Source organism: Mixophyes fleayi, chromosome 11 (assembly GCF_038048845.1).
Source record: "Mixophyes fleayi isolate aMixFle1 chromosome 11, aMixFle1.hap1, whole genome shotgun sequence".
NCBI lineage: Eukaryota > Metazoa > Chordata > Amphibia > Anura > Limnodynastidae > Mixophyes > Mixophyes fleayi.
In genome coordinates this window covers 7,106,406-7,171,995 of record NC_134412.1, presented here as the reverse complement: position 1 = coordinate 7,171,995, position 65,590 = coordinate 7,106,406, and the positions used below count along the sequence as shown (strand labels likewise).

The 65,590-nt window shown below is 42.6% G+C and overlaps 1 protein-coding gene across 5 annotated transcripts; it reads right to left on the bottom strand.

The window, feature by feature from the left end:
- Positions 1-7,927: 7,927 nt before the first annotated feature.
- On the bottom strand, positions 7,928-63,169 carry LOC142107114 (uncharacterized). 5 transcript variants are annotated; one of them, XM_075190282.1, is made up of 16 exons: positions 63,039-63,169; positions 31,244-31,297; positions 31,020-31,073; positions 29,891-30,102; positions 28,097-28,135; positions 26,449-26,481; positions 24,575-24,649; positions 24,381-24,458; positions 23,675-23,914; positions 23,499-23,579; positions 20,034-20,273; positions 19,858-19,938; positions 17,999-18,070; positions 14,859-14,930; positions 12,772-12,865; positions 7,928-9,896 (listed from the first exon to the last, which is right to left on the bottom strand). In XM_075190282.1, exons 1-16 carry the CDS (start codon positions 63,137-63,139, stop codon positions 9,869-9,871), a joined length of 1,554 nt encoding a protein of 517 aa, XP_075046383.1. In that variant the 5' UTR covers positions 63,140-63,169; the 3' UTR covers positions 7,928-9,868. The 5 variants fall into 5 exon arrangements, with proteins under 5 accessions (XP_075046383.1, XP_075046386.1, XP_075046384.1 ...); XM_075190285.1 differs by lacking the exon at positions 63,039-63,169 and adding an exon at positions 34,612-34,812; XM_075190283.1 differs by lacking the exon at positions 63,039-63,169 and adding an exon at positions 34,424-34,579.
- Positions 63,170-65,590: the final 2,421 nt, after the last annotated feature.

Here is a 65,590-nt window from a genome sequence, read left to right as displayed (position 1 = left end):
ACTTCGGGGGCCACTTTAAAAAGTTTATATGGGGCCTCCAACTTGCTAGTTATGTTCCTGTATAGCCAAATTCTGGACAAACAACGTTCATTAAGCACTATCTCCTTGAATATCTGCCTATTATTATTATTATTATTATTATTATTATTATTATTATTATTATTGTTGTTATTCTAATCCTTGTTGATTTATAAGGCCCCACAGTGATTCCTAGTGCCATACAATAGGGGAAATTGGATACCCATAAAACTGGGACCCAAAAGATAGACAAAATAAATGCAGACATTAAACAAAGGGCATGGAGGACCCTGCTCACTAGAGAGCTTACATTCTAAGTGGAAGAGGGCACAGCTAAAACAAGAGGAGCGAGTGTGGCTCAGAGTGGAGATTGGGATAGCTGTGAGGGTGTATTACTGAGAGTAGTATCCCTGGGGATAAGGTAAGCTCTAATAACGAGATGGGTTTTCAGAGAGCATCTAAAGGTTTGATGGCTGTGGTAAAGCCTGATTGGGAGTGGTAGGGAATTCCATACCTGGGGAGCAGCACGGAAGAAGTCTTGGGCAAAATCATACTGACATCTTATTACATCCTTATAAAAATTATACAGAACTTGTTTTCTTGGAAAGAGGCGAAAAGAGATCTTTCAGGAATCACAGGCTACAAACTTGGGAAAACAGGTGAAGGTCTCCAACAATCATTGTGCCAATGTCCCGGTACGTAACATGACGCTTCACGTTGGACAGTGACTCCATAGGATGTTGTATGACCATTAGAATATTGCTTTTACTTTCTTGATATGGGATGCCCACCGTGTCTGGACGTTTTTTCGAGTTGATGGTACCAATGGTCATTTTATGTGTATGAGTGGTAGGGTAACGCAGTGGAATCTATACCCATCCTCTGTACGGGCAGAGCACTACTTAATGTGAATGGTTGTCTGAAGGTAGAAGCCCCCGTTCATTTATAATTTTTTGGGGAAGATACTGGGAAAAGTGATAGAATTCCAAAAATCAAGTTTGTCAATCTCAAGTTATTTGTGGTTTAGTTCCAAAAAGTGTGGTACATATTAAGGAGAGATCTTAACTATGGGTAAAGTAAAAATACACTTTTTAAAACTATATAAAGGGATTTTTTAGTAATGCCATTTACCTAGTAGCCCGTCAGTCAAAGTATCACCCACTGGGTTGTTAGATAGATAGATAGATAGATAGATAGCTCTATCTATCTATCTATCTATCTATCTATCTATCTATCTATCTATCTATCTATCTATCTATCTATCTATCTACCCAGTATATAGAATGTCTAGAGTTATTTATTTTAGACATTAAGGAACATATAATCCAAGTGTTTATATATATATATATATATATATATATATATATATATATATATATTTATATATTAATGGCTCACAACAAAACTTCTGAGTTAATCTGATCATGTTAAGGTCATCACACAGGATACCCTTTGGAGGTGGAAGAGAAGAGTCTTTGGGTCTATTTATTAATGGGAGATGAGCGCTTAATCCTGTGAAAAAAAGAGTTCTCCCTATTTACCAAAGCCCCTGGCTGTAGAGGCCATCACTGGGGTCCATTTGTATTGCTACTCCATTGAAAACCTTGCTATAATAAACAGAACCCTTAATATCTAGCTACAAACGGTGTTCTGAAGAGCGTTGACTGTGGAATACACTCCCACCATAACTAGTACTGGCAGACACTGCAGACTATTGTAAAAAGGATTAGATATTTTACTAACGAAACATAGAATACATTACTACTGATCTTAATGACAAATTATAGAATTTAAATTCAGGGAATTCCCTGATTGTTTGTTTTAGGAAGGAATTTTCCAATCCTAAGGCAAATTTGACTTTGTTTCATATGAACTTCCTCAAGATTAATCGGGAAATGTAGATGAAAGGTTAAACTTGACGTAAAGGTATCTTTTTCTTAACGGCTAAGTAACTCTGTGTTACGAACCGCGGCAGTCCGCGGCTCATTCCCCCTCGCGTCCCGGCTGTCAATGCAACAGCCAGGATGTCCCTTCCGGTATTCTCCGTTGTCATGGTGACAGCCGAGACGCTAGGGGGAACGAGCCGCTGACCCGGGCAGCCGGGCGCGTGCGAATAACTATGTAATGAATTACAAGTTGATGGGACATTGCTGACCTGCTCTGTTCCTGTACATAATTTGCTACTTGACCTGATTCCCCTGTTGTGACTCTCGGCTTTGTTTCCGGAAGCTGCTTTGCTCTCTGTTTTTCCTGTCCTTTGGCTTTGTTATTGGTTATCCCTGCTCGCTGCCAGCCCTGTCCCTTTGGCCTGTCCCTGACTACTCTGTCTGCTACGGACAACTGACCCCAGCCTGACCACCAGCTCCAGTCTTGGTACCGCCTCTTATTCTAGTTACGCTACGGCCGCAATAGATAAACTTTTACTACGCTGGAGCTTAAGACCTGGGGGCATCCAAGTACCTGCCAGTGCATAAAGTTCTACAGGAAAGGCGGCTGCTAAAGGTGAAGACCTCTATACCATCTGCTCTAAAAGTTTATCATGGTGGCCGTTTGCCGTAACACCCTGCGATGGAAAGTGTAAGAAATACCCGGTAATACACGGTTAGAAAACATCAAATTATAAAACAAACAAAAAATAGACTTAGCTTATAAAATATTTAAATACATTTCTAATAATATTGTATTTGCGTGCTGTGTCCTGTGTGAAAAATCCCCGCTCATGCGCCAGAACGGGACTGACGCCGGTGAACGCAACTGAATGCAATTCATGTCTGAGCAGAAATCACACTTATGATGCGATTTGATGGGCTGATCAGTGGAAAGGGGCTGAGTGACGTAGGTAATGTACAGTAAGGGTGTGCCTAGGCTGATGCGATAGATTGAAGTTCAGGACATCTTGTATGTACGTGTTTTTCAGCCGTATCACTTGCACCAGCTACAGACTGATAGTGATGACTACACATACGCTGCCAGAACATGTCTTTGCAAGTAAGAGAAACTGTAAAAGTGCATTTTATGTACAGTACGCATTACGAACTTTCTGATTTATCTATTTCATCTAAACAAAACTTCAGTTGTAAATTTATATTATAAAATATAATTTTTTTGCGTGCGTTCTGATGGACTTTTTTGTTGCATATACGCATGTGTGTATTTGCACTGTGTTCTTTCTGTCTACCTATGGCAAGAGGGTACTTATACCCAGATTCAAATAGAAGTGTATCTTGAGATCCGCTTGATTTGATTATGGGCGTACCCGCGTACAATTTATGTGCAGTTGTTTTTAAATGTAAGTTGCTTTCACATTATGTTTGAAGAGGAATTAGGCTCTCTGGATGGAAATTATTATGGGAGTGATGCAATTCTGCCACCAAGTGGAAACTCTCTGATACAGCCGTATAACAAGCAGCATTTGGTGCATTTGCACAGCTGCACGGTCTGTTACATAGTGTAAAACATCCATATATAAATTGTACTTTTATTGACCACATAATTCCATGGATGTTAACTCTTTCAGTATTTGCACATGGGTGGGTGTGTGCCGGGTGTGTGGGCTTGGCCAATCGGCCCAAAACAGAAACCAGACGTCTTTGGACTATTTTTTGCTATGTCAAGTTTTAGGGAGGAATAGACCTCTTCTTTAGGTCAGGTTTACAACGTGAGCTGACAGTATTTAGAAAGAGTTCTGGAAATCATAGTCATTTTATTGGGTTTTAAATTCATCCTCCCCTTCTTTAAATGCTGAAAGCTGATTTTTAAATTGTTCTCAATATGGATTTCAAGTAGCTGCCACTCTCTGATCCTGATTAACATCTTAGTTGACAACTGATGGAACTGTCGTGTTTCCAGAGGTTACTATGTCCTTACTAATTACGTGGCCTGGGGCAAACGCAGGATTTGTAGAGAGGAGTTTCCACACTACGCCGCCAGTGGGTGTGACCAGCATGCATGGGGGCGTAGCTATAATTTTAGACAGTGCTTGGCTGCTCTCCAACTCTTCCTATCCCCATAATATACATGGGCAATGCTGCGTGCACTACTGTTAGGTGCACACAGCTCTTCCTTTTCAAGCAGAGCCGTGTGAAGCCAGAGCAGGGTCCAGCCACCTCAATTATACAGTGCCCCAGGCTTGGAGGGGGGGGTTTCCAGGCACTAGGAAACCCCACCACCCCCTTGGTTTTCCTATGATGGCCTTCTAAACACACCATTATAATTTTTTTGAATGCACATCCAATGCTAACACAATGTGTGACTTTAGTGATCCACTGTGCAGCAGGATGCTGGCTGCCATACTTGGTTCCTCTTGCAAATGCTTGTTTCACAGACAATTGTTGTTAAAACTATGCTGCTTACTCTTCTTGGTCCCCTTCTGTATAGAAGTTTCACCCCCAGCAGCAGTACTGGGATGCTCCTAATCTGTAGACTGATCCATGATTGACACCAGCAGTAAAGTTACTTGACGTTGGAGCTACTTGTAGCTGCCACCATACCACGTGAATGTCCAATGTGATAGGGAAAGGGGGGGACTGTTACCTTGCAGTGTAGACACTGCTCCACAATATCATTCAAATTAATGCAATTGGTTCGTTAGAGAAAATGTTTTGTATTATTTTGGCTGTGCTCTCAAACAGAGAGCCCTGTCTTTTGGCCGCTTACTAGTACAGATGTGATACTGTCCCTGATACAATTGCCTTCACAGTCAAGCAGTTGTATTTTAAAATCAAGATATATATATTTGTTTTTTGCTGCTAAAAGTCAAAAACATTCAAGCTACCCTCTGTTTCGCTGGCTTCGCTAAGAAGCATACCGGTGTCAATCTGTTGGAAAAACTCAGGAATGTCATTGCAAAATGGCTCACCCCGCTAAGACTCTCCTCAGGATTCCACATGCAGGAGATAACGTCTGTGGCCATAAAATTGTTTTAGCATTTTCGCCATTCGGCCATCACATGTAGATCATTGCAGTAGCTACTATAAACATGACCTGCCATGCCACCAACTGAAGCAAGAGGATATGCTGTCGATGGCTAGACATTTATTTGGTCGACATTCAGAGAGTCAACAACATTAGGTCAACAACTCAAGTGTGGACAGTATTATTAGGTCGACAAATGAAATCTAGATAGTATTATAGGGATGTAAGGAATTACTTTGACATTTGCACCTCCGACCACTAGAGGTCTCTGTATTTGCAAACTTGCCCTTAGCTTTGCCCTTATCCAAGATGGCCAGTTTGGCATCAAAGAGAAACCATCTTGGATCCTGTTTCCTGTTTTGGCCTATAAATGGCACTTCCTGGTTCAGACATGTGCTTGAGTATTCTGCTTGCTCAGCTCCTGCTACTTGCTACTCTACCTGGCATCTGTGACTACCCTCTTGTCTACCGACCCGGCAAACGTCTGACTACCCTATTGTCTACCGACCCGGCAAACGTCTGAATACTCGCTGGATATCTACTCTGCTATTGGGCTTCAGATAATACCACCAGTATCGTTACAAGGGATAGGGTTAGGGATATGATTGCTGACCTAATACTGTGTATATTTCAATTATTGACCTAATATTACTGACAATGTCATTATTGTTGACTTTCCAACCCTGTCTATATTATGGTGTTGACCATATAAATGTTGATCATGTAACTGTCGAACATATTATCACAACCAGCAAGAGGTAGTAACGGGATGAATTCCATACTTTATGCTTCAGCGATTTTCTCAAACCATTTCAGTTGTAGATTGTCAGTTGTGAAGAGATCACTAGAAAATAGACTATTAATGACTGTATATGCTGTAAATCGTAATTTTGGAACAAAAACAGACCAAAACCACATTTATCTATATTTCACAATTTTTAATTAAATTAAATTTAAATCCAGATCCAAAACCAAAACTAAAACACATGAAGATTTTTGGGCAAAACCAAAACATGAAAATTGTTTAGAACCAAAACCAAAAGACAGGGGTATGAGCACATCTCTAATTACAATACATTTAGGCATTTAATTAAATCATGACATAGTCTACAATAAAAATCTTTATTATAATGCATAAGACATAACTAGTGCGTAAATGAAGCAGTTTTAGAATATTTGTCCCTGAATGGTACATTGTATAGTAAAACAAAATTCAAAGCTTTCACCCAATTAATTTATCACGTACTTTAGTCAATGTTGTACTGCAATCCATCCAATCAGTTGGGCAAGTAAATTGTTTTGAAATTTGACTTTTCTTTTAAATATGTGATTCAAAAAGATTCTGATTGGTCAGTGCAAGATACCAATTAGCCACCAGAGCAATCATTTAATTAGCCAATAGCATCAAGTTGTTGATTGGTTCATTCTTACCAGTACTTTCATATAGTATATTGGAAAATAAGCAAAAGTGAAATTATATCGTTTTATTTGAAAGTCATTAGTCAAGGTTTACATTAGTAGATTAATTACATACATTATATCAGGGTCAAGGTGTCCTGGTATCATTCCTCTAAGGGGGACACATGGACAAGCAGGATATGAAGTGGGTGGGGTTAGAACAACCTCTAGCCAATTAGAGCATTACAATTTTATTTGCAACATGTGCGGGCAGGTTTGAAGTGGGTGGGGCTAGGCTGACAGGTAGCCAATTAGAGAATATAAGCTTTAACAATAACTCAGAGTAATGATGTGTGACTAATGAGGGGAGAATGTGGTATTAAATGTACTTCTATATCATTGATGACCAACCTGATACACTTCAAGGACAGTATGTGCTGCCCTCTGATCTTCAAAAGGTTTTGATGTTTTCTGCTAACGCCTATCCCTCCATTTTTTGATACTACAACATGTTCAACCATGTGCAGGGGCAAACACAGGATTTGTAGAGGGGGGTTTCCACACCACGCCGCCAGTGGGCGTGACCAGCATGCATGGGGGCGTGGCTATAATTTTAGACAGTGCTTGGCTGCTCTTCAACTCTTCCTATCCCCATAATATACATGGGCAATGCTGCGTGCACTACTGTTAGGTGCACGCAGCTCTCCCTTTTCAAGCAGAGCCGTGTGAAGCAGGAGCAGGGTCCAGCCACCTCATTTACAGTGCCTCATGCTTGGAGGGGGGTTTCTAGGCACTAGGGAACCCCCCTCTCTTGGTTTCCCTATGATGTGGTGCTAATTCTCTTTTCGATTTGGGGCGAGAGGCTGCAATTAAGCTTCTACTACTTGGTTTAAAGGAACCTTTTACTGGACTTTTGTGGAATATAAAATTCCCTACTTATTGTGGGTACGACTCCTGTCCACCCATATCTGTCCATCATCCGGTGCCCTTTACTTATTCTATCTCTCACTGAGCACACTGCAAAAAAATAAGCACACGTTTAGACTTTTTGTGAAATCTCAATGACACTGACAGGGCATTTACACTATGTCTCTGCTTCTTAAATGACTCTTACATTGCCAAAATTCGATAACTAGCAGATATATGTGACTTATTTCCATTATAATTGTGTTTCCAAAAGATTTCTGCATGGAGTCAAAGCCAACTATCTTCAGCAACTCAGTTATTTCCTTTAAATGTATCTAATACTCATCCTTCAAAATGTAGTATTGGCCACAGGTAACGTAAGCCCAGCAGACCACAGCATTGCTCTTGAGTGGTTTCTTTTGGCATAGTTTTAGAGATTCAATGTGGAACAGGCTGTTTCTTAGCGGTGTTAAGTTCTGCCAATGCAATCAAACATCTGCTATACTATTACTTGTAACTCAATGTCATACTATGTTTATAAGTTCCTGGAATTTATGAAGAGAGCTGGGATAATGATGATCAATTCATTCTGTGTGGTATAGTTCGGGTATGTTATAAGTGACGGTTAGCTTGTAAGTTTACTGTTGTGACATATTGATACAAAGGAGGAATGATAACAAACACAAACGGATAATCATCATTAACATTTATTTATAGAGCACCAGCAAATTCCATAGCATTTTACAGTTGGGATATGAAATAAAAGACATTTTATTCAACTTTAATTACAGGTTGGCATATACTTAAGGCATCTGAATCCACAGAGTAAATCTCATGTATATCAAACCAACAGGTGACAGAGATAATATTCAGGACACAGAAGAATACCAGGGCACTTCTCCACACAACCCTGTTTATACTGTTTATCCTGATGTCGTAAGAAAAGCATATAATAGTCAAAATATGGCAGCATTACTCTACCTAGGCATAAAATATGTTGCTATTAACATATGTAACATTCCACATGTCTCTAATGGAGCTATTTATCAAAGGGCTGGAGAAGCTTTTCCTGTCCCTTAGTATGAGTAAAAAAACTATAAACCAAGTAACTGGATGGCATTAACAGAACAAACACATTTAACTGAATGCTTTATTAACATAGTTCATGAGGTTGAAAAAAGACACCAGTTCATCAAGTTCAACCTATTTTGGATTTCCCGCGATCCTGCACTTTAATTTGAAATTGATCCAGAGTAAGCAACCGACAATCTGTTTCAATGGTGAAAATCCCCCCAGACCCAATATTGCAGTTCTATTTTTACCCTCTATCCACTACTATCAATTCATTTTAATTAACGGTCGTATCCCTGGATACACTTTTCCGCTAAAAATTTGTCAAACCCTTTCTTAAACATATCTGTTGAATCTGCCATCAAAACCTTCCCTGGCAATGAATTCCATATCTTGACTTCCCTTACTGTAAAAAAACCCTTCCTTTGCTGGTTGTGAAAATTCCTCTCCTCTAACATTAGGGGGGTTAACGCATGTCCTGTGTATAGTCCTTGGGGTATAAACTTCCCATGAAAGATATCTGTATTGACCATTAATGTATTTGTACATAGTAATCATTTCTCCTCTTAAGACGCCTCTTTTCTAAAGTAAACATGCCTAAACTGGCTAACCTTTCCTCATAACTTAATGACTCCATACCCTTTATCAATTTTTTTACCTTTCTCTGAACCCTTTCTAGTTCCAAATTATCTTTTTTATAGAGTGGTGCCCAGAACTGTACTGCATATTCAAGATGAGGTCTTACCAACGGTTTATACAGTGGCAAAATGACACTGTCTTCCCTTGAATCTATACCCCTTTTTATGCATGCCAATACTTTGTTTGCCCTTGCAGCTGCTGCTTGACATTGAGCACTATTGCTAAGTCTACTGTCTACGAGCACTCCCAAATCCTTTTCCATTATAGCTTCTCCTAAATTAATTCCATTTAATATATAGGTTGCGTTCTTGTTTTTGATCCCTAAATGCATAACCTTACATTTATCTATGCTAAACCTCATATTCCAATTGGCCGCCCAAATCTCTAATTTATTTAAGTCCCTCTGTAGAGAAGCTACATCTTGCTCTGATTTTATTACCTTACAGAGTTTAATAAACATTTTTAACGCATTAATATTTTTCAAATAATACATTTTTAAACTTTTTTTTCACATTAGTGGTACTGATAGCCCAAATCTACACTTGTAGGCTCATGCATGCATTTGACTACCGAGACAGGAGCAGCATAGTGGTATTTTAACGTTTACTGCTCAGTGCCAGTAATGCTCAGTTTACCCCTTGGCGACAATTTTGAATGAAATGCAAGTGGTAAGTGGTTTTCAAATCACCACTGTAATCGGCAATAAAAAATACATACAGTGCTGGTATTAAAAAATTGCCATTTTTAACCTTCACGGTTGGGCAAAAAAAGTTCTAGGCTGGTTAGAAAAAACTGCACGCAGCGAAAATACAAAAGCTAAAGCAAGATACAAAATGGATAATGGCATCAGAGTAGATAATCATAGAGAAGCTGTTCTGGTGACCAGAACCTTCATTTCTGGTAACGGGCGGAGGTCTTCCAACTAAGCAGGATTTTGTCTTTGCAAGTTTCTAGAAAAATGATAGCAAAAACTTAGATTCTACAACACAAACAATACTCTTTTATTTATCTTAATGGACAGTGGTACTGAATTATCTGACACAGTACACAGAATATGCTGATAAACTTACATATGTGAATTGCAGAGCACACGTCTAGAGTGGCATGTATGAAGAAGCTTTGAAGATGACATCTCCATGAGGTGGGATGGGTTCAATACAATATTTTAGGGCAGGTTTGTGGCTCTTTACATGTTGAGCAACTGCAAGTCCCAGCATGCATTGCAGGCCAAGAGACTAACAGAAAACTTGTTTCACTCACTGCTGAAGAGTCACAGGTTCCCTGTATTAGGACATGGATTGATTTCTGGCAAGATTAGAACTCTTTGAGCATTTACATGGCCTTCCAATTTAGGTAACAATGCAGATGATCAGATAATCCCCTTTGTTCATTTTAGGAGCTATATAATGGCTTTAAATGACAACGCAGCTGCACTCAGACCAGTAAACCTTGAAAACACGGAGGGCTATATTTACTAAACTGCGCATTTGAAAATGTGGAGATGTTGCCTATAGCAACCAATCTGTCACACGCCGCTTATTCGGCTTCCATAAACACAAAGACTAAGACACTCACCTGTGCCTCATTAGCAGCTCTCAAAACCTTAGTCTTGATCTGCACATGTGCAGACTGAGTACCTGTCTGTTGCTGGCAAGATTCCTATTGGTTCCTGGTTCTGGCTCTAAACTTGAAAAGGCACCTCCTCCCATTCCTCTTGGCCTGTTGATCAAGTTACCTGTCTGATTAGGTTCCTACCTATTCTGTGTGCTCTCACCTGGATCGTCAGTGCCTCTGCTGTGCTGCTGTTCAAAGGCTATACTGCTCAAGCTGCACCTGTCTCTGCTGTGTTGCTGTTTTAAAGCCTATACTGCTCAAGCTGCACCTGTCTCTCTTGTGCTGCTGTTCCACGGGCTATACTGCTCAAGCTGCACCTGTCTCCGCTGTCCCATGGGTTACACTACTCAAGTTGCACCTGCCTTCGTTGTATTGCTGTTCCACGGGCTGGATCGCTTAAGCTACACTTATCTTCATTGTGCTGCTACTACACGGGCCGTACTACTCAAGTTACATTTAACTCTACTGTTACCCCGCCATGGACTGCACCACTCAAGATCATCTACTCCACATTTGTCTCGGTGGCTCAGTGGTTATTACAGGTCGTATCATCTAAGCTGCTTGTTCTTACCCACTTCTTGCTGGCTGGACTGTTACTTGTACCTCCTGTATCGTGCTGCCTCATTGTGGTCTCATATACCTGCTGCATTACCATCTCCACTTTGTTGCTGGACTGTTCCTGCTATTGCTATATTTGAATACACTGATTAAACTGCTATATTGTATTCACTCATACTACATTGCTGGTGGTACTGCTCACCCTGTTTCTATGTTCCTTGTGCCTATTTACCAAGACTTTCTGCGATCACTCAAGCATCATTAAATCGCTGGTTGTACTTTTATCCTGCATCTGTTGTCTATTCGCTGTCTGGGTATAGAAATGACATTACCAGTGTGCCTACTTCACACCAGTTACTATCACTCCGTCAGGACTCTGCCGAACACCCCTGGTAGGGACCACGACCTGCGGGCGAATGCCGCTAAACCCAAGTCACTTTGCGGTGACCGCTGGTGAAAACCATTCGCCTGTTAGACTCCGCGCCCTGCTAGGGGTAACATCTCTTGGGTAGATCCAAGAGTCCAGAATACCAAACCGTGACACAATTAGATTCTAGCTGTCATTTTGTAGAATGTACTAAATAAATGATAACTAGAATCTGATTGTTTGCTATAGGCAATATCTCCACTTTTTCAAACCCGCAGGTTAGTAAATCTAGCCCGGAGTGTTAAAGGATTTTGTACACATAAGTGGCGTCAACTACTGGCTGCGAGTTTCGACAATGTTCAGCTTAGAGGGCTTATGGGAGGAGCATTCAGTGGCATAAACGGAAACCTCTGGCTGTGAAACGCTTCTGAATCTGGAAAGCTCTCCTGGTCAAATGATGTGATAACCAGCCATCTGCATTTAATGCTACTTATGTGATCATGGCCTTATCTGTGAGGAGTTTGTATGTTCTCCCCGTGTTTGCGTGGGTTTCCTCCAGGTGCTCCGGTTTCCTCCCATACTCCAAAAACATACTAGTAGGTTAATTGGCTGCTATCAAATTGACCCTAGTGTGTGTGTGTGTGTGTGTGTGTGTGTTAGGGAATTAGACTGTAAGCTCCAATGGGGCAGGGACTGATGTGAGTTCTCTGTACAGCGCTGCGGAATTAGTGGTGCTATATAAATAGATGATGATGATGATGATGATGAGTGCAACCCTGTAAAACCTTTTATAAGGACCCCAGTATAAGGTTACCATTCCAACTGCTTTTATAAGTCACACCTACTTGTATTGTAGGGTTTCACTAATACTGTTTAACATATCAGGTTTGTATATTAAAAGTGCATTCTAAAGTCCCAAATTAATGACATAATGGCCTGATTCATTAAGGAAAGTAATGCAAAAAAAAGAGTAACTTTGAAACCATGTTGTATAGGAGGGGGAGGTAAATTTAAAATGTGATGGCAGATTTATAGTTGGGGTAGGGCATGTCCTAGATCAACTTTTAATGTCAGTGTAAAAATAAAGCTATCAAGTATTTGCGTCCTAATTGAAACAACAGCCAGTATTTTTCTTATGTGCAAAATAATAAACTCATTTTCACCTCTTGCATTGTAACATGGTTCAAAGTTATTCATTTTTTTTGCTTTACTTTCCTTAATGAATCAGGTCCAATATGTATGGCTTACTATAGATCGGTATCCCTCTTTTAAAAAAATTAACTTACCTATAAGATTTCCGGACAAAAATAAAAGCGGCCAGCAATATAATCGGGAGAAGGAAATGGCTACAGATCTGATACCAATTAAACCCTTTACCATCTGGAATGATATAAAAACAGTTTTTTTTTAATATGTTTTTCTAAGACACATTTTATAATTCAACAAGTTAGTTACCAATAAACCTATAGCTCAGAATAATCTCCAATATTTTGCCAGAAAAATGCAATTTACAATTTGCTTCAACTTAATACTTAATACACTTAATAGGAGTGCAATAATAGAGTATTATATTCATGCTCAGTGGATATATGGGGGTAAATGTATGAGGCTCCGGGTTCTTCAACACCCGCTAGTTTGGCGTCTTCAGCGCTTAAATTTAAAGCGGCGCTGCCTTGTAAAGGGAAGTTTCCCTGGGAAGTAGCCCCTGTCAAATGACGCGATTTGCGTCATTATGTCATGGGGCGGGGCCAAAATGACGCGATTTTTGCGCCCCGCCCCCCGCACGCCCACCTGCTACAGAGAGTCTCCCGGACACCAATTTAAAAAAGTTGGTAAGTATGCCATATACACATCTATAACATCATACTCTGCACAGCTTGTGCGGTGTGTTTATCGTACCCAGGCGTTGGAACATTAGACACGTGGTGTCATTTGAACATTTGTTTAATAATACGCTATTGAAAATAATAACTGGACACACGTCAAGATCACATTAGGAGGAAACAACACTCAGCTGTTGGAATAAGAGTCCATAGTGACTCCACCTCTTGAATTTATGAAGTTCTGTGTAGATGTTTTACTGGATTATGGAATAGAACACTGACAGCGAGTGATTTTACATTCTGTTACTCTCTTAATAACGGAGGCAGTGCTTCTTGAAATCATCAAAGAAGAGAAGGCAAGACATGGTCACCGCAGTAAGAGGCACATATGTGTCTGTTTTTCTTCATTTTTTATTCTTATTCCACTTTTTTTGAGCTCAAACAATAGACGTCTAAACTAATATTTTATAGATTTATTACAAGAAGTAATAGATTATTACTTCATTTTTGTATACTCCACTTTTCAATTACATATATTTTTTTGGACATACTGTTCTTCACTGTTATACTTAACTAATGAGGATATTGATTGTTCCTTATGTCCATTTTATATTTTACTATAGTTATATTATATTGTTAAATACTATCATATTATCCACATGTATATTTTTGGAGATAAAATAGAATAAATTGGCATAAAACGCAGTCCACCATCTATGTGTATTTTCTATGGTGCATTAATATAGTGGCACATCCCACCTTTGGATATATAATGCAGCCTATCACTTCACGGTCATTATGGCTTCATGGCTCAGTGGCTCCCTCAACTGACCTTATTATGACAGTACTAACTTTGCTACACTCAATCCATGCACAGGAAAGATATTACTGCAGTTACATAAAGGACAAAAAATTAAGTGGTTGAATTATATTTTTATTTCATCTTTATATTTATATATTTATAATTGCATTAAAAGCCCAAATATCTCTAATGAGATATAGAAGAGTCGTGAACTGTTCACTGGTGCAGTTTTTAGGGGTGGGGGGAAAGGGATGGCCTAGCGCTTCATAAGTGACGTGACTATGCCTTGCGTTTTGATCTGACCACAGCCCCCATTAAGACGTTGGCCTTGTTCCCTTTCGTTTGCGTGATCCCACAAAGCTCAGGTATTGGGATTAGTCCTCATCTCAACACCAGACCTTCATAAACGGTCATTTAACCTCTGGCCACCAGGACAGTTGGCCTATAGTTAGTGGTGGAACCTGGATGGGAATGGTTCTAAAATCTCTGCCCCCTGTGTCCTAGGAAAATAAGAGAACCCTTATTTCAAGGAAACAAATGTACTCTTTCTAGAGAATTTCGACAAAGGAGATCCTGAGATCTGTGTGGTTAAATCATACCTTCACTAAATAGTCCTAATCCCAACAATAGGACTAACATTAAGGCAAGTTCTAGATATAACTTTAACCGTATATTGATCAATATTTATAAGTTCATCCCTTCTGTGATGAAACCCCACACGACACATTAATTACAACATTTTGAATACCTGCAGCTGTCGATCCGTTACTTGACTTCGGTGCGCTTGGTTCATTGTGGTCCTCCACGGACGATTTGTTCTCTAAAAATAACAGAGATTTTACTTCCAGAAATGTAGCAAAGAAGAAAAAGACCAACGGTACATTGTACTTTGCTTCTTATGTTTTTTTACAACATTCTGTTATTTTGTTACCGTCCATTCCCACAATCGTCCCTAGCAGATCTAGAAATACTAAATGTGATTCTCCTTATTGGCTGCTTGAGACAAGGTTCCAACCAGAATTTGACGGATATTTGTCTGATGACTACTCTTGGACATGTGACAGACGATTTCTTTGTAGTAGACAAATAACCTCTACATTTCGCTGTACGGATGGGGTGGAGATCACAGGAAGACAACATTAAGGTGATGTACAATTATGTCATACCTGTTTCTATCCCCTCTCCAGCCTGTCTTTCTCCCCTCCCCAGCTTGTCTCTCTCCCCTCCCCAGCCTGTCTCTCTCTCCCCTCCCCAGCCAGCCTGTCTCTCTCTCCCCTCCGCAGTCAGCCTGTCTCCCTCTCCCCTCCCCAGCCAGCCTGTCTCTCTCTCCCCTCCCCAGCCAGCCTGTCTCTCTCTCCCCTCCCCAGCCAGCCTGTCTCTCTCTCCCCTCCCCAGCCAGCCTGTCTCTCTCTCCCCTCCCCAGCCAGCCTGTCTCTCTCTCTCTCTCTCCCCCAGCCAGCCTGTCTCCCCCCAACCTGTGAATCTCTTCCTTCCCCCAAACCTGTGAATCTCTCTCTACTCCTCCCCAGCCTGTTAACCCCAGTCTTTTACTCCTTCCCGTTCTTTTCACTCCCCCTCAGTGTGTGTGTATCTGTCCCCCCCAACCCTCTGTTTTCCCCTCTCTCCACTCTGTCTCCTCTTCAGCCTGTGAGTCTCTGACCATCTTCACTAGCTATTAATTTAATGGGAGTAGAGGCTATCAATGTATTGGTAAGGGCTATTAATTTAAAGGAGTTAGTTGTAGGGGTTATTAATTTATAGGTGGGGCTATTAATATAATGAGGGTAGGGTATATTAATGTAAAATTAGCGGGGCTATTCATTTATTGTGGGTATGGTCTATTTAACGTAAGTAAGGGCTATTCATTTATTGGTGGTGACTATTAATTTAATGGGGATAAGGGCTATTTATTTATTGGTGGGGTTAGTCATTTATTGGTGGGGCTAGTCATTTATGGATAGGGGCTATTTTTTTTACTTGTTGAATGATTGTGGTGGTGGGGGCTATTACTTTAATAATGAGGGGTTTTGGGTGTATTTAATTGAATTCGGGGCTGATTTGGGGCAGAAGAAGACCTATTTGCGAAATGTGAATGCTATTTAATGTCGGGGCTGTTAGGGGGCAAATATGCCTATTTTTTAAATGTAAATAATATTAATTTAACCTTGCGAAGGATACCTGAGTATTAAACAAGGGTACTTTGTTTAATGAAAGGGCTCTGGTTAGAGGAGGGAGGCCTAGAGTATTCACTAGTTGCTTTGTTTTCCTTGTGGTGAATAATAACTATCTTTTTTTCAAACAGGGTCCCAACAGGATCCAGCCAAGCAGCAAGTGAGCTTAACACACCAGCAGGAGCACCAGGTAGTCAAACCACAAGAACAGGTAGGACAGAGTTACACAGACCCCCCACCACAGTAGGATGGCTACTTCTCTTCCAGCTGTGCACGCATTGGGAGGCCGCATATACTCCCACCAAAATGGGGGGCGCCAATGGTGTCTCTCGCCCAGGGCACTAAAATCTCTAGTTACGGCTCTGCAGTGGATATATGGTGTTTGGTAAAGTGCTGTATTCTATGGTTGAACTGAGCGGATCACACACAACCCTTCACAAATGCGGGATTCCATTATGAATACTTAATATACAGGTCTGGAGGTGCTTTAAGGTAGACCAGACACCTACAGTGGAGGCAGACTTATTATGAGCTGAAGCAATATTCATGAGACAGCAGCCTATCACTTCACTGTCATTATGGCTTCATGGCTCAGTGGCTCCCTCTACTGACATTATTATGACAGTACTAACTTTGCTACTCTCAATCCATGCGCTGGAATGATATTACTGCAGTTACATAAAGGACAAAAAATTAACTGGTTGAATTATATTTTTATTTCATCTTTATATTTATATATTTATAATTGCATTAAAAGCCCAAATATCTCTAATGAGATATAGAAGAGCTGTGAACTGTTCACTGGTGCAGTTTTAAGGGGTGGGGGGAAAGGGACAGGCCTGGCGCTCGCATTAGGCAAGGTTAGGCACTTGCCTAGGGCGCCGGGCTCTGGAGGCCGCCTGGAGGGCGTCACAGAATTCTAAAATACTTTAAAACTGTGCGGCGACCGCTGACCATACCTGTCACGGCCGCCGCACAGCATTCAGATGGACGGGGAGGGGGGGAAGAGGCTATTTTGTCACCACCGCCGCCTCTCTGCTCCGTCTCCTCCCCTCCACTTACTAGTGTCAGTGAGTGGAAGGGAGGAGACGGAGCAGAGAGGCGGCGGTGGTGAGACAAGGTAAGGAGAGGAGGGCGGCGATTTTTGCGGGGAGGGCGCTGCTTTTTTTAAAAATGCCTAGGGCGCCGTGGACCCTAGCACCGGCCCTGGAAAGGGATGCCCTTGCGCTTCGTAAGTGACGTGACTATGCCTCGTGTTTTGATCTGACCACAGCCCCAATTAAGACGTTGGCCTTGTTCCCTTTCATTTGCGTGATCCCATAAAGCTCAGGTATTGGGATTAGTCCTCATCTCAACACCAGACCTTCATAAACATTTAACCTCTGGCCACCAGGACAGTTGGCCTATAGTTAGGCTTCCTAGTGGTGGAACCTGGATGGGAATGGTTCTAAAATCTCTGCCCCCTGTGTCCTAGGAAAGTAAGAGAACCCTTATTTCAAGGAAACAAATGTACTCTTTCTAGAGAATTTCGACAAAGGAGATCCTGAGATCTGTGTGGTTAAATCATACCTTCACTAAATAGTCCTAATCCTAACAATAAACCGAACATTAAGCCAAGTTGTAAATATAACTTTAACCCTATATTGATCAATATTTATAAGTTCATTTCTTCTGTGACGAACCCCACACGACACATTAACTACAACGTTTTGAATACCTGCAGCTGTCGATATGTTACTAGACTTCCGTGCGCTTGGTTCATTGTGGTCCTCCACGGACGATTTGTTCTCTAAAAATAACAGAGATTTTACTTCCAGAAATGTAGCAAAGAAGAAAAAGACCAACGGTTCATTGTACTTTGCTTCTTATGTTTTTTATAACAGCCGGTTATTTTGTTGCCGTCCATTCCCACAATCATCCCTGATCTGGGGCCCTAGTATGTGAGGCCAGGGCTGGCCCCACCATTTCTCTACCTCTTGGTAACTGGTCCCTCTCCTGTGACCAACCACCAATATGCTGCACTATGAATCCAGGATCTGCTCCTCCACTTCCCCTCCTAAGTCCCTTAATTACCTCTCCACCTCTTCCCCCTGTTCTGCACTTTGGCTGGTGAGAGAATTCATGGATCAATAATTGTCTTGGAGTTCATTAATCAATCTGCACAAAGATATTCCTGTATTTTGGATCTGGGTACAAACATACATGGAGGGAAGGGTGAAATGTTCCTTCAAAGCCCATCCTACAACTACTCTGGACCCACCAGTCGAGTGAGTATTTATTACATGTGACACTATTGTGTATGTAACCCCCTATCACTGTGTGTAGTATGAGGTGCAAGGGGTACACAGTGCACCTCCTTCTCAAGCCTTGGCTAGCTGATGGGCATGGGTGTAAATGATCAGGGGGTCCCTGCACATGCAGGTGTTTCTCTGTAGTTAGTGGGACACAGGTAATGTCACCTTGTAATGCAGTGTATTAGTCACAATAATTTGGGCGCCAGACCATCTCTATAACAAACTCAACTCTTTATTTACACTCCTCTTCCTCCAGCACGATAATCATAATGGTTGCAGAATATATACATCTCCTTACTCTCTCCAGCACAGTTCTTAATGAGCAATACGAATATGGTTGCAAATATCTTATTACTCCTCCTGCACAGTTCTTAATGTTATCCAGATGTTAAATAACATAATTTACATGTCTCTTGCACTCCATACTCACTGCAGATCACCCTCCTCTGCAAGGGCACTCGCATGGATGCTAAAAGGCAGGTAGCCTCTCCTCCATGCAGCTCTGACACACTCTGTGCACCTCTCAACTGCAGCTCATCCCTCCTCTGCGGAGATGATGTCTCCTGTGCTCTGACACGTTACTCTGTGTACTCTCAGCCTCAGGATCTGACACTACAGCTACCATGCCTCTTGTAGCAGCCCTCACTCCAGTGCCTCTTCCATGCGAAGTGTTCCCTCTCTCTTGGGTTCTCTATAGTGACATGGAGTTCTCCCTCTCATCCAGGGCACACATTCCTTGCCCTGGCTCAGTCACTATGCTCAGACAGCCAGGCAATGCTGGGGGAGCCTGGGAGCTTCCACCCCACTCTCTCCCAGGTCCCCAGCTACCATCTCTCCTCTCCTGTGTCTTCTTTCTCTCTCTCTCTTCTCTATCCCCCTCTTAAATGACAGCACCTCCTTCCTCTCCCTCAGTTTCCAGGCTGGGCTGGGTTATCACCATGGTAGCCAGTTTATGTAACTTTTTATAAAATTCTAGCTTACCCTCTAGGTGACCCCTCCTGTATTCACTGAGGTAAAGGTTTAACTAAAACACCACTAGGGGGGTGTTACATGTACATGACTCTAACTAGTAAATTAAGCAGGAATTCTTCCATTTTTCAAGATAATTTGGATTATTTAACAGGACTTTTGGGAGATCAATTACGAACAGGAACAGAGACATTTTTATTATAATTTATTCAAAGAGCGATACCCCAGATGCCAAAGGGGTTTACATGCACCATCATTTCTCAGTTACACAACTTGAATTTTACCTAGTTTAATAAAAAAAATATTTTCCTACCTTCAGTGTCTTCGCTGTTCGCCACATTTCCAGACGGCGAGATCCGTGTATCAAACTTATCCTCCATGGATGACTTGCACACTGTAATAACACCAACATGTCTGTGTGTATCTGAGAAGTCTTACTTCACTGATTGATTCATACTTGTAGAAACTGTATAATGAAACACGTCTTACCTTCAGAATTCATGTCAACAGTTATTGGGTCTATTCTTCCCTTTCCGTGCTCTACCTGCAATAGTCTGTGATTGTCATTACTGCAGTAAATGATCAGTATGGATTCATTCACGAAACAAGCGGAGTAGGATCCAAAAACAGGAACTATTTTTGGACAGAGATCTGGCTTAATGAACGTGTGTCTCTGTTCATCTTGTATTATGTCAATAGGAAAATCTGTCACACGAACAGCACAACGACCTGGAACAGATTAGGGAGGAAAGGATATAATATTATTATTATTATTATTATTATTATTATTATTATTATTTTATTATATACAGTGGTGGACATTGAGATTTAAAGTGTCGATATGGAAGATGTAAGTGAAAGGAATTTGATAGTGTTACAATGAAGGCAGTAGAAGAAGTGATGATATAACATACCTTGTATACCCCCCACTTCCACCACTGTATATGTGTATATATATATATAAACATATATATATATATATATATATATATATATACACACATATATATATACACACACACACAGACACACACACACAATGTAAGTGACTGGAATGTGATAGTGTTACAATGTAGCAGTAGGAGAAGTGTCAGGGACATGTGAGAGATATTTAGAAATAACAATGAAACTACATTTCACCCCATAATCCAATGATAGATTCCACCCTTAGATGACATTAGATATGATGTAGAGTCGCAGAGCTGTTGACAAAATGAGTAAATTAAAATTACGCACACAAAATTAACATATGTTCACCCCAAAAAAATGTTCCCTTCCTGTATGAAAAGAAATCTGCTGTTTTAATGCAGTCCCATTAAATGCAGACCTGCCACCTTCAACTGAAAGATAAGAATGTTTAAAGTTGGAGGTCCCCTTTAATTGATCTGCATTACATTGATCAGTAAACACTATCTGTTACACAGTCTTAGTGATTAGTGACAATCTGCTAAAAGACTGAATTCCAGGCAAGCCTGATGGACCCTGTTCTTCACCCGATTCCAATTTCTGATCACGTATAGACCTGGCTCCTAAGAAATCAAAGCAGATGCGCTTTCATGCAGCTTCCAATCACTGCAAGAGAGTCCTTCTGTTCCCATGCCTATCATTCCAGATCAAAACATCATTGTTGGTATCACTCAGGATCTTCAGTCTTCACTCCAACGTTTCCAGGTTCAACCCTCTGCAAATACTCCGGCACACCTCTTATTTGTTCCGTTTTCCCTCAGGAATGCAGTCTTAACTGATTGTCATACTTCTAAAGTAGCAGGACATCCTGGAATCCTGAAAACCTTTACATTACTTAGACGTTCTGTATGGTGGCCTGGAATGAAGAAGGATGTGGTTTCTTTCATTTCTGCTTGTGTGGTCTGTGCCCAGACCAAAGTTCCTAGAACCCAACCCATGGGGGAACTGCTGCCACTGTCTATTCCTCATAAACCTTGGTCTCACATTTCAATGGATTTTGTGGTGGACCTCTCTGAGTCTCGTGGATGCAATACAATATGGGTAATTGTCGACCGATTCAGCAAACAAGCCCACTTTGTTCCACTCTCTCGGCTTCCCAATGCCAAAGCTCTTTCGAATCTATTTCTGAGGCACATCGTCAGACTGCACGGTCTCCAGAGGACATAGTTTCCGATAGAGGCCAACAGTTCATCGCTGCCTTCTTGAAAACCGTTTGCCTTTCCCTTGGCATTAATGTCAGTTTGTCCTCTGGATATCATCCTCAATCTGATGGTCAGACGGAAAGGGTGAATCAGTCCATGGAACAATATTTGCGTTGCTATATCTCTAAAATGCACAACAACTGGACGGAATGTTTACACTGGGCAGAATTTGCTTACAATAACACTTGTCATTCTGCTTCCGGTGTGTCCCCTTTCTACTGCAATATGGGGTTCCATCCTCGTTGCAATTCAATTTCTCAAGTTCCCAGTTCTGATAAACCTAACCCTAGATCTCCTGCCCATCATTTCAGGGCAATGTGGAGAAAGGTCCATTCTGCTCTTCACGCTGCCTCCATTACCTCCAAACGATTTGCTGACAGACACCGTATCCTGTGCTCGTTTAAAGTCAGAGATCGAGTTTGGTTAATTACCAAAAACATCAAATTAAGACAGCCATCTCGAAAATTCGGGCCTCGGTAGCATTTCGATTGGAGTTGCCCAAATCCTTGAGGATTCCATCAACATTTCATTGTTCACTGTTCAAACCAGTTATATTTTCCTCCAGGTTCTCACCCCAAGTCCAGACCAAACCTCCCCCGATTATGGTCGAAGGAGAACCTGAGTTCGAAATAGAGAAAATCCTGAACTCTAAGCTTAGGAGAGGTCAGCTCCATTTCCTTGTCCACTGGAAAGGTTTTGACCCAGAAGAAAGATCCTGGGTTCCTAGTGCTGATATCCATGCAGATAGGCTTAAGTGTGACTTTTTTAAAGAGTTTCCCAAGAAAACAGGTTTTAGGGGTTTCCTAACCCCTCGTCAAGGGGGGGGGAGTACTGTTATGACTCAGAGGTTCGCTGCTGATGAATTAATTTACGAATCAATGGCAATGAGGCCAAAATTTTCCAAATAAGTACAGTCCACCAGCCAATCAGAATGCATGGTTCGTAAAAAAGACAATCGCCAAGCATCAGCGAATGTCTGTAGTCTTATAGAAGGAGCTTACAGCCCCTCAAACACTCATTGTGTGATTATTAATCAGGGCTGGATGACTCGTTGGGTGACCTATCCCCCTAACACTTTATTTTAATTTAAAAATATTACACTGGACCATCTCTCATTCTGAAGAGCCCAAATTCCGATCTTTAGAAATGACGGGGAGCTATAAGAGATCTGGGACCCTAGTATGTGAGGCCAGGACTGGCCGAACCGTTCCTCTACCTCTTGGTAACTGGTCCCTCTTATGTGACCAACCACCAATATGCTACACTATGAATCCAGGATCTGCTCCTCCACTTCCCTCCTAAGTCCCTTAATTACCTCTCCACCTCTTCCCCCTGTTCTGCACTTTGGCTGGTGAGAGAATTCATGGATCAATAATTGTCTTGGAGTTCATTAATCAATCTGCACAAAGATTTTCCTGTATTTTGTATCTGGGTACAAACATACATGGAGGGAAGGGTGAAATGTTCCTTCAAAGCCCATCCTACAACTACTCTGGACCCACCAGTTGGGTGAGTATCTATTACACGTGACACTATTGTGTACATGACTCTAACTAGTAAATTAGGCAGGAATTCTTCCATTTTTCAAGATAATTTGGATTATTTAACAGGGCTGTTGGGAGATCAATTACGAACTGGAACAGAGACATTTTTATTATAATTTATTCAAAGAGCGATACCCCAGATGCCAAATGTCAAAGAACATTAAGGGGTTTACATACACCATCATTTTTCAGTTACACAACTTTAATTGTACCTAGTTTAATAAAAAAAAATATTTTCCTACCTTCAGTGTCTTCGCTGTTCGCCACATCTCCAGAGGGCGGGATCCGTGTATCAAACTTATCCTCCATGGATGACTTGCACTCTGCAATAACACCAACATGTCTGTGTGTATCTGAGAAGTCTTACTTCACTGATTGATTCATACTTGTAGAAACTGTATAATGAAACACGTCTTACCTTCAGAATTCATGTCGACAAATATTGGGTCTATTCTTCCCTTCCCGTGCTCTACCTGCAATGGTCTGTGATTGTCATTACTGCAGTAAATGATCAGTATGGATTCATTCACGAAACAAGCGGAGTAGGATCCAAAAACAGGAACTTTTTTTGGACAGCGATCTGGCTTATCGAAAGTGTGTCTGTGTTCATCTTGTATTATGTCAATAGGAAAATCTGTCACCCGAACAGCACAACGATCTGGAACAGAGTAGGGAGGAAAGGATATAATATTATTATTATTATTATTATTATTATTATTATTAATAATAATTTATTATATACAGTGGTGGACGACGAAATTTAGAAGTGTTGGTATTGAAAATGTAGGTGTCTGGAATGTGATAGTGTTACAATGTAGCAGTAGAAGAAGTGTCGGTATGGCATGCATACCCCCGTATACCCCCCCCCCCCACACTTCCACCACTGATTATACATGGTTTAATAAGTCAAACATGACCCTTTCTAACAAACTTTTGGGATTCTGCTTTATGTGAGAAATATTTAGAAATAACAATGAAACCACATTTCACCCCATAATCCAATGATAGATTATAGGAAAATTCCACCCTTAGATGACATTAGACATGATGTAATCTCACGGAGCTGGTGGCAAAATGAGAGTAAATTAAAATTACGCACGCAAAAATAACGTATGTCCACCTACATTTTTTTGGCCATTCTGTGTTAAAAGAGATCTGCTGTTTTAATGCAGCCCCATTAAATGCAGACCTGCCACCTTCATCTGAAAGATAAGAATGTTTAAGATTGGAGGTCTCCTTTAATTGATCTGCATTACATTGATCAGTAAACACTATCTGTTACACACTTAGTGATAAAACAATCGTTTCATAACTTTACCGTTTCCATTATGTGTTAATTCCTCCGTTTTCTGACTTTGGTTGTCGCCCCCCTCCTCCGAGGATGCCATAGATCCTGAGATCACAAAGATATGAGTTTACTAGTCATCACGTGCCGATAGTGTTTTCATTGGAGATAGGTTTAGTTCTGTAATATTATCAACTGAATAAGTACTAGATGTCTTAGTTGTTGTTGTTGTACAGTAGAAGTATTGCTCTGTTAATATTAGTAAACTTCTTAAGTGTTGTGTCATTCTAAAGCACCAGCCATCTACAGCAAGAGAGCGGCCATTTTGTGTGCTGGGCCAAAATCCATGAGCATGCAGCCATTCAATTCACTAGAAAAAACATAAATGTTAGTCATACAGTTCCTCATTCCTCACTGGTTCCTACTGTGTTTATTCGGCATCCCCGTGAATGTCGGACTGACCAACAAAATGGCTGACTCAACTCTTTGTGGATTTGAAAATGTTTATGACTTTGTTTCCCTTATTCTTTATCCTGTAATACAGTAATGGAAAATGGTTGGCCCAAAAATGACCTATCAGAGGAAACTCTGTCGACTACGCCATCAATAAGGGACCCCAGATTTTAACTCTCAGCTTTATAAAACATCCTTCAGAAAATCACTAACATAATTAGGACAATGGGCAGTTCTCTAAGACATCAGATCATGTGATCATTTGAAAAAGAGCGCTCAGGAAGCAGAGCTTATTTTATAAATCATCTTGTACGGATTTCAGTGGCGACAGGCTAGCCCCACTTTTCACTGACTTGCTGTAGCCGCTTGAAGTTTTGGGGTCTCATTTTCATTTTGTTTTCCTCCTGCTATCATTTCATATTGATATCTACTTGTTGTCCATTGTAGGAGAAGCAACATTGGTGGAGCTATTATATTTTATTTTGATTTTCATTCTTATATATGTTTTATTGAATGAATTATTATTATTTTTTATTTTACTTTTAAACTTTTTATTTTGAAAAGACATATGACGTAAAACATAGATGTAAGTTTAGGATAGATACACATAGAGGGCCTGTTTCAACTTTGGACCCAACCTTCACTCAACTTGCTTTTCAAAAAAACGAGCATGCAACCTGAGTCTTCAAATCCCAATGGATCTCAAAATACATTTCCATTTGAATCTGGGTGTCTGTACGCTCGGCCTTAATGTTACTTGCATATGTGCAATATAAAAATTCCCATCAGAATGTATGAAAAAAATTACTATGAAATAAATCAACAACCCTTAATACTATAATCATTAATAAAAATATTTGTAAAAAAAAATCGTATTTCTTTTTTTTAATAGTAATTACATAAATCTGGATGTTCTTAATACGTACTTTAGATACAATGCATTTTTATAATTTATAAATTTAAGATGTTTAATGGACAAGTGCGCCTAAGAGCCATTTTATTGTGTCTGTCTATATATGTCATTATTATATTATTACAATTATTGGATACATATGGAATAGTATCTAATTATTTTGGGGACTTTTGTGTTCCTAATAAAGAATTAACAGCAGCGTACTCATTTACCAGCTTGTGAGTGCTATTTGGGGACAGCTGTCAGTTAACAGACAACTTTTTAAAACATACCTAGAATCATTTGTTTTGTGGAAACATATTTATATTTAATATATTTATTGTTTCTACAATTTGTTTTATATCCTATATGTGCCTATGTGCTGTCAATACTGGAGAAGCAGTTATTGTACATTGCCTTCGGCTGTTCGTACCTTCCACGACAATACTACAGGTGCTTGAAGAATGCTAATTTGCACTTGTTGAAAAATAGTGCTTACATTTTAAACATTACAGAGAGCAACAATGTAACATTTAAGTTAGAAAAAAAGTCCTGGACTTACCGGGAAATGCATAAGCTGAAATGGGCAACACAGCTGTAAAGATAGAATATCTTTTAGTAATAATTAACTTATGGATTGTGTAGCTAAAATTTTATTACAATGGAGCATTTACCCAGTCTACCCCAGTTTACCCAGATTTCATTGTGTCACATGCCAAAGAGTTTGGTGCCCTGGTGAAAAATTAAACAGATGGCGTAACGAGCAGGGTCATTCAGCTCCTATTATTAAGCATGCTTATTGGGCTTTCTGCTTCTAGCTGTGCCATACCCACATAGAAGTAAATGTGAACTATTATCTTTTATTGATTTAACACTGTGCTGTACAGAGAATGCTTAATCACTCTTATCCATCCCTGCCCCAGTGGAGCTTACTGTCTAAATTCTATACAACACCAACGCATACTTGGGTCAATTTTGACTGAAACCAATTAACCTACCAATGTGTTTTTGGAGTGTAAAAGTAAACTGAAGCGAACATGAGAAGAACATACAAACTCTACATAGCTAATGTCTGGGATGGATTGGAACCCATGCCTCCAGCAAAGCTAAATACTATGGCACCATGCCAACCAGTTAGTGGAATGTCTAAGCTTTTATGCCAGGCAGTCGAGACACTCCTCGTTTTCATGGCAGAATGACTCTTTATTTGTATGTAAAACTCATGAGTGAAAAATGATCTTCTGTATCATAGATATGGCTCCTACAAATTCACTAATCTGTCAGTGATTCAGATGTGAGATGTCTTGTCCACCGTAAGATCTCAAAAGCTGTTTTTCCGGTTTAGTTTGAGGGCCTCCTCCTCCTACTTTTTTTAAGAAGAGCCTTTTCATAGCACAGTGAAAAACATTATGTGAATTAAGCATAGAAATCAGCTATTCCTATGCTAAATGAACAATCATTCTATGTGGCCAGGAAATGAACATTTATGAGTAGTGTATTCTGCACAAAGCTTTGGATTTTTATAAGATTGATGATTCTGCATAGTTTAGTTAGAGCTTGGTTCACCTCAATGAGATTTTATGTACCTTATCCCTAAATGGAATCAATGTAAAACTGAATTTGGCATAATACCTTGGAGGGGCACTAGTCTCAAACCTTCCTTTATTTGTGCTGTGTGCAGAAAAGTAAATGTGAAAATATTGTCCGCATTATTGTTCTGTTTGGATAAAGGGTGAGATTGGGCTTGTTTATACATAGCAAGCCTTGGTGATCCCTTCTTTTAACTCCCTACTTTTCTCCCTCCTACTCTCCCCCCTTCTACAGAGACATCTAATAAGTAAAGTTCTTCTGTCTGCAATATGGAAGAGGAATGTTACGCATGCGATGGAGAGGGGGTAGTAATGTTTTGCACACACCTACAGGTAGTCTTAGTTCCGGCTCACTTCCTGCTGGTACGATTACCATTTAACATCCCAGTGCCAATAGTCACCATACTGGGAACAATGCTGGACTGAAGGTACAAATACATGGTGGTAGGCAAGTCGAGCATTACACTTCATTGCGGAAAGCTTTTTAAATCAGATGTATTTTTTAGAAATGCTTATGTCATCAGTGTTTGGACAAAAGATCCTGACCAAACTATTGAACGGGATACATAATTTTTAAAACAACACTATTAAAATTAGAATTTGCCTTTAGTGGATACTTACCAATCATAATCATAATGAAGAAGTGTCCTTTAGAGAGCCCTGTAGAAAGGGAATTTTAAACTATGTTAGAAAATCTTTCTATTCACATCAACAATATTTATACATATTGACTAGGTCATTTCTAAGATGTCTTGTTTCCAGCGCCAGTGCTAGGGTCCTTGGCGCCCTAGGCACAGTGTGAAAATCGTCCCCCCCCCCCTTTAAAAATCGGCGCCCCCCGCCGTGGGTACCCTGTCAAAATTGGCGCTGTGCTTCCCTCCCCTCAGCTCCCCTCCCCATGTCTTTCTTTATCTTACCTGCAAGAAGCTGCTCCTCTCTGCTCTGTCTTCTCCCCTCCCCTCACAGACACTGTCGGGCCGTGATGATGACATCATCACGGCCTGTCACTGTCAGTGAGCGGAGGGCAGGTAAGATTCATAGCCCCTTTCCCCCTCTCCTCCCTGTGGATTTCCGCACAGTTTTAAATGACCATAGTCGTGTTTTTTTTATTTTGAGGCGCCCTGCAGAGCCCGGCACCCTAGGCAATTGCCTAATGGGAGCGCCGGGCCTGCTTGTTTCCCGAAATTAAGCAAACCTTGTTTGGCTGCCTCTAAACACCAGGAGATGCCCAAAAGTGTTACCTATATTCCATATAAGGCATAACCAGGGAATTAAACAATATTATATTATAATAATATTAATATGATGATGTAATAAACATTGCATCCCTCATTTTATGCATCTGAGGATTTTATTAGCTTTTGTAGCCACTGCCTGGCACTGTGCAACTACTCAGCTTCCTGTCAACTATTATTCCTAAGTCTTTTTCCATCTCAGTTAAACCAATTCTGTTTCAATTAGAGACTCATTTGGAGGTGGAGTCATTTGGTCTCTGAACGTATGTAGGAAAGATACACGTTAAAAAAGTGTGCTTACGTGCATATGTTGAGTCGTACGCATCTCAAGATGCATCCTGCTCAAAAACTGTAGCATTTACGCCAGGTGTACATCAGGAGTAACAAGAGTTTATACCTACACCCCATAATAGTCTAGACATATGGCTTGACAGTGTTAATAATACATGCTAAAGTCGCCCTACCCTATTTGTACAGAACATAGTAATACAATGAAGTATCATATACTTGAAAGAGTACAGACAGACTAGCCGAGGTCAGCAGGATGCAGGTAAAACAAACAGAATCAGCAAGCAGAGAAAAAGTCAGGAAACGGAAAAGGTCAAAACCAGCCAGGGCAGTACAAATTCAGGCTCCATGTATCACAAAGTCAGGAGCTAGCTGGGTCAATAATCAGGAATCAAGCAATAAACAGAAGAGAACGCAGGAGTTCAGAACAGTAAATCTGATACTTCGGCAGGGAATGACAGGCAGAGCAGGTTTATATACTGTGTGGGAGGTCAACCACATAGCATGTGGAGGTGTTTTGAAATACATGAGGGATCTGACTGGCATGTGGATTCATTTTGGTTGCAAGTGTGCAAAAATGTATCAATTTAGTTAGAAAAAAATCCTTACCAGGATATGCAAGAGCTGTAATGGGCAACACACCTGTTATGCTCTAATATTCATTAGTAATAATTAACTGATTCAGCTCCTGTTCTAAGTATGCTGAATGTGCCATCTGCCCGACTAAAGTCGACTGCAACATCAGTCACAATGCCTTGTCAAAATCAAACCCGGTATGTTTTTGTATATATGTATATATAAGCTTCCGAGACAAAGTAAATGTCAATACACAATTACACTAGGAATAAATAATTAGTATATATAGTGTATATATATTTTTGAAGTTCCTCACCTTTCCATGTTTTACATGGTGGTGTTAGTGTTGTTGTCCTTTGCCTTTTCTTTCGTTTCCTCATCTTTCTCTTCTTGCTTATTTCTGGGACATTTAATTTCTCCAACTCCTGTGTGACATCCTGAGGGGCTGGTGAATATTCCCCAGTGGCATCCTCACATTGGACGACATTGCAGGACTGAATTACCTTTTCACATATGCCAATAAAACACCTAAATAATAAAAATGTAAAAAAATCACAGCACATAATAATGTCACAGTCAAACAGTGACAAGCTCTTACTTAAGAAACACAAATCGTCGACAACGCCAATACAAAAGCAGCTTTGGCAATGTTGTGCGCCTTGATTTCCGCAAAAATGCCTGGGTTAATAGCAAGATGCCGACAATTGTGGGGAAGCAGAAATTTGCAGGTAGAAGAGTTGGACAGAGTAAAGATGTTTCTAACAACAGGCTTCATTTCAAGTTGGACGTATATTAAGGTTTCTGATGTTAATACACGCGTTTCCTTGCTGCACATGCATAACAAAATGCGTCAGTACCTAGATATGTTCAGATCTTAGAATGACATTTGGAGAGGCAGAATGGGGAGTGCAAGAATAAGATGAGTATAGTAACAGGGTATAGATGCAACCTAATGTGACTTTGAGGCATCTCCTAGATATGATGTGCGATGGTGTTGATGATGATGCTGATGATGATGATGACCATGACACCAGCAGCTCTGCCATTGTTGATTGGCTGCTTATGTATCAACCCCTCCTGCTTGTAGTTCTTCATTCATTAGCTTTGCGGCTATATTATATCCCTTTCCAGACATCTATTTAGGTTTCTTAAACATCATTTCCATTTGGACTATTGCAGGAAAGTAGATTTCTATTTGACTTATTAAGGGGTAAACGATCGATGTGGGAGTCGCTTGTTTGTTGTTGGGTATAAGTAAATGCATTTGTGTGCCTGATGTAAAAATACTTCTGTACATATGTGCAACTCAACAGACGTAAATATTTTGAGACAAAACTTTTTGCGGCGCAAAATGCTCCAGGTTCTAAACAAAGTCCATACGTGTGCATGTTAAATGAGTTTCACTGTTTAAAACACTTAGAAAAGTGCTTAAACTGTCCACTTACCCTATTTCCTGAACAGGAAACTTCTCTTCAGTCACAGCCATGCTTGTGAAGTCCCTGTTGGGAGTTGTTACACATGTTAGATTATTATGTTTTAAATCAATGCGTCGCTTGCACACAGTGGAGGCACAAAATGCACCAGGTTCTAAACAAAGTCCATACGTGTGCATGTTAAATGAGTTCCATTGTTTAAAACACTTAGAAAAGTGCTTAAATTGTCCACTTACCCTGTTTCCTGAACAGGAAACTTCTCGTCAGTCACGGCCATGTTTTTGAAGTCCCTGTTGGGAGAATGTTGCACAGGTTAGATCATTATGTTTTAAATAAATGCGTCGCTCGCACACAGTAGAGGCAGACATTTTTTTTGGTTGAAGAAATATTCAGCCGTATCCCCTCGTACCACATGATGATTGCCGCTCTATCCAGCACTGTCTTCTTCATTACTTTTATTGGAAAAATAGGAGGATGGCTAAAAAAATTAAATAAAAATAAATAAATACACCCTCTGGACCCTGCTGCCTTAAAAGTTGTGGATAAATAGAACCGCCATCCACTCTCCATGGAATGTCCGTGAGAGCCTGGATAGTTTCAGGCCATTGTGGGAGTGAATCAGGCACCATGCCCCCTACACACCTGCATCTCACCTACCCACCAAGATCTCAGAGGGGAGGCACAAAAAGTTGTCAAGAAAGCCATACACCCACTTTAATAACATTTTAACCAAATGAGACACTTTCTCTTATGAGTTACATTCCATTCTCATTACTGAAAGCTGAAAGAGGTGTTGATTGTTGGGGTTGTTTGTAAAAGTTTTTAAAAATCTAAAATGTATTAAAAAATGTAATAAAAAAATGTAATCACTTATATACATTAAATAACTGCTTTAATCTAAGAATAAAACACTTTAAAATAATTTTAATCTGTTATCGCCACATGGTTTAACAATGCCATCTCCAGTGGTAACCCGTATCCAAACTTGCAAACTTTTTTATTGCATGAAGTACAACTGCAGAGGGGGTGGAGCACCATGAATCAGGTCATTTTGGCCCCGCCTCCCAGAAATGCCAGTTGAGTGGGCAAGTATGTCCTTATTGTATATTGGGTGGTGCGATAATGTCGGCTAAAACAACTGTTTTTGCTGGTGATGGATAGATCCTCTTACAAGTATATAGGTATTGTTAAAATAAAGAAAATTTTATTGCAATTATTACTCTTTTAATCGAGAATGCTTACACGCTGACGTGCACAGTGTCTAACACAGATATATATAGAATGGCATTCATATATAATTAATTAGAGGCATGCATTTATATTACATTATGACATAGATTACTATACTGTAAAATACTAATGTTACTGCCATCTACTAACAGTAGATGGCAGTAACGTTGCATCTAATATATACGTATTCTAGAATGTTCATACTTTGGGCCTGAGTCATTAAGGAGAGCAAAGCATAAAAAAGGAGTAACATTTGCACCTGGGCAAAACCATGTTACATTGGAGGGGGAGGTAAATTTAAAATGTGGGGACAGATTCATAGTTGGGGTAGGACATGTCCTAGATCAACTTTAAATTTCAGTGTAATAATAAAGCTATCAAGTATTTGTGTGCTAGATGAAAAAACAGCCAGTATATTTATCTTATGTGCAAAATAATAAACTAATTTGCACCCCTTTCATTGTAACATGGTTTGTCCCAGAGAACATTTACTCCTTTTTTGCCTTAATGACTCAGGCCCAAAGTAATCTCTTACTAACACAGAGAAATATCTTTTGTTTCTCATATCAAACAAAAAAGTAACAGGTATCTTATACAGAAAATCCATGAGAACATTCACTGTACCCAAAGCCTCAAAGGAAAGGGGGATAAAAGCGATCTATGTGGAAAATGCTTAATATCGCAAATATAAATATATATTTCTAAAATTATGATTGCAATAATATTTTGTTTACAAATTTTAAAAAATATTTGTGCCAATAAAAAGCCAAATGAATGACACGCTGAGCCTTGGGTAACCATATTAACAGGGGCTGGCTGGCAGACTTTAGCCCGGGGGGCAAGCACACAGCACTGGCCCATAAGTAGCGGCCCATCCTTAGAGGGTGGTTTTCGGTACAATATATATTTATCAATATAAAAAGAGGCTATTTTAGTGTTGCTTAACCCAGCGATACTTAAATATAAATGATAAATCTTAAATAATGAAAACAATGCAGTAAAAAACAAACCTCACTTTATATTGCATTTTATTTTATATGTTCCTTCTTCCTACAGCGCTTTATTTATTTATTTTTACACATACCTGGCTAATTATAATAATAATTATAAATATTTCTCTCCCTGCAAACAGCCCCAGCAATAATTTATAGTATTTGCGTTTAACAAATATAACCATTTCCACAACAATCCCAGACATTAAATAATTCCTAATCACATTTAATAAATAGACCTCATGCTCCCCAAACAGCCCCACAATCAATTAATAGCTCACCACCCCAGCATTAAATTAAAGGTCCAATTGCTCCATCTTAAATTCATAGGACCCACTATTAAATTAAATTACCCCACCATCACACCACAAATCAAATATCACCTAATAAATAGCCCCCACTTACACTCCTCAATTAAATTAATAGCCAACCTCCCACATTATATTAAGACCCCCCTCATACACACACACACACACTACATTCATATTCTGCCCCCCCAATACATTCATATACTGTCCCCCCAATATATTCATATACTGCCCCCCCCAATACATTCATATAATGGCCCACACACAATACATTCATATACTGCCCCCCCACACACACACAATGCATTCACATACTGCTCCCCCCACACACACAATACATTCATATACTGCACCCCCCCACACACAATCAATTAATATACTGCCCCCTCCTCCCCCCACACACACCCCCAATACATTCATATACTGTCCCCCTCCCCACACACACAATGCATTCATATACTGCTCCCCCCACACACACAATGCATTCATATATTGCCCCCACACACACAATACATTAATATACTGCCCCCCTCCCCCCCACACACACACCCAATACATTCATATACTGCCCCCCCCACACACACAATCAATTCATATACTGGCCCCCTTCCCCCCTCCCCGACACACAGACGATACATTCATATATTGCCCCCCCCCCCACACACACACCCACACACCCTACACACCAATATACGCCTCCTCACACACACACATTAATTTAGCATACTGACACACACACACACAGACACACACAATATATTAACATACTACCCGCACTTACCTGCGTGCACAGTTTCTTCACCTCTACACACATGGGACGCCACCTGTCACGTGGATATTAACTAAATATCTACTTTTAACTCTTTGCCTGTTTAAAAATATTTACCTATGAAACTTTGAAAACCGTTCCACAGAATATCCTCTACACTCTCCATTCGTCCATGAAATTTCGCACGTCTCAATGACGTTTCCCAATCCTGCCCACATCACACCACACAGCAGAATGAGGTGACCAGGGTGGTCCCAGCTCTATTTATAGACTATAAATTCCACATAATGCAAGTTTACACATACAGTGCGGAACGGCGAAGCCGATTCAGAGTTGGAAGATTGGGATTTGCACGGCTGCGTAGTAGCCTGTCTCACGGTGTTACTCGACGAGGATAGAAGTTAGCTGACAGTAGGCTCCTCTCCGGTTGGAGGGCATAGACTCCATTCCATTAAGTGCATCGGGGTTTGGGATCCTGTATCTTACATAGAGACAGAGCTAATGCAGAAATTGTATATGTAGACTAAAGTTAAAGCAAATCCTGCAGGAACTCTCACCTGGCGTGGCTGCTACTGTCAATTCCAGCGCCGTCTGGTTAATGTGGGTTGGAGAAAACGGGAGAAGGAGGGAGGGAGGAGTTAGAGAAGGAGGAGGAACCGGACAAACTTTAACTATTGCTGTCCCTTAAAAAATCAACACAAGGAAATAATAGCTAAAAGTATTATGTACAGGAGGAGAAAGTGGTTAATGAGACACTGAGTGCACACATTCACCAATACCACGGATTTGGCCCTAATGGAAGGTTTACAAATAAGCATGAAGAACGTGCGGAAGGGACAATGTACATATTTTTTATATGGTGGCTCAGTGGTTAGCACTTCTGCCTTACAGCACTGGGGTCATGAGTTCAATTCCCGACCATGGCCTTATCTGTGTGGAGTTTGTATGTTCTCCCCATGTTTGCATGGGTTTCCTCCGGGTGCTCCGATTTCCTCCCACACTAACCTACCAGTAAAAACATACTGGTAGGTTAATTGGCTGCTAACAAATTGACCCTAGTCTGTGTCTCTTTCTGTGTGTGTGTGTGTGTTAAGGAATTTAGACTGTAAGCCCCAATGGGGCAGGGACTGATGTGAGTGAATTCTCCGTACAGCGCTGCGGAATCAGTGGCGCTATATAAATAAATGGTAATGATGATTATATATATATATATATATATATATATATATTCTTATTGTTTTATTTAATCAAATATTTTTATTCAAGTTTTGTCATTACATAAAGTATAACTTTACATCTAAAGAAAATATGTGACAATATATATAACTTTCAATGTAATATAATATATCTCTTATATGTTTTCGAGTTGATAATGTAATAATAACAATATATGTAAATTTGACATTAAAGATTTCAATCTGTTTGTTTCCAGTTTCTTGCAGAAAAGAATAGATATTAAAATATTAATATAGTATAAATAATATACATAATAACTTATATTTAATTAGTCTGAATAAAGATGAAATATATAGTAAGAGTGAAATGATAAAATAGCATGAGTAATTTAGTGTTTGATGAAGGGGAAGGAGGAGAGGTAAGAGGGACAAAAAAGTTTCTAGTCTGGCTCAAATTGTCCAAATCGTGACCAAAGTTCAAAGTATTTTGGCATAGTATTCCTGTATTGATAAGTAAATCGTTCATGTCCCACGGTTTCATTAACTAAAGTCACACATGCATTACAATTAGTGGCATCTTGAGCAGAGCTGGATTTAGACCTCATTGGGCCCTAGGCAAGATACTGGTTTGGGGCCCCCTCCCTGAAACAATCCATAGCACTATATTTTTTTTAGCATAGCATATACCCCTAGAGCAGAGGGACTGGGCACGCCATCATTGGGGGCGTGGCTTGCATCATTGGGGGCGTGTCTAGCAGGTGAACAGAGCTAGGACACCCTCCTACAGAAAAAGCCCTGCAACCCTGCAAATGATATGTCACTGTATGACCATAAACACACATACACTCACTCACAAAAAAAAGGGTGTGACAAAGACTGGCGCTGATGTTCAAAAAATGTGCAGCCTATGGTACAATGAGGGAAACCACCCAATTCCTAATTAAACCAAACGTATGCATGAAATAGTGTACCTTAAGCGCTCATTCTCCCAAAGGGCAGTTCAACCGAGGTAGTTTCTCATAGCATGGATATATAAATCTTCCACGTCATACAACACTAGGGAGGAACTACCTCGGTTGAACTGCCCTTTGGGAGAATGAGCGCTTAAGGTACACATACACACATACACACATACACACATGCTTTCTCCGTCTCCTTTATTTTTGTATTTTCATTAATATTAACAACAGTTCCCTCACACTCTTCTTTATTTCCTTTAGAGTGTGTGCCATTGTGCCTCTGGCTCTGTTAATTTACTTACCTTTCTATTGCCTTCTTCTTTTCTGTTCTTTTCTGTTCTTCTCTGTTCTCTTTTGTTTTCTTCTGTTCTGTCTTCTTTCTTCTCCATGCTGTGGCTCCTCCACCTGCCCTCCCGGCTGCCGCTTGCCCATCGGCCCAGGATAATAAAGTGCGGGCGAAGAAAAAGAAAAAAAGAAATCACTTGACTTGGAAATCACATGGCCTGGCAGGCTCCTCCCCTCCTCTCTGCTCCGTTCCACTGAATGTGGGGCGTGACGTCATCATGCCCGATGACACATTCAGTGGAACGGAGCTGACAGAAGGCGAGAAGGCTGCCCGGTCATGTGACTTCCAAGTCAGGTGATTTCTTTTTTTCTTCTTCTTCGGCCGCACTTTATTATCCTGGGCCGGCGGACAAGTGGCAGCAGGGAGGCCAGGTGGAGGGTAGCGCATATCAGACTTGGCACTCCCCCTCCTTTCTTACCCTGCTCACAGCAGGCCCCCTGGGAAGCTCTGGGCCCTAGGCATGTGCCTAGGTTGCCTAGCGGTAAATCGGGCCCTGTGTCATGAGCCGCGGCTCCAATGCTGCCACCGCAGCTCGCTCCTGTCGGCCATGACGATCGGGATGTCACTTCTGCCCACAAGTCCCGGCTGTTACCAGGGTAACAGCCGGGACGCTTCTATCTTTTACCGCCGCGGCCCAGCTAATCTGACAGCCGGGCGCGTGCGCAATTAGAACTAATCGTTTAACAGCCTGCTGGCTGATTTATGCATGTGTGGGGGCTGTGTATCTATTGGATCCTCTGTGTATTAGCCTCACTGCCGGTTATAGTTTGCAGCTTCTGTTACCTGACCAGCTCCTGTGCACTGCATCTACTATTATTGGATTACCCGTGTTTGAACCTTGGCTTTTTTTTCTGGACTTTGATTCTCTGCCTGTGCCCCCTGACCTTTGCTACATTTCTGGACTCTCCTTGTTTGCTGCCAGCCCTGACTTCTTGCTTGTTCCTGACCATGGTACCTGCTTCGGACCTGAGACCTCAGCCTGTTTCCTGACTATGCACCTTCCATCTCCTGCTACTCAGCGCTACGGTACGTTTCATAAACTTGTAGTACTCTGAGTGTAAGACCTGGGGGCATCCGAGTACCTGTGAGCGTGTCAAGCTCTACGGGAAATGCGTCTACTATAGGTGAAGACCTCTCCATCTTGTTCTACAAGTTTATGATCATACTGATAGCTGTAACACCCTGGTCTTCAACCATCCACACTCTAGTGATGAACACAATTTTTAAATTCCGGAATAGCACTTTCTGAAAATACTTTTGAAAGGTCACAGCTTGAAAAATCCTTTACGTTTCATAGCAAATAAAGATGTTCATTAGTCATAGCGTGGGAATATTTAACCGTTATAACTACTTCATATCATTTATAAAATGCACTGGTTTATGCACATGTGAAAGTTCTCCATGCTGTGTTACCTAGTGATAAGTTATATTTATTTCTTCTCTTATTCTGGGCCTCAGGCTTACAGTGATGGTGGCAAAAGTTCAAATAATTACTAATTGGATGACATAATATACTCAGAATCTGTCTGGCCCCAGACTGTCATATGACTCAGCCCATGAACACAAAATGAACACATATTATGTGAGCACTAATATGCTTGGCTTTTGTTGGAGAGTATGTGTATGCAATATAAACACAAGGTCCTGTATCTAGTGAACCTAGTAGAGATACTTAGCTGATCCAGCTAGTGCTGTTGTTAGGAATTATGATCTTTGATTGGCAAATACTAATTGGTAGATTCCAATGCAATAGTTTTTTTTTTTTTCTTCTTGAACAACTTATTTGTAATGGGGCAAATCTGATGTTCTATGGTCGATATATCAACGATTTATTTATTATTTGGATGGGAGGTCCTATATTAACACATGAATTTGTTTCATTTCTGGACACAAATATGTTTAATCTCACTTCTACATATACATACAATGATGTAGAGATGAATTATCTTGACGTTACTTTTTTTATTCAGGAGAATTAAATTATGGCCAAAAATTACAATAAATCTGTTAATACAAATAACTTTTTACACTATACTCGTGGTCATCATAGACCTTGGGTTAGCAATATACCTAGGAGTCAAATGATTCAGCTAATTGTACATTAGATGATGACTTCGCTACACAAGCAGATAACGTGCCATGGATTAGCACAAAGAGCCTACCCATGTGAATTATTGCTTGACGCAAAAAGATTTGCTTTTGAAAGTAATAGGTCAATATTACTTCAACCTAAAAATCTAGAAGAAGAAAAAACAACTTTTTCATCTGGAAATAAGAATAATAGGGGGGAAAATGTACCTGTTTTTATATCTAAGTACAATACAAAATCAATGAGTAGTAGAAAGATGATAATTAAGAACTATGAAATATTAAAACAGGATGCTGTACTATAATCCAAAGTTGTTTCCCATAACAATAGAAATCTGAGGAGCTTTTTGACATCTAGGGCTTGATTCATTAAGGATCTTAACTTGAGAAACTTCTTATTTCAGTCTCCTGGACAAAACCATGGGACAATGCAAGGGGTGCAAATTAGTTTTCTGTTTTGCACATAAGTTAAATACTGCCTGTTTTTTCATGTAGCACACAAATATCATCTTTAAATTTCAGTGTACAAATAAGCTATCAAGTATTTGTGTGCTACATGAAAAAAACAGCCAGTATTTAACTTATGTGCAAAACAGAATACTAATTTGCACCCCTTGCATTGTAACATGGTTTTGTCCAGGAGACTGAAATAAGAAGTTTCTCAAGTTAAGATCCTTAATGAATCAGGCCCCAGGTCACTTCATATCAGAGAAGATACAATTATCAAACACTACATTGTTAGGTTGTTATAGGTGCAATAAGAAGATATATATGACATGTACTTTTATAACTAATAAGAAGGAAATTATTTTGACTACCTCAGGAGAGATATTCCCCATAAAACAATATATTGTGCTTCTAGCTTTGTTGTCTATGTGTTACAATGTCCGTGTGGACACCAATATGTGGGTACAACTACCAGATCTCTGAAAATTCGTTTTAGAGAACATAGACGCAATATTAATGTAGGTTTACAAACACACAGTTTATCAAGACACTTTTCTCTAGACCACAATCGGGACCCCTCTGGACTATCATTGACAGGGATTGAACTAATCGGTAGAACCTCCAGAGGTGGGAATAGATTTAGGAAACTTTGTGAGGCAGAAACTTTATGGATTTTTAAGTTAAAAACTTTAAGTCCAGATAGAATAAATGAAGCTTTGGATTTTTTTGAGGCTTGAGACTGCTAATAGGTTGTTTAGTGATTGTATATTCATGGTTTTTAGTTTTGTTATTTTCTTTTATATATGTTTTTTGATATTTAGTTGGCTCTATATGTTTGATATAGATTTTGATGGGAACCAATTCTATACCGAGTCAATATATTACTAGATATAGGGTGTGGCTCTAGATACCTATAATTGAGTTAGTTCTTTTAATTAATAAGATAGCTTTTTGTATCCATGTGACATCTATATACCGAGTTGTGTTATAACTATATAGTATTACATAGCTAATATTTGTGCTTTTTATATGTCTGTGTAGATAGACATGCGGATATGTTTTAGCGAGGATTGCCCTTTAAGAATAAGATACGAGAAAACTGTCATTTAGATTTCCTTAAACTGAAAGATTCTATTACATATGGAATAGAGTAGTCCTGAATAAAGAATTTTTTAATGTTTTATTTTTATGTGATGTTGCCCCTTTCTTCTCCGACTGTGAACTTTGTTAAAATTATATATTTATTTGTTGTATTATACAAATTATATTTCTATATCAACTGCTAACAATGTAACTAATTGATTAATGAACTCCGGAACTTCCATTTCCTGTTCAAAGATGGGCTCAAGCAATGAGAACGCACTTACCTTGGCTTTGAAAAAGTTTCATTTGTAGAGACGAAACGCGTCAGTTACTTTGCATCTTGAGATGATATATTGCTATTGATATAATACGGACCTGAAGACTATTATATACATATACACATTGAGGATATCGCCAAGAACTGAATGTATGAGGAACCATTAGTCTCTAAGGGGCACATTTATCAATATTCACATAAAGTGAAAAGTAGTTTTCAATCCTTATCGCAATGATAAGGATTGAACTACTTCTCACATTTATGTACAGCCCTGCACAGAAACAGCAGTTCCGAAAAACTGCTGTTTCAGTGATAAAAAAAATCATACTTACCCCCCTCTTCGGAAGCGCTGTCTTCGGGTCTTCTCTTCACTCTTCAATTGCGCATGTCCAGTTCCAAGAACTGGACATGCGCACACAGATCCCCTCTCTGTCTCTGCAACGATAGTTGCAGAGAGAGAGCGCTGAGTGACAGGGAGGGATCATGTGATCCCTCCACACATGCGCTGTCCAGCTCTGCTCTCCGGAGCAGAGCTGACAGCATTAGATTTCCTCAATTCGAATGATGTACGCCAGCTTCAGCTGCTGGCGTACATTAACATGACAAGTTCCTGAGAAAAAATGTTTTTTCGGTACTTGTTAGATTGCGGCTAGGAGTAGTCACCATTCTGTTGAATGGTGACTGCTCCCAAAAACGAAGAGGAATGCAAAGCAGCAGATATCCATGATATCTGCTGCGATGCCCCCTTAATAAATTTGCGGAGGACACTGTGGGACCTTAATGACCCGTTAAAAGCACTATCGTGCTTTATTAAATATGCCCCTAAGCCCGGGCAAACTTCTTACACCCACCGCACCTTGGATTACATCTACAGTCGGAAAGCCGCAGGAGAGCTGGATTCGGAGAGCCGTGGAAGAGGGAATACTAAGGTGTTCGTGAGTACTTTCCGTTTCACCTTTTCACATATAACGTTCCTGGACTACAAGCGGGCTCGCTAATCCGGACCAGGCTTATCTATACAATTACTGTTGTTATCCGTGCGGAGTGCGTAGTATTATTATTATTATTGCTACTGACTCTCTGATACCTAGTGACGGTGACTTTTTCCGATTATATATGTGTGTTTGGAAGGTCCTTATCACTCAATAGAGTAATACTATAGATAACAATTCGAGGCTAAGAAGGACTTTTTTCTTTATATATTGGTGATATATGATTTTAGATGTTTATCTTTTATTATTAAAATGTATCGAATACTAGTTTGAAGGGATTGCAGTCTACTTCTGCCCTGGTTTTTGATAAGGATTATATACTTTTTGCTGTCTCATTTATTACACCTTTGCGCTGTTATTGTGTGTTTTTTAGTGGTCTTGTATTGGGGATTAGCAATTTACCCCTGCTTATTATAGCTGCATTGTGTAATTTTGAGATAAGTGTAGCCCAGCGCGGGTTTTTTTTTTCTTTTTTGTTATATATGAATAATAGACTGTAACATTGAAATATGGAACCTTCTCAGTAATAGACAGAATTACAATGTTCTTCATTCGGAGTCACTTGGTCCTCAAGATCCTCAAAGTATTGGTAGACCCTGCAATTGGGAATTTATATCACTGTTAACAATATTCACAATTAAGTATTATCAAAGAAGGCTTTTTTTGTGGTTCTCTACATACAACCAAAAAATTGTAAAAGTATATTTCAAACATCCAAGTAAGCTGTTATGGACTTGCCCTTTCAACAGCCCTTATCCAAGATGGCCGGGAGTGTCTCATGAAGATTTCGTCTTGGATCTCATTTCCTGCTTGAGCCAAGAAAATGGCACTTCCTGTTTTGAAGCCTTTGCTTGAGTACTGTGTTTGTATCTGAACTTGATGCTTCCACAGAACCTTGCTCCCTCTTGTGATTTGGAATACAATTGCTTGATATTTCTACCAGACATTTATCTGTCTTGAGACTGTGGATTTCACTTGTTGGATATTTGAGATTTTTATATATATATATATATCCTGTTTACTACAGAACTACCTGGCTATTGGGTTCCATTTATGATACCAGAAGTGTGGCATAAGCCTATAGGCACTGGCTCTCTTTTAAAACCCTTAGTTATCCATATCGATCAATTTCTGGCACCTCACGTTTAGGTCAATACAGTTGATCATATATACAGGACACTACTTATTTTCTGAACTCTGCACAAAGCTTGTACACCTCAATCCCCCACATTAATGACCTTATACTCTCTTCACAAGATTCCTAATAACAGTGAATTACCATCTCCAATGACTACCTTATATATAAACCTGCTATGCATAATATTGGCTAAATAAACCAGTACTAGACACCAGTATAGGATCTAACTTCACCCCAAGTTACACAAATGTATTCATGATGTTGTATATAAAATCTTGAGGAAGATTTTATTATGTAGCAATAACCCTTTTTCTGTTCACTTATATACTTGGCTGAAATTTATAGACAAGTTTTTTTTAAAATATGGACTGGGGATATATACATATTTGAAGAATTTTTTAAACATTAAACACAATTTATTCTACTTTCAGATTTATATTTACTGTCACACGCGTACCAGTTTTGTTTAGCACTTTTTATAGGTTTTTTTTGTACTGTCAACTAGATTGGCGGACAACTGGAACTCGTGGGAAACAGAGTACTATTGGCTGAATCTACAAGTATGTGGGCACAAAGTGGGCCTGGTTCATATTTTACAGATGTATGTCCGTTTGTGTAGCGTGTCTTGCTTGAAATAGCTCTACGCATACCCAGAAAAGGGCATTACAGCAATGAATGGACATGTTTGCAATGTCCAAACGCAACTGGCAATTAAGGCAGAACTGGGGAGGTAAGAGGGGGACTAACGTAAGCCATGTACAGTAAGGACTGTCCGTCGCAGATGCGGCTGATGCTAGTCAAGTGCGCTTGGTTTCAGCCATAACTTTTGCACCCACGACAGGTCAGGTGCCGACTGATAGTGACATAAATAAAATTCGTTTTAAAAAAACTACACTTATGCGCGCCAGTAGCTATCACAGGCGAACAGTATGCGACTAAGGTCTACTATTAAAATGCATTGTGTGTATGGTGTGCATTGAAAATATCATCATCAAATAAAAATTGTATGCGTTCTGTTGTGATCTTTTATTGTCCTTACGCACGTGCGTCTACTGCAGATTGTTCTGTCTACATGTGGCAAGTAACGAACAACCAGAGCATACTTACGTCCAGATTCAAATCGAAGCTCATCTCGAGAAACACTTTAATTTGAATACGACTGAACTACACTCAAGTTGCTCTTTTTAAATTTGCGACTGATGCGCAAGTTGATATGAGTGGGGCCCAATGTTTTCACTTTACTCGCGGTCTGAAGTAGGTCTAGGGCAGCTGGAAGAGCATTGCCAACATTTATCCAGGCAAAATTGGGACAAAGGAAGCTCTAATTCACCACATACACACCCTAAACCAACACAACCATGCAAACATTTTTAAAAAGCCCTGTCCACAATCCTAAGCATTTTCAGTGTCTGCAAATAAGGACTATTAGGAGGTATGCAATCTTTAAACATATATTTTTATATATCACTTTGTTGTCTTCCTGGAATTTTCCTTAACTTTTATTTCAGAGAGAGGAGTGAGGGCCTCTGAGCCGGTTTTGGAACACGGATCAATAAATAACTTGTTACTGCATTCTCTATTCACTCTGTAAGGAGTTTATTAGTAACAAACATGTTTATACTGGAGACGCTTCCCCGTCATAAATGGAATGTGTAGCTGACTAAATATAGAAGGCACTTGCACAATCAGAGACTAAGGCAAAATAAAAAAGTATGTAAATATTACCAAGTCCTTGGAGTGCGACCACCACAGAGCTCCTCTCTTCTTTTCGGGGACTTCCTCACCTCCTGTAACCTATACACTGGGAAGGAATCTGTTCTCATTACGTTGGGATTCTTGGAAGGTCAGAGAGTTACATCACTTCCTAAAATAAACGTAAGAAGGAAGAGTTGCAAACAAGTGAAGTATAAATTGTATGACTACACTAGACTGAGGACACGATTGTATAATGTTTTATATCAGTGGTTCCCAAACTTATGAAGTTCGCGGCACCCTTAGAGTCTCCATAATTTTTTCAAGGCACCCCTCCAAAATAATTACTGAGCAGTCCCGTTTTAGTTGGGTCAAAAAATTGTAATAAGTATTTAGGTCAAGACAGAAATACTTATTTAGTTGTATGCAAAAATGCCCCCTCTGCCCCCTCTGCCCCCAGACACTCTGCCCCCTCTGCATCCAGACACTCTGCCCTCTCTCACACTGCCCCCTCTGCCCTCTCTCACACTGCCCCCTCTGCCCTCTCTCACGCTGTCCCCCTCCTCTGCCATGCTGTCCCCCCTCCTCTGCCCTCTCTCACGCTGCCCCCTCTGCCCTCTCTCACACTGCCCCCTCTGCCCTCTCTCACACTGTCCCCCTCCTCTGCCATGCTGTCCCCCCTCATCTGCCCTCTCTCACGCTGTCCCCTCTGCCCTCTCTCACGCTGTACCATTTGCCCTCTCTCACGCTGTCCCCCCTCCTCTGCCACGCTATCCTACCTCCTCTGCCCCGCTGTCCCCCCTCCTCTGTCCCTCTCACGCTGTGTCCTCCTCCTCTGTCACTCTCACGCTATCCTTCTCTTCTGTCCCTCTCACGCTGTCCTTCTTCTCTGTCTCTCTCACGCTGTGTCTTCCTCCTCTGTCTCTCTCACGCTGTCCTCCTGCTCTGTCGCTCTAATGCTGTCTTCCGCCTCTGTCCCTCTCACGCTGTCCTCCTCCTCTGTCCCTCTCATGCTGTCCTCCTCCTCTGCCCCTCTCACGATGTCCTTCTCCTCTGTCCCTCTCACTTTGTGTCCTCCTTCTCTGTCTCTCTCACGCTGCTTCCCCCTAAACTGCCCCTCTCACGCTGTGTCCTCCTCCTCTGCCCCTCTCACGCTGTGTCCTCCTTCTCTGTCCCTCTCACACTGTGTCCTTCTCCTCTGTCCCTCTCACGCTGTCTGACTTCTCTGTCCCTCTCACGCTGTGTCCTCCTCCTCTGTCCCTCTCACGCTGTCCTCCTCCTCTGCCCCTCTCACGATGTCCTTCTCCTCTGTCCCTCTCACTTTGTGTCCTCCTCCTCTGTCTCTCTCACGCTGCTTCCCCCTAAACTGCCCCTCTCACGCTGACCTCCTCCTCTGCCCCTCTCATGCTGTGTCCTTCTCCTCTGTCCCTCTCACGCTGTCTGACTTCTCTGTCCCTCTCACGCTGTGTCCTCCTCCTCTGTCCCTCTTACACTGTGTCCCCCTCCACTGCCCCTCTCACGCTGTGTCCTCCTCCTCTGTCCCTCTCACGCTGTGTCCCCCTCCACTGCCCCTCTCACCCTGTCCTCCTCCTCTGTCCCTCTCACGATTTCCTCCTCCTCTTTTGTCCCTCTCATGCTGTCCTCCTCCTCTGCCCCTCTCGCGATGTCCTCCTCCTCTGTCCCTCTCACGCTGTGTCCTCCGTCTCTGTCCCTCTCACACTGTGTCCTTCTCCTCTGTCCCTCTCACGCTGTCTGACTTCTCTGTCCCTCTCACACTCTCCTCCTCCTCTGTCCCTCTCACGCTCTCCTCCTCCTCTGTTCCTCTCACGCTGTCCTCCTCCTTTGTCCCTCGCGCGCTGTGTCCTCCTCTTCTGTCCCTCTCACGCTGTGTCCTCCTCCTCTGCCCCTCTCGCGCTGTCCTCCTCCTCTGTCCCTCTCACGCTATGTCCTCCTTCTCTGTCCCTCTCACGCTGTCCTCCTCCTCTGTCTCTCTCACGCTATCCTCCTCCTCCTCTGTCCTTCTCCCGCTGTCCTCCTCCTCTGTCCCTCTTACGCTGTGTCCCCCTACACTGCCCCTCTCACACTGTGTCCTTCTCCTCTGTCCCTCTCACGCTGTCTGACTTCTCTGTCCCTCTCACGCTGTGTCCTCCTCCTCTGTCCCTCTTACACTGTGTCCCCCTCCACTGCCCATCTCACCCTGTCCTCCTCCTCTGTCCCTCTCACGATTTCCTCCTTCTCTGTCCCTCTCATGCTGTCCTTTACCTCTGTCCCTCTCATGCTGTCCTCCTCTTTTGTCCCTCTCACGCTGTCCTCCTCCTCTGCCCCTCTCACGATGTCCTCCTCCTCTGTCCCTCTCACACTGTGTCCTTCTCCTCTGTCCCTCTCACGCTGTCTGACTTCTCTGTCCCTCTCACGCTCTCCTCCTCCTCTGTCCCTCTCACGCTCTCCTCCTCTGTTCCTCTCACGCTGTCCTCCTCCTTTGACCCTCGTGCGCTGTGTCCTCCTCTTCTGTCCCTCTCACGCTGTGTCCTCCTCCTCTGCCCCTCTCGCGCTGTCCTCCTCCTCTGTCCCTCTCACGCTATGTCCTCCTTCTCTGTCCCTCTCACGCTGTCCTCCTCCTCTGTCACTCTCACGCTATCCTCCTCCTCTGTCCTTCTCACGCTGTCCTCCTCCTCTGTCCCTCTCACGCTGTGTCCCCCTATACTGCCCCTCTCACGCTGTGTCTCCCTCCACTGTCCCTCTCACGCTGTCCTCCTCCTCTGTCCCTCCCATGCTGTGTCCTCCTCCGTCCCTCTCACAATGTGTCCCCCTCCACTGCCCCTCTTCCACTGTGTCCCCCTCCACAGTCCCTCTCACGCTGTCCTCCTCCTCTGTCCCTCTCATGCTGTCCTCCTCCTCTGTCCCTCTCACGCTCTGTCCTCCTCTTCTGTCCCTCTCATGCTGTGTTCTCCTCTTCTGTCCCTCTCACGCTCTCCTCCTCCTCTTCTATCCCTCTCACGCTGTCCTCCTCCTCTGTCCCTCTCATGCTGTGTCCTCCTCCTCTGTCCCTCTCACGCTGTCCTCCTTCTCTGTCCCTCTCACGCTGTCCCCCTCCTCTCTCCCTCTCACGCTGTCCTCCTCCTCTGTCCCTCTGTCAGGAATGCCAGAAAGCAGGAGGTTGCAATAGTCAAGACAGGAAATGATGAGAGAATGAATGAGAGTTTTGGTAGCATGTTGAGTAAGAAAAGGGAGTATGCTGGCAATGTTTTTAAGGTGGAATCGACAGGACTGGGAGAGAGACTAGATGTGAGGAATAAAGAAAATAAACACCTGAAATGGCCAAAGGGGAGTGTATAAGATCTCTTATATATAACTATTCTTTCTTCAAGTGTTCATACATCTGAGAAGACTTCAAAATACAAAGGGACACATTCAATTAAGTGCGAAGTGGAGGAACTCTGCGTTACCACTTTATCGAGGATTTCCCTCCACCCCCAAAGGGTTGTAAGGGAAATCCGCGATGTTGCTGTACCATAATAAGATAAAAAATGCGCAGCCACGCATAGCCACGATATTCACGCTTAGATAAATATGCCTCAAATAGTCAAACACAGCTACCTGTCAGTGGCACCAAGGTATAATCTCTATTGAAAAATTGGTAATTTAGTTGTAAGAAAAGGAACAGATCCCTATGCTAATACACACGGGCCATTCACACATGCATGTTATATTTTCACATATCCCTTGTTGGGCCAGTTGTCACACATCCCCTATTGTCACGTATTCCTTGTTAAAAATAAATTGCTCCTACCTGTTGTGCTGAGCGCCACTGACCTCCGTCTGGGACTGGGTGAAAGTTGGTAGAGCAGAAATGTAAAAGTCCTGGTTTATGTTCCCCTAGACAGCATTCTGTTAGTACCTTGCATGTTGCTCCAGGCTGATTGATGACATAGAGCATAATCTCCTGCCAAATCCAGAAAGTAAGGTGGCTCTTTAGACTTGTGTCCAGGCTCTCTGTTTACAGCTAATGGTGGAGCCTCTGGTTTGAGCCCGAAGGCAGACTTCTTTTAACTACCTCACCTGAATCACCTGGATGAATGATGATACTGAGGAGGAACCACATCCATAAGCTTAAGCTGGCTCAGAGGACTAATGACCTGGTGCTCTGACTGTAAGGATGGGTGATGTCTTAGATCAAATCCACAAACAGCTTTAGCTTTGTACCTTGGATTTTACACCTGGGTTGTTGAAGAAATTGAGAAAAGTTTCTTCACTAGCACAACAGGCAAGCATGACTGGTGGACCAATAGCTTGGTTCTCTTCTAACAGTACTGGAAGAGTTCTTGGTTTGAGTCCTAAGGCAGGTTTTCTTTTTAGGCATTTGAATATTGCACCAGGCAGGTTGATAATATTGAGAAAAATATCAAAACATACTAATGGCAAAAGCTAGCTTAGTTGTATAGAAGCCCAATGCTCACTTGGCTACGATGGATATGTCCAGGTACTCATTTGGCTGTGATTGTGGAGGTTGTTACTTGAATCCCTAGGTGTGATCTCATTTACTACCATGAATGTTGCACCAGGCTGGTTTGAGACCTTGAGAAAAATACATGAGTTGGCCCAACATGCCACTTCCAGTGATGGTAGTGTGCCTGGTTTGAATCTGCAGATAGGAATCATTTTAGTACTTAGGATATTGAACATGCTTGGTGACATTTAGAAAAGTCTTACCTCCTAAACATACTGTGCTGGTTCACTGGACTAGTACCCATGTGCTCTATTAGCAGATATGTTAAAGTCTTGGTTTATGTTCCCCCAGACAGCATTCTGTTAGTACCTTGGATGCTGCTCCAGACATGTTGATGACATTGAGCATAATCTCCCCTTATACTCATCAGACAAGCTGGCTCTGTAGACTAGTGTCCAGACTCTCTGTTCATGAATAATGGTGGAGTCTCTGGTTTGAGCCCCAAGGCAGACTTCTTTTAACTACCTCACATGATGTACCACTATGAAATATGAACCGAACCAGAGGACTAGTAACCTGGTTCTCCGCTTGTAGAGATGATTGATGTCTTAGTTCAAATCCCCAAACAGCTGTAGCTCTTTTTTTTTTATACCCTGAATTATACACCTGACTTGTTGAAGACATTGGGAAAATATCTCAAACCTCACTTACAGCACAGGTTTGCTCAGATGACTAGTAGCCATGTGTTTTCATGTTAGTAGGATGGCTGAGGTCCTTGTTCAAATCCCCCTTTGTACATTAGTCATTGTATGTTGCTGGCTCATGACATTGAGAAGCTTCTTTCTCTGTACCTGAAGGATGGTCTGTCTGTATTCACATTGACGGCAACAGAGATGTTGAAGTCCTGGTTTATGTTCCCCCCGACAGCGTTCTGTTAGTACCTTGGATGTTGATGACATTGAGCATAATCTCCCCCTCCTACTCAGCAGACAAGGTGGCTCCATAGACTTGTGTCCAGACTCTCTGTTCACAACTAATGGTGGAGTTTCTGGTTTGAGCCCCAAGACAGACTTGTTTTTACTACCTCACATGATGCTTCAGGATGAATTATGTTACTGAGGAAAGATACTTACTTAATCTTCAGTTGGCTCAGAGGACTAGTATCCTGGATCTCTGCTTGCAGAGATGATTGATGTCTTAGTTCAAATCCACAAACAGCTGTAGCTTTTGTACCTTGGATTTTACACCTGGCTTGTTGAAGACATTGGGAAAATATCTCCCTACTTGCATAGAGCATGTGGTGGCTCGGAGGGCTAGTACCCAGGTGTGCTCCTGTCAATAGGTGACTGAGATCCTGGTTCAAATAACCCTTTGTAAAATGGTTGGTTCATTACATTGAGAAGAGTCTTCCTATGTACCTGAAGGATGGTCTGTCTGTGTCACATTGAGGGCATAAGTTAGTGGCAAGCAGTAAAGTGCTCAACCAACAGAGAGATACTTTGTAAAAGAGTAGAACATAAGAAAGAAATGTACTTTTGAAAAGTTGGCTGTTAGTTTCTTTAGAAACCCCCGGCAGCCAGGTTTTTAAATAATGCTAGACAAGTATATTAATACATCATCACTTCCAGGAGAGAACCCACTGAGCAGGAATGATGACAGAGAAACCACCAAACCTGTCTGGGGATTCAAACCAGGACCTCCAACATCACAGTCAGCAATCTGGCTACTAGTCAACTGAGCCACCAAGCCAGTACATGATGTAAGCAGCAGTGGGTCTTTATCAATGACATCAAGGGGCCTGGAGCAAAATCAAAGGAATTGTAAATGTTACCAGGCTGGGGATATGAACCTGGGAACCCATATAAACTATAAACCAATCTCCTGTTGACTGAACCACCAAGCTGGATGATATTTAAAGACTCTTCTCATGGAATTCATCAAGTCTGTTGCAACATTCAATTTACTAAAATTAAGCCAGACAGGGGATTCAAACCAGAGACTCCTGTGTCACAGGAAGTAAAGAACCTGGCGACTAACCTGCTGAGCCATTTTCACTCTTTGAGAGTTTTATTGCGTTTGCTGGGACTTTCAGTTTAGAAACATGGCCAATTCCTGATACAAAGTTACTCATTGAAGACAGTGAGAAAAGTCTATCCACTTTCACAAAGAGCAAAAATGGCTCAGCGGGTTAGTTGCCAGGTTCTTTACTTCCTGTGACACAGGAGTCTCTGGTTTGAATCCCCTGTCTGGCTTAATTTTAGTAAATTGAATGTTGCAACAGACTTGATGAATTCCATGAGAAGAGTCTTTAAATATCATCCAGCTTGGTGGTTCAGTCAACAGGAGATTGGTTTATAGTTTATATGGGTTCCCAGGTTCATATCCCCAGCCTGGTAACATTTACAATTCCTTTGATTTTGCTCCAGGCCCCTTGATGTCATTGATAAAGACCCACTGCTGCTTACATCATGTACTGGCTTGGTGGCTCAGTTGACTAGTAGCCAGATTGCTGACTGTGATGTTGGAGGTCCTGGTTTGAATCCCCAGACAGGTTTGGTGGTTTCTCTGTCATCATTCCTGCTCAGTGGGTTCTCTCCTGGAAGTGATGATGTATTAATATACTTGTCTAGCATTATTTAAAAACCTGGCTGCTGGGGGTTTCTAAAGAAACTAACAGCCAACTTTTCAAAAGTACATTTCTTTCTTATGTTCTACTCTTTTACAAAGTATCTCTCTGTTGGTTGAGCACTTTACTGCTTGCCACTAACTTACACCCTCAATGTGACACAGCCAGACCATCCTTCAGGTACATAGGAAGACTCTTGTCAATGTAATGAACCAACCAATTTACAAAGGGGGATTTGAACCAGGATCTCAGTCACCTATTGACAGGAGAGCACCTGGGTACTAGCCCTCCGAGCCAACACACGCTCTATGCAAGTAGGGAGATATTTTCCCAATGTCTTCAACAAGTCAGGTGTAAAATCCAAGGTACAAAAGCTACAGCTCTTTGTGGATTTGAACTAAGACATCAATCATCTCTACAAGCAGAGAACCAGGATACTAGTCCTCTGAGCCAACTGAAGATTAAGTAAGTATCTTTTCTCAGTAACATAATTCATCCTGAAGCATCATGTGAGGTAGTAAAAACAAGTCTGTGTTGGGGCTCAAACCAAAAACTCCACCATTAGTTGTGAACAGAGAGTCTGGACACAAGTCTATGGAGCCACCTTGTCTGCTGAGTAGGAGGGGAGATTATGCTCCATGTCTGGAGCAACATGTCTGGAGCAACATCCAAGGTACTAACAGAATGCTGTCAGGGGGAACATAAACCAGTACTTCAACATCTTGTTGCCGTCACTGTGAAGACAGACAGACCATCCTTCAGGTTCAGAGAAAGAAGCTTCTCAATGTAATGAACCAGCCAGGTGCTCCAACCAATGTACAAAGGGGGATTTGAACCAGGATCTCAGTCACCTATTGACAGGAGAGCAACTGGCTACTAGTCATCTGAGCCACCAGATGATGTGAGCAGCAGTGTGTCTTTATCAATGTCATCAAGGGACCTGGAGCAGAATCATATGAGCTGTAAATGTTACCTGAATGGGGGTTTGAACAAGGGAATACATATACACTGCAAACAGTGCTCCTCTCAACTGAGCCACCAAGGTAATACCCTTGTTCAAGAAATGGAGGGACTTTTCTCATGGACTTCATCAAACCTGTTGCAACATTGTATTTGCTAAAAAGGAAACCACCTGCAATTCAAAGCAGGACTGACTGTCCATGGACATCTCACTACTAATCAACTGAGCTAACTTACACTTTTCTCAATGTCTTCAATCAGTCTGCTGCAACAATCAATTTAATAAAATGAAACCATACAGGGTATTCAAACCTGAGACTCTTCTATCACTGATAGTAAAGAAGTAGGCTACTAGATCATTGAGCCATTTCTCTGTTCACACCAAGTGAGAGACTTTTCTCATTGTCTTCAAACAACCTGCTGCAACATTCAATTTAATAAAATGAAACCAGACAGGGGATTCAAACTAGAGATTCCTCTGTCAGTGAAAATAATGAACCAGGAGACTATGCTGCTGAGCCATTTTAGTTCACTAAGGAACTAGAGAAACTTTTCTCACTGTCTTTAATCAGTAACTTTGTATCAGGAATTGGCCATGTTTCTGAACTTTAAGTCCCAGCAAACTAAATAAACCTCTGTGTGACCATCAGTGGAGAGAGTCCAGCCACAACTGGAGTCCTCTATTTCTCTGACTGCAAAAGCCTTTGGTATCTGAGTATCTTATATTTCTACACAGGTACCTTTAGAGCTTAGAAACAATGGTGTCAAATCATTCTGCTCTGTGGTGGGGTTTGTACATGTCAAGAACTATGTGAAGGTGAATGTGACCAGCAATATGTGGAGTGATGATGATGATTTTGGTGTGACCTCCTCTCCTACAGACAATTTGGGGCCTTTCAGCAGCTTGTGATAGAGATTAAAGAGAGAACTGAGTTAGATTTAGATGCAAATCTGAAAATATCTTACTGTGTGACGAATGTCAGATATTACTCTATAAGACAGACACAAGGGGCCTGATTCATTAAGGAAAGTAAATGCCAATACATGCATTATTTTGCATAAAATTGTCCTGCACATGCCCAGAAACAAACCATACGCCAGAGAGTGCAGCAATGTCCAATTCATCTTCGAACGCAAAGGATCCTACTACAGACTACAAGTTAAGGGGTAGAGCGGGGAGGGAAATGGGTGTATGCACATAGTCAGTGTACAGTGAGGGCGTGCCAAGCTCCAGCACACACAGCAGCATCTGATTCAAGCTTTTGGGATCTTGAGAGACTTTTCTCATGGACTTCATCTAGCGTATTGCAACATGAAATGTGCTAAAAAGGAAGAAACTCTGAATTCAAAGCAGGACTGACTGTCCATGGGCGCCTCAGTACTAATCAACTGAGCTAACTTACACTTTCTTCAATCAGCCTGCTGCAACATTCAATTTAAAAAAATGAAACCAAACAGGGGATTCAAACCAGAGGCTCCTCTGTCACTGAAAGTAAAGAAGCACTTAACTAGGCTGCTGAGACATTTCTTTATACGAGCCAACTCATAGACTTTTCTATTTGTCCTTTAATCAACCTGCTGCGACATTCAATTTTATAAAATGAAGGCAGACAGGGTGTCTCTCTCTCTCTCTCTGTCCCCCTCCTTCTGCGTGTTTCTCTCTCTCTCTGTCCCCCTCCCTTCAGCGTGTTTCTCTCTCTCTCTGTCCCCCTCCTTCAGCGTGTTTCTCTGTCTCTCTGTCCCTCTCCTTCAGCGTGTGTGTCTCTCTCTCTCTGTCCCCCTCCTTCAGCGTCACTCTCTCTCTCTCTCTATCCCCCCTCCTTCAGCGTCGCTCTCTCTCTCTCTGTCCCCCTCCTTCAGCGTGTCTCTCTCTCTCTCTCTCTCTCTCTCTCTGTCCCCCCTCCTTCAACGTGTCTCTCTCTCTGTCCCCCTCCTTCAGCATCACTCTCTCTCTGTCCCCCTCCTTTAGGCGTTTCTCTCTCTCTCTCTCTCTCTGTCCCCCTCCTTTAGCGTGTCTCTCTCTCTCTCTTTCTTTGTCCCTCTCCATTTAGTGTGTCTCTCTCTCTCTGTCCCCCTCATTCAGCGTCGCTCTCTCTCTGTTCCCCCCCTCCTTCAGCGTGTCTCTCTCTCTCTCTCTCTCTCTCTGTCCCCCTCCTTTAGCGTGCCTCTCTCTCCCTCTGTCCCCCCTCATTCAGCGTGTCTCTCTCTCTCTCTCTGTCCCCCTCCTTTAGCGTGTCTCTCTCTCTCTGCCCCCCCCCCCCCTCATTCAGCGTGTCTCTCTTTCTCTGTCCCCCCCCCCCTCCTTCAGCGTGCCTCTCTCTCTCTGTCCACCCCAATCCTTCAGCGTGTCTCTGTCTCCCTTCACTCACCTTCATTCTTTATGTTCCGCTGTCTTCAGTTCTCTCTGCTGCAGCTCCTCACTGACGGCTGTCAGGATCCGGCGCTGGATGGGTACGTTTTTTGTGTGTTTTTTTGGGGGGGGGGGGGGTTTCTCTTTTTTTTTGGAGGGGTGATCGCGGCACCCCTGTGACAGCGCCGCGGCACCCCAGGGAGCCGCGGTGCACACTTTGGTAACCGCCTCAATAGGCCCTTTATCATTTTCAGCCCCAGGCCCATGTGGCCCTTATTCTAGCCCTGCCTCTGTTGATGAATACGGGTCTAGGTCAGCTCTGATCTAACAAACAATACACTGCAGGATACGTCCAATACATATGTGGAGTATAAAGTCACGCACAGAAAAATAATAAAATCAATTAATGTCACCTCATAGTTATTAATGACACAACATTAAAAAATTAAAAACAAATACTTTTTTCTCTCCATAAAATACATTTATCAGCATGTTATTAGTGTCTACTGTACATAAAATGGATTTTTACAGTTGTTGTTAATTGTAAACACATGTTCTATCTGTATACACAGCCCTCAACACTATCACTCACCACTTACTCCCGACCTGTAGCTGGTACAAGTGATACGACAGAAAATCTTGTAGCTTTGAGATGCCCAAAGCTTGAATCTGATGCTGATGATTGCTCTCGAGCTTGACACATCCTTACTGTACATTAATTACATGCATACGCCCGTTTCCCTTCTCGATCCCCCTCTGATATTGTAGTCAGTAGTAGGTTATGTTGCGTTCTTAGATGAATTGGACGTTGCTGCACTCTCTGGCGTATGGTTTGTTTCTGGGCATGTGCAGAACAATTTTATGCAAAATAAGGCACGTATTGGCATTTACATTTCTCAATGAATCAGGCCCTTTCTGTCTATCTTATAGAGCGGTGGTTCCCAAAGTGTGCGCTGTCACAGGGGTGCCGCGATCACCCTCCAAAAAAAAAAAGAAGACAAGAAACCAAAAAAAACCCAAAAAAAAAAGTACCCGACCAGCGCCGGATCCTTGCCCTCACTGACTGCCGGGAGTGACGTCATCACGTCCGACAGCTTCAGTGAATAGCGGCAGCAGAGAGGACAGAAGACAGCGGAAAATGAAGTATGAGGGTAAGTGAAGGGGAACAGAGACATGCTGAAGGATTGGGGGGGACAGAGAGAGAGAGAGAAAGAGAGAGATGCTGAAGGAGGGGGGGACAGAGAGAGAGAGAGACGCTGAAGGAGGGGGACAGAGAGAGAGAAAGACGCTGAAGGAGGGGGACAGAGAGAGAGAGACGCTGAAGGAGGGGGACAGAGAGAGAGAGAGACACTGAAGGAGGGGGACAGAGAGAGAGAGACACCCTGAAGGAAGGGGACAGAGAGAGAGTGAGCGACGCTGAAGGAGGGGGACAGAGAGAGAGACACGCTGAAGAAGGGGGACAGAGAGAGAGAGAGAGAGAGAGAGCGACGCTGATGGAGGGGGACAGAGAGAGAGAGACACGCTAAAGGAGGGGGACAGAGAGAGAGAGATACACGCTGAAGGAGGGGGACAGAGAGAGAGAGTGACACGCTGAAGGAGGGGGACAGAGAGAGAGAGAGACACGCTAAAGAAGGAGGACGGAGAGAGAGAGAGACACGCTGAAGGAGGGGGACACAGAGAGAGAGAGACACGCTGAAGGAAAGGGGCAGAGAGAGCGAGAGCGATGCTGAAGGAGGGGGAAAGAGAGAGAGAGACACACACGCTGAAGGAGGAGGAGAGAGAGAGAGAGAGACATGCTGAAGGAGGGGGACAGAGAGAGAGAGACGCTGAAGGAGGGGGACAGAGAGAGAGAGAGACACTGAAGGAGGGGGACAGAGAGAGAGTGAGCGACGCTAAGGGAGGGGGACAGAGAGAGAGACACGCTGAAGGAGGGGGACAGAGAGAAAGAGCGACGCTGATGGAGGGAGACAGAGACAGAGAGACACGCTGAAGGAGGGGGACAGAGAGAGAGATACACACTAAAGGAGGGGGACAGAGAGAGAGTTACACGCTGAAGGAGGGGGACAGAGTGAGAGAGAGACACGCTGAAGTAGGGGGACAGAGAGAGAGACGCTGAAGGAGGGGACACAGAGAGAGAGACGCTGAAGGAGGGGACACAGAGAGAGACACGCTGAAGGAGGGGGGCAGAGAGAGAGAGAGCGATGCTGAAGGAGGGGGACAGAGAGAGAGAGAGAGACACGCTGAAGGAGGAGGACAGAGAGAGTGAGAGACACGCTGATGGAGGGGGACAGAGAGAGAGAGAGACGCTGAAGGAGGGGGACAGAGAGAGAGACGCTGAAGGAGGGGGAAAGAGAGAGAGAGGGAGAGACACGCTGAAGGAGGGGGACAGAGAGAGAGAGAGACACTGAAGGAGGGAGACAGAGAGAGAGTAAGCGACGCTGAAGGAGGGGGACAGAGAGAGAGAGAGCGATGCTGAAGGAGGGGGACAGAGAGAGAGGGAGACACGCTGAAGGAGGGGGACAGAGAGAGAGACACGCTGAAGGAGGGGGACAGGGAGAGAGAGAGAGAGCGACGCTGAAGGAGTGGGACAGAGAGAGAGAGACACGCTGAAGAAGGGGGACAGAGAGAGAGAGAGCAACGCTGAAGGAGGGGGACAGAGAGAGAGACACGCTGAAGGAGGGGGACAGAGAGAGAGAGAGAGCGACGCTGAAGGAGGCGAACAGGGAGAGAGAGACACGCTGACGGAGGGGGACAGAGAGAGAGACACGCTGAAGGAGGGGGACAGAGAGAGAGTGACACGCTGAAGGAGGGGGATAGAGAGAAAGAGAGACACACTGAAGGAGGGAGACAGAGAGAGAGAGACACGCTGAAAGAGGGGGACAGAGAGAGAGAGACGCTGAAGGAGGGGGACAGAGAGAGAGAGAGAGAGATGCTGAAGGAGAGGGACAGAGAGAAAGAGAGAGACATGCTGAAGGAGGGAGACAGAGAGAGAGAGAGACGCTGAAGGAGGGGGACAGAGAGAGAGACGCAAAAGGAGGGGGACAGTGAGAGAGAGAGAGAGAGAGAGACACACTGAAGGAAGGTGACAGAGAGAGAGAGAGACACTGAAGGAGGGGGACAGAGAGAGAGTGAGCGACGCTGAAGGAGGGGGACAGAGAGAGAGAGAGACACGCTGAAGGAGCGGGAGAGAGAGAGATACACACTGAAGGAGGGGGACAGAGAGAGAGTAACACGTTGAAGGAGGGGGACAGAGAGAGAGAGAGACATGCTGAAGTAGGGGGACAGAGAGAGAGAGAGACGCTGAAGGAGGGGACACAGAGAGAGAGAGACACGCTGAAGGAGAGGGGCAGAGAGCGAGAGAGCGATGCTGAAGGAGGGGGACAGAGAGAGAGCGAAGCTGAAGGAGGGGGACAGAGAGAGAGAGACGCTGAAGGAAGGGGACAGAATGAGAGACGCTGAAGGAGTGGGACAGAGAGAGAGAGACACGCTGAAGGAGGGGGACAGAGAGAGAGAGAGAGAGACACTGAAGGAGGGGGACAGAGAGAGAGTGAGCGACGATGAAGGAGGGGGACAGAGAGAGAGACACGCTGAAGAAGGGGGACAGAGAGAGAGAGAGCGACACTGATGGAGGGGGACAGAGAGAGAGAGACACGCTGAAGGAGGGGGACAGAGAGAGAGAGATACACGCTGAAGGAGGGGGACAGAGAGAGAGTGACACGCTGAAGGAGGGGGACAGAGAGAGAGAGAGAGACACGCTAAAGAAGGAGGACGGAGAGAGAGAGAGACACGCTGAAGGAGGGGGACACAGAGAGAGAGAGACGCGCTGAAGGAAAGGGGCAGAGAGAGCGAGAGCGATGCTGAAGAAGGGGGAAAGAGAGAGAGAGACACACACGCTGAAGGAGGAGGAGAGAGAGAGAGAGACATGCAGAAGGAGGGGGACAGAAAGAGAGCGACGCTGAATGGGGGGACAGAGAGAGAGAGAGAGACACGCTGAAGGAGGGGGACAGAGAGAGAGAGAGAGCGAAGCTGAAGGAGGGGGACAGAGAGAGAGAGAGACGCTGAAGGAGGGGGACAGAGAGAGAGAGAGACACGCTGAAGGATGGGGACAGAGAGAGAGAGACACACACTGAAGGAGGGGGACAGAGAGAGAGAGACACGCTGAAGGAGGGGGACAGAGAGAGAGAGAGACACGCTGAAGGAGGGAGACAGAGAGAGAGAGACACGCTGAAGGAGGGGGACAGAGAGAGAGGGATGCTGAAGGAGGGGACAGAGAGAGAGAGAGAGGGATGCTGAAGGAGGGGGACAGAGAGAGAGAGCGACACTGAAGGAGGGGGACAGAGAGAGAGAGACACGCTGAAGGAGGGGGACAGGGAGAGAGAGAGAGCGACGCTGAAGGAGGGGGACAGAGAGAGAGAGACACGCTGAAGGAGGGGGACAGAGATAGAGAGAGACATGCTAAAGGAGGGGGACAGAGAGAGAGAGACACGCTGAAGGAGGGGGGCAGAGAGAGAGAGAGAGACACTGATGAAGGGGGAAAGAGAGAGAGTGAGCGACGCTGAAGGAGGGGGACAGAGAGAGAGACACGCTGAAGAAGGGGGACAGAGAGAGATAGAGAGCGACGCTGATGGAGGGGGACAGAGAGAGAGAGACACGCTAAAGAAGGAGGACAGAGAGAGAGAGAGACACGCTGAAGGAGGGGGACACAGAGAGAGAGAGACGCCGAAGGAGGGGGACAGAGAGAGAGAGAGAGACGCTGAAGGAGGGGGACAGAGAGAGAGAGAGAAACGCTGAAGGACGGGGACAGAGAGAGACACGCTGAAGGAGGGGGAGAGTGAGAGACATGCTGAAGGAGGGGTCAGAGAGAGAGAAACACGCTGAAGGAGGGGGACAGAGAGAGAGAGACACGCTGAAGGAGGGGGGCAGAGAGAGAGAGAGAGAGAGAGAGAGACACGCTGAAGGAGGGGGACAGAGAGAGAAAGAGACGCTGATGGAGGGTGACAGAGAGAGAGAGATGTTGAAGGAGGGGGACAGAGAGAGAGACGCTAAAGGGGGTACACAGGGTGTGAGATAGCAATGACGGGGACACAGGGTGTGAGATGGCGAAGGGCCGCAGTGATAAAGAGGCACAATGTGATGGTGAAGGGGTCTAAATACATCTTACATCATTTTGACCCAACTACTTGTAAAACAGGACTTCCTGGTAATTATTTTTGATTACGGGTGCCTTGGAAAAATTATGGTGACCCTAAGGGTGCCTTGAACTGAGAAAGTTTGGGAACCACTGGCCTATTGTGAGAAGTGCCGTCCCACTGGAGGTGTGGCCAATGATGTGTGGGTGTGGCCAGCTTAGTGTGGGCGTGGGCAGCACAATGGAGGGCATAGCTTGCACTTCCCTCCAACCACCTACATCTCCCTCTCATCCTGTTTTATATAAAGAGTGCACAACTAACTAGTTCACACAGCATGTATGTAAAGTGAATAGTGGAAATACATCCCAGCTGCCCCTCATGCTGTTACAAGCTCCTGGCTGATCAAGATAGTCCCCTAAAATCAGGACTACCCTGATGGAATCGGGACAGTTGATAGGTAAAGGTATGTTATTTATTTTGTATGTAATTATTTTTATTGAGGTTTCAAAGGCAGTAATGACATAGAGGTACAAAGCCAAGGTGACAAAAGCTAAAACCACCAAATATATGTTAGCAGTACAGCTAAATAAACATTAAAAAATACATTCTGTTATGAGAGAATAAGACAGGAGAAGAATGAAGAAAGAGGCCAGATGGAATAAAGGAAGGGAGACGGGAACGAATGGGGCGGGGGGGATGTGTGGCTTCCTGTGGAGACGGGAAAAGAAACCAGGTGAGAGTTAACTCAGAATGCTGCTAGAAGTGTGGGTAAGAACAGGACTGGTCAGGGAAGCATATATTTCAGAATGTTGAATGTCGAGCCATAGACACCAACTTGCATAATAATCAGTGAATTTATCAGTTGATCATAGGACTAGTTCATCCATTGATCTATAGAAGTCTAACCATTTAAACCAGTCTGGAATGGACGGGGGGGTGGGGGGGTGGATGATCTTCAGTGAATAGGTATCATTGCTTTCGCCACTGAAATGAGGTATCTTAATATGGATTTTTTGAAATGAGAGCTTGGGGTATTGGTCTTGTTAAGGAGCCAAAATCCTGGGTTCTCAGAAATTTCATCCCCTAATATTTCAGCAGATAATTCTATGACCTGAGTCCAAAAGGGACGAAGAACCGTGCAGATCCACCAAATATGTATGGGAGTGCACTGTTCATTATGGCATCTCCAACAGGAATCAGACACTCCCTGATAAAATTCAGCCAGTTGGGCAGGGCACCTATACCATCTCAAGTGAACTTTATAGTAGGAGGATGCCCGGAGTCTAAACCATCTTGAGATGGTGGGGCCAATCGTGGGATATCTGATAGCAGGTAATTTGCTCAGCCAGGGAGTATACTGGGTTAAGGATGGGAAGAATACTCCCTCAATAGTAATCCACTGCTTCTTACATTTGGGATCTGTTCATTCAAGGATTCTCCCTAGCATGACAGCATTATGATAAGAAAGGAGGTGAGGAAGCTGCAGTCCCCCCAAATGTCTATATTGGACATCATGTTTAAAACGGGACTTCCCCACTTACACAAAGTTCCTCAACAGTCTCTGCAGGTCATTGAACCATTTGTCGGGAATGTAAATATGGTAAGGTATGTAGGAGGTAAAGAACAAGAGGGAGGATATTCATCTATTATTAACTACATCTATTATTAACTACTACAGGATATTAACTATGTTAATACTTCCCATCCAAGAGAAAGCCCTGTTTCGCCACTCTCTCAGGTCCGTCCGCAACATCTCTATGAGGGGACCAAAGTTAAGGTCAAAAAGTTGCGATACATCTTAAGAAACGAACACGCCCAAATATTTGATGTGGGCAGTGTGCCATTGGAATGAAAATGCCCGCTGGAGACCCTCAGCCATGGGAAGAGGTAAGGATAAGTTAAGGGCTACCTATTTCGAGTAATTGATTTTGAAATTTGACAGGGAATCGAAACGCTGAAACTCTTTGACTATATTGGGAATTGATATGACTGCATTGGTAACCACAGCAAGGAGGTCATCTGTAAACATCGCTAGTTTATAGTCTACCTTCCCCACTGGTAAACCTGAAATGTCAAGGTTGGCTCTTATGGACCTGGCCAGAGTTTCCATATGGAGCACAAAAATGAGCGGGGAGAGTGGACAGCCTTGTCTGGTACTGTTACAATCAACACCGGATCTAGTAGTGGGAGTGTGGTAAAGGGTCAGAATCCGATGTAAACCCAACAGGCCTAAACCCATATGGGATAGCATACAACGCAAAAAAGACCAATCAATGAGATCGAACGCCTTTTCGACATCCGTGGATAGAAACATGGCTGGGGTATCTGAACACAGTGCCTAGTGAACTAGATCGATAACCTTAGTCATATTATCTCTAGCCTTTCGGCCAGGGACAAAACCCACTTGGTTCGAGTGAAATATTCCCGGGAACAAGAGTTTCAGCCTGTTGGGAAGGAGCTTAGTATAAAGTTTAATGTCCACATTGAGTAAGGATATTGGCCTATAACTCGAGCACTGCGACGGGTCTTTGTCCTCTTTAGGGATCACCATTATGTGGGCTTACAAGGATTGCTTGGAGAAGAAGGTCTCCTCCGACACCACATTGAAGGCCGGTACCATCAAGGGAATTAGTTTATGTTTAAAGTCCTTGTAATAGGAGATAGAAAAACCGTCGGGGCCAGGACTTTTGCCCGAGGGGGTTGATTTTATGGCGTCAGCCAATTCATCATGGGTAAAGGGTTCTTCCAGAGAGGCTACATCTTCCTCCGAGGTAGTGGGGAAACCGACCTCCCCTAAATAGGATAAAACTGAGGGACTCCTATCCAGTAAGTCTACCCAGGGGGCCTTTCCTGAGATATTATAGAGTGGGGAATAAAAAGAGTGGAAGGCTGCCGCAATGTCAGTAGTAAGCTGACATTCATTAGCCTCATCATTTTTAACCATAGGTATGAAAGTTTTAGCTCTTTGGGAATGTAAGGCCCTCGTCAGCATGGACCCAGGTTTGTTCTAAGGTGCGTCTTACCTTCCCATGAAGAGATCCTCGGAACCTGGGAGCCTTGTTGGATGTGTCGAGTCCAGGATGCAACGACCAGTTGAAATCGCCTCCAACCACCAATACACCATCCGCCAGCGTAGCCACCTTCTCCAAGGCCATTTCCAAGAAAGCATGCTGACCCTGGTTTTGAGCATATAGATTGACGAAGGTATAAATGGTGTCATATAATTTGCATTTTACCATGAGGGCTCTTCCCTCCACAATTCTAGCTCTCTGCAAGTTTTACCTGTGCTGTTGTTGCTAAAGTACGAACTGGGATAATAACGATCCCGGAAAACCGGGGATGCACCCTATTTTAAATGCGTCTCCTGTGCAAAAACAACATCAGCACCTTCTTTCTTCTTTACACCTTCGAAAGGGAGCGTGAGCGTTTCTCTGGTAAGTTTAATCCCATGGCGTTGACTGAGTGCACTTTAAGGATATCAGTCATGAAAACGGGAAAGACATAGAGAGAAGCACTTACACTAAGTGGTATACAACAAATACCTCCCCAGAGCAAGGGCATGGACCAAGCCACTCCCATCCTTTTGGAGAAATGTACTGCGGTGGGGATCAACTGGGGTCAGTGACCAAGATAACCGCCAAATCAAGAAATACAGAAACTATCCGAGGAAACCTAGGGGTAAATGTATCAATGTCCGGATTCTTCAACTCCGGCGAGATCGGCGTCTTCAGCACTTAAATTTAAAGCGGCGCTGCCTTGTGAAGGGAAACTTCCCTTTACAAGGCAGTGCCGCTTTAAATTTAAGCGCTGAAGACGCCGATCTCGCCGGAGTTGAAGAATCCGTACATTGATACATTTACCCCCTAGTCTTCACATCAGAGGAAACTATCTAAAGTGTGAAGAGTGAAGATATATAAACAACTACTAATAATAATAGACTACAGTACTAGAACCAGCCCATGAGGGACTAAATAATATAAGTAGGTAGAAATATAAACACTTAAACAATGTGTGAAACAAAGTGAGAGCCAATAGCCACCTCCTAAGAGAATATGGAGATTATTTATATTTATAATATTAAGTGTTTTAACAGAAACATACATGAAAAATGCTAATTTTCAGGTTTTTAACATTGAACAAAGTACATGGGGCTGAAAACTAAATAAAAAAATAAAAAAAATAAACCTTGAATCTATATATAATATATATATAAATATACTGTCTATTGTATGTATCTATATTGATCCTAATATATAAACATTCACTGTCCACTTTATTAGGTATACCTGAACACCTGCTAGTTAATGCAAATATCTAATCAGCCAATCATGTGGCAGAAGCTCAATGCATAAAACCATGCAGACATCGGGGACTAGCTGGGCTGGGGGAGGGCAGGGGGGCATCTGCTCCCTGGGCCGGTCCCATAGTGGGCTAACTTGGGCTGGGTCACTGGGACACCTGCATTATTTTTCCTTTAAAATGTTCCTAACAGGCTGCTGAGTCGAGTCTTGTCCCACAGTCTAAAATTTGCCAGCTCTCCCCTGGCAGACATGGTCAAAAATTACAATAGTAGTTTAGACCAAACACCAGAATGGAGAAGAAATGTGATCTAAGAGACTTTTACTGTGGAATGATTGTTGGTGCCGGACGAGTCGTTTCAGTACCTCAGAAACTGCTGATCTCTTGGGATTTTAACACACAACAGTCTGTAGTCTTTACAGAGAACGGTGCTCAAAACCAGAGCGGCAGTTCTGTGGGTGGAAACACCTTGTTACTGAGAGACAACAGAAGAGAATGGTCAGCCTGGTTCAAGCTGATAGGAAGGTGATAGTAACTCAATTAACCATGGGTGGTATGCAGAAGAGCATCTCTGAATGCACAGCACATCCAACCTTGAAGTGGATGTGCTACACCAGCAGAAGACCACACAGCACCCTTGTGGCCATCACACAATACAGAGGTCACCCTTGTGGCCATCACACAATACAGAGGGCAGCCATGAGACTGCCAACCAATACAGAGAGCAAAATATGATTTTTATTGATAGAAACAACCTGTGCAGTTAATGTGTGAGAACGTGATTATCATCAGCTGTTGGTTATTTTCAAACCTTCTAAGACCTCAAATGGCCAAAGGGAAATGTATAAGATTTCTTATATGTAACTATTCTTTCTTCAAGTGATCATACATCTGAGCAGACTTCAAAATACAAAGGGGCATAATCAATCAAGTGCGAAGTGGCTCCGGAACGGACCCGAAGGCACTCCGCGTTACTGCTACATCGCGGATTTCCTTTCGCCCCCCATAGCGTTGGAAGGCAATCCACAATGTTGCGGCACCGTATTAAGATAAAAAATGTGCAGCCGCAATGTTCACGCTTAATTGAATATGTCTCAAATAAGATAAACACAGTTACCTGTCAGTGGCACCAGGGTATAATCTCCATTTAAAAAATTGGTAATTTTGCTGTAAGAAAAGGAACGGATCCCTATGCTAATATACACAGGCCATTCACACATGCATATTATATCTTCACATATCCCTTTTTGGGCCTATTGTCACACATCCCCTATTG

Coding starts and splice junctions, on each gene's coding strand:
- LOC142107114 (XM_075190282.1), bottom strand. CDS start 63,139: ATGGTGTATTGGTGGTTGGAGGCGATTTCAACTGGTCGTTGCATCCTG. Junction 31,298..63,038: donor GAGGATCTCTTCATGGGAAG/GTAAGACGCACC, acceptor TTCTCCCAACAG/GGACTTCAAAAACATGGCCG. Junction 30,103..31,019: donor TTTCCTGTTCAGGAAATAGG/GTAAGTGGACAG, acceptor TTTATTATTTAG/GTGTTTTATTGGCATATGTG.